The sequence below is a fragment of the Amblyomma americanum genome, chromosome 1 (assembly GCF_052857255.1).
Source record: "Amblyomma americanum isolate KBUSLIRL-KWMA chromosome 1, ASM5285725v1, whole genome shotgun sequence".
In the NCBI taxonomy this organism is placed as follows: Eukaryota; Metazoa; Arthropoda; class Arachnida; order Ixodida; family Ixodidae; genus Amblyomma; species Amblyomma americanum.
This window is the reverse complement of record NC_135497.1, coordinates 261,692,087-261,764,175: the sequence shown is the minus strand read 5'-3', so window position 1 is coordinate 261,764,175 and position 72,089 is coordinate 261,692,087.

Below are 72,089 nucleotides of genomic sequence, written 5' to 3'. Positions count from 1 at the left end.
GAAAGTATCGCATAGCAGGTAGCCGAGCTCATAAAACTCGCTCAGACCGGTGAATTCGGCCCCCCTTTTGGACAAATCGTTTCGTGACAAGTTTGTGTGCGGTTTATTCCACACTGACATTCAGCGATACTTATTTGCAGAAGACAAAACGCTGACATTACAAAAAGCCGTTGAGCGCGCATTCGCTTGGAAAGAAGCTAAGAAAAATGTTCAGGAAGCGCACTCTATAGAAGCTGTCGACGACTTTCAAAAAATGAGCACTGAAGGCTCGGCCCAAAGAAAGTATTCGTTCGAGTGTTATCGCTGCGGCTCTGACAAGCATTTTTCCCGTGTCTGTCCGCATATCGCAGATAAGTGCACGAACTGCGGCAAGAAAGGCCACGTTCAACGCTCCTGTCGTGGTCCCAAGCAGATGCCAACGAGTTCAAGGGAGTCGCACTCTTGAAAGGGACGACACGGGAAACGTCCGGATGCTGTCTCGGAAAACCCGGCGTCCCATTACCGTCGACGTCGAAATTCAAGGTGTACCGCTGCGTATGGAGTTAGACACAGTCGCTACGGCGTCTAATATCAAGGCAACAGTTAAGAGACTTAGGCCTTCTTTAAAACTCCACTCGACGGAGCTACGACTGAAAACATACACAGGAGAAGTTGTCCAGCTCTACGGCGTTTTCAAAGCAGCCGTAAGGTACAAGGATCAAGTCGATGACCTTTCGTTGTATGTTGTAGACTACGCCGGACCAGCTATTCTAGGACGCGAGTGGCTCGAAACTTTGCGCTTGGACTGGGACGAAATTTGCAGTTTGCACAAGCAATGCAACGATTCGCACCTTGACGCAAACCAAGAGAGCTACGGGACGCGACTGAGAGTACTCTTGGACGAATATAGCACCATGTTTGATGGCACCCATGGCAAAATAGAAGGTGAGCAAGCTTCATTATTTCTTAACGTAAAGCGTCCAAAGGTTCTCAAAGCTAGAAACGTATACCTTTCGCACTACTTTCAGCAGTGGAGGAAGAGCTGCGAAAGCTAGAGGAGATGGGCGTCATTACGCAATTTTCTACTAGCGAGTTTGCCACACCTATTGTGTCGGTTGTTAAAAAGGACGGGACAATACGTGTGTGCGGAAATTACAAGACAACCCTGAACCCTGTTTTAGACAGAGTAGTACCCTCTCCCTAGGTTTGATGAGATACTAGCTGCACTTGCCGGAGGGCGGTACTTTTCGAAGCTGGATCTGAACAGAGCCTACCAATAAGTGGAAATGTCGGAGGACTCTAATAAGCTTTTCACGTTGAATACGCACAAAGGGCTGTTTGTTGTAAACAGGCTACCCTTCGGAGTCGCCTCTGCACCTGCGTTGTTTCAGCGTATTATGGATAATATATTGAAGGGACTGCCAGGAGTAATATGTTATCTAGACGACATTCTTGTGACAGGATCGAGCTACTGCCGAAGAGCACCTAAGAAATCTCGACGCTGTGTTTCAAATACTAGAGCGAAAAGGTGTCCGAGTCAAGAGCCAAAAATGCGTGTTTTTCAAAAAGCCTTCAGTATCTTGGGCATGTTATCAGTAAGGCTGTCGTCAAACCAACCAACGAAAAAGTTTAAGCTCTCCTGAAAGCCCCGGCGCCTACTAAAGTGGCACAGCTGCGCTCCCTACTTGGTGTCATTAACTACTATGGCAAGTTTACGCCGCAACTGGCAACGTTTGGAAAACCCTTCTACAGAATGTTACAGAAGGACGTCTCCTGGTCCCGGGACCGAAAATGCGACGACTCATTTCAAGCCATAAAAGCAGTGTTGTCATCAGCCGAAGTGCTTGCGCACTACGACCCGGCACTACCGCTGCAGTTGTCGTGCGATGCGTCCGCGTATGGTCTCGGCGCCGTGTTATCGCACGTTATGAAAGACAACACGGTAAGACCAATTGCTTACGCTTCCAGGACTCTATCAAAGGCAGAAGAGAATTATAGCCAAATTGAAAAGGAGGCGCTTGCCCTAACTTTTGGCATCAAGAAATTTCACTTCTATATTTATGGTCTGGAATTTACGTTAATCACTGACCATAAGTCGCTACAAACAATTCTTGGCCCGAAGAGCGGCATCCCAGCGATAGCTGCCGCAAGACTACAACGGTGGGCTGTAACGCTTTCAGCTTAGAAGTAGAACATTGTATACCGAAAGTCATCCGACAACGTGGACGCTGATTGTTTTTCGCGACTTCCGTTAGGAACAACGGACGGTGAGGACAGCACGAGTGAGTCATTTTATGCGCTTCGCTTGGCATCCCGTCCTGTGACAAGCAAATAGATCGCGCGCCACACAGCTCGTGATCCTGCTGTCGGCCTAGTCTTGAACTTCACCAAGAAAGGGTGGCCTTCGCATATTGATAAATTGCTGAAACCCTACTTTGACAGACGCAGTTAACTGACTGTCCACGAAGGATGCCTGATGCATGGAATAAGAGTGGTCGTGCCGCCAAGGCTACAACATCCAGTTTCCGAGGAGCTACACCAGGAACATCCAGGTAAAGTACGAAACCAGGAACTCACCCGAAGCGTATGGTGGCCATCCGTGGACAAAGACCTTGAAAATCGAGTGAGACACTGCATGCCATGCCTGCAGCAGCGCAACGTGCCAAAAAAGGCACCATTGCACCCGTGGTCTTGGCCTACGCGTCCATCCATGGTCACGTGTCCATATTGACTTTGCGGGACCATTCCGTAATCGTATGCTGCTAGTGGCTGTAGACGCGCATTCAAAATTGCCAGAGGTGTGTGTCATGACATGTGCGCCCGCGCAAACAACCATAACAAGATTACTCGATTTGTTCGCTCGATGCGGCGCGCCGGAGACAGTTGTAAGTGATAACGGTGCACAGTTCACATCGCCAGAGCTAAAAGCATTCATGAAAGAGCACGCCGTTTGGCAAGTTTTCACTTCTGGCTATTACCCGAGCAGCAATGGACTTGCTGAAAGGTTTGTGCAAACGGTAAAGAGCGCCTTACTCAAAGGCCCGCCAACAGAAAGCCTTGAAGAAACGTTATCCAAATTCTTGATGGCATATCAGAACACACCGCATGCGACGACACTTGAGACACCGTCTTATCTTTTCCTTGGTGGGCAGCTGGGCAATAGTTTGGACGCTTTAAAGCCCGCCCTGTCCCGTACAGTTAGCGCAAGCCAGTTCCAGTAAACGACGCTGCGAAGTGCTGATCATACTTTAGTAAAACAGCGCGAACAACGTAGGACAAGATGAAGGAAGACACAGGACGGGCGCTGTGCCAACCTGTGTGCACAGCCGTTCAAGGCCAAGGTTGTTGAGAAGCGTCACGGCTTGCTTCTTGGTCTCCGCTTCCTTCAATGGTCATACCTCGAAGTTCTTGACCACTGCTGCTAACGCTTTTTCTTGGAATTGCTGTTCAGAAAAAACAGCAAAGCCGCCTTCTTTATCCGATTGAACCGCCCTTAAGTCATTCGAACACATCCACTTGGCAATGGCATGTACCGGAATATGCTTCTTTTCCTCCTTCATGCGGTCAAGGACTTGCACACACTCTGTGATACATCGATGTCTTTCATTATCCTCCACCTGTCTTGCAGTTGATCTTGACAATGAAAGTTTTTCCGCCTTGTCTAGTCTAGGCTTGAAGGCATGCTTGGGGCCGAGATTCAGAACGACAGTTAAGTCTGGCGGGACCTGTTCATCGCAAAAGATGAAAACCTTGCCTTCTTGGGGGTAGTTCCTTTTCTTCTTGGGCGGCAGTCGGGGACGCACTGTACTCCAAAGGAACTCGGTGAGCCGGTCCGACGTTGCGCACCATCCACGGAACGATCTCCCTGCTCTTTGTCCATCCGTAAGCCCGCAGGCTACCCGCAAGCAATCCTTGAAATGTCGAGCCTGTCGCCAGTACTCCGAGGCCAAGATACGGCACAACCTTCTGCTGTGCCCGGCGGATGGTTGCAAAAACCCACACGCGGCAAGGGCTTCCGGGGGAGCCCCTCCTAGCTTCCCGTACCAAGATGCTTTCCTGGCTTGGCAGACACAAACGGCGATGAGCGGCGCGATCACTGCCGGGTTGTAGAAAGGTAAGTTCCCACAAATAACAGAGCCCGTTGCACAAGAAATATGGCTAAGTAGAACGTTCATTTGGGCGAGTTGGTATAGATGTATCTTTGTCCTGTGTCCTCCTTCATCTTGTCCTAGGTTGTTCACGCTGTTTTACTAAAGATGCATCTATACCAACTCGCCCAAATGAACAATCTGATCATACTGTTTCAATTTCAGGAGCGGGCCAAGATGGCTCAACGCAACTATCTTGCAGCGCGCCGCCCAGTCGTACGAGGTCAAGGTGCAGACATCCAACGAATCCTGCACGTGGAGGCGACACAAGGACCATTTGCTACGAGCCTCGGCTGCGACGACGGCGTCCCCATTTGCGGTGGGGGAGAAGCCCGACATCTGTTATCCGGAACTTTCAGTTTGTCCGCCACCATCAATCGCTGTCTCCGCAACTAGCCCTGCGCCCGTGGTCAGGCATGTTACTGTCTTCTGTATGAAGCCGTGTTAATGAGTGTTTCCGTATGTAAATCCGAGGACAATGATGAAATATACAGACCGGAATGTGGTATATCGATGGGCAGTATTCTAGAGCTTCTTTTGTTTTACCTTCAGTCGACTGTTGTGGAATGCGGGGAAAAATGTTTATTTAGCAACCAAGGGTGTATCTGATGTGAAGTCACATTTCTCATTGAAATATTTGGCTAGTGTTGATGGTGATATTGGTAGGCACTATATCGCCTGTCGTGCTCAGAAATTTCCCGGCATCGAACATTTCTTGGTTTTTGTTGAAAAAAAAATCACAAGAAGTATGATTGACATGCTTAAACGTTTGAAAAGTGCCGACAGCTTACAATTTGTTTTTCGGTGTTGAGCGCTATTTGGAGTTCTTTGATATTATTAACGTGACATTGAAGGCAAATCAAATTTGGGCTGCAGTGATAGGTTAACGCATCTTAACGATCAACACGCTACTATAGCTGAAAACGAATTATTTAAGAGCTGAAAAAGTATGTTTATATTTACAGGCGTCAGCGTTGCCCGCCGATTTCACAAGCAAACTGTGGTGTGCCGACAGTTTTAATGCGATAGGGTTAGAAGTCTCATTACAGAAAAAAAACCCGGCTTTGTGGTGTGTCATAAACTTCGCGGTCGAGCCGGCGTCGTGGTTTGTCATAAAACTCTGATTGGTCGATCAGGGCACGTGACGTTCCACCTCCCACCACCGGCTCTACACCTGCCGCCTCCCCATCCCACCCTCCTGCTAGGGGTGGCTCACCTAACCTTTTCCTTACTCCACACTCCTCCACCCACCATATGAACAAAACAAGAACGAAAAAAGCAACGGAGAAATTATATCCCAAGAAGTACTGGGAAAGAGATCAATGTAAAAGAGTTATGTGCAACCACTACTGCTAACGCAGATTTGTCTAATCACAATGTATGATCCAACGTATTCCAGTTCCAATGCGTTAGCATTAGACGCCTCATTGTGAGCACCCGCCGGTGTCTGCGTGGGTTGTGCACGCGGAAGGGCCACCTGTCACGGGTGGCAGGTGGCGAAGTGGAGAGAAGGAAATCCCCCTCTCCACTCGCAGGAGAGAAGCCGGTAGGTGGCTGCCATGGGGACAACACCAACGGGAAACCGGATTTGAAGGCACAGGCCCCTTTCCCAAGACATGCACCTAGCAAGCCGAGAACCAGGCCGGGCGTGGCTTGTTCCCATTTGAGAAAAACCGGCTGGTTTTTCTGCAGCGGGAGTCGAACCCACTATCACTCAAAGCTGAGGCGGGTGCTCTACTCCGAGATTACGGTAGCTTTCCGACAAATAGGCAAAGCCAGTCCAGAAACTTCGCGGCTGCACAAACTGCTACACAGTGCCAACAAGCTTCTAATGCTAAGGCATTTTAAATGCGTAATGCAATTAAACGCCCAATAATTATTTTTCTACCATGTTGTGTAGTGTTCCTGTCTGCGGGAGCATATATAGGAACACTAATGTTATGTAGCTAACGTATATCTTTATAATGCTCATGCTATATTGTGAAAAAACCTTTTGTTGCCATTACAGCGGTCTACCAGCAGTTTAGACAGCTAAACGATGCAAGCAATAATTACTGGTCGACACCAATGCCGCGCGAATTGCATAGGCGCGAAAAGTTAGATTATCCAATACTAATAAATGCATAAGTATGTAATATGCATCTCATTTTGCGATGCTCCTCACCAATACCTATATTCGAAATCTGGGCTGTTCTTGTAACGCGCCAGAGAGAAACGTTGGAAAGCGGTCAAAACCAGGAGAACAATGAAGAAGCAGTAGCGCTCACAAATACAACCGCCACAAGCCATTCAAATGGAAACGACAGGAGTTGGTGCATGATAAAGTCAGGTAATCATCAGCGCAACGAATATGTAAGATCACGGCACGTGTGAACGCTACATAATTGGAATAAGCTGGAGAAACTGTACGGCTATTCGAAGGCTAGCGTGCGCAGTAGCAACACGCAAAGACACTCGCACGCGTACACGTCCACAAAGAGAAAGAAAAACTGCAACGCAGCTCTTTGCGAAGGCTACGCAGGGATGAGTTTCGGTTGTTTGGCCTAGTGTGCTGCGCGGTAAGGAGAAAAAAGAAATAGCGACAGAAGTAGCTGCTTGTTGCGCACCTCTAATCCGCTTAGTTCCTTTCCTGATGGGAGATACCAGCCACTGTGCTCCGGATATGGTCTGTGTCGGGCACATACCGCGGCACGCGTTGGCATAAAAGGCAGCCTCAAGAAAAACAAACGAATGTGGAGGGCAATCTTGTTGCCAGGTGAGGATCAACACCTGTGGGGAGCTTTGTGCAATCGCTGCATCGCCGGAAGAGTTTTTTGTTGCAGCAAGAGGAGTGCACTAAACTGTAGTAAAAAACAAAACAAAACGTGGCAGCTTGCGAAATTTCACGAAAAAAAAGGATCAGAAACTAGTAAGCGAAAATTGGGGTTACAAAACTGTAAACTTTAGCGCGAACTTTGCGAACGGATTTTCTGCCCTATCAGGGTGCGCTGAATGCAGCGGGCGGCAAGCGTTCGCACGAGCTCCGTGTCCCGGATTAAGCGACGGCGACAGGAGCCAACGAGACAGTCAAATTGCAGTTTTTTCTTGTGCAGTAACCCATACTAAAAAAAATAACCGTTTCAGGATCGCCTTGTCGCTTATGCCACAAGAGAGGCGCACGACAGAGAGGGCAGCGAACACTGACTACTATTCCAGCATTTTGTTTTATTTAATTATGAACCCTATTCCAGCAGTTCAGCTTATAGCTCTAGCAAAATTGGTAATGTTCAAATTTGAAGGGGCTGTTGGAAGTTTTTATTATTTTCATTCGTACCCTATACTATTAACGCGATATCATTAGAGGGCCTGTTCTGTAGAAGAGCCGACATCCGTCCGTCCGTGTCACGAAAAGGCAGGTGGCAGCCTGCCCACCACGGGAGGTGGCCATGAAATTTGTTCAAATCAATTCAATGCAACTGACACCTATCCACCGAGGCACTGCGCATCAGCTCGTTGGAGGAGAGAGAGACAGCCTCCCGAGGAGCTCTCTGCAAAAATGTCTTACAGGAGTTATGGAGGACCAACCTGGGTCTCAAAGACCCACTACTGGCGCTGCACCACTGCGCCAGTAGTGGCATGAGGACTACCGCGATCTCATCATCATCAGCCTGACTACGCCCACTGCAAGAAAAAGGACTATCCCATATATCTCCAGTTAACACTGCCCTGTGCAAGCTGCGGCCATCCAAACCCCACAAACTTCTTAATCTCATCCGCCCACCTAACTTTCTGCCACCCCCTGCTACGCTTGCCTTTTCTTGGAACCCACTCCGTTACTCTTAAAGACCATCGGTTATCTTGCCTTCGCGTTACATGCTCTGCCCAAGCCCATTTCTTCCTCTTGATATCGACTAGGATGTCATAAATCAGCGTTGCTCCCTGACCCACTGTGCCCTCTTCCTGTCTTTTAACTTTACACCTATCATTTTTCTGTCCATAGATCGGTGAATTGTCCTGATGTTGATCACTTTTCCTTATCCTCCAAGTTTCTAATCCATAGGTGAGTACTGGTAGGATACGGCTGTCATATACTTCTCACTTAAGGGATATTGGTAAACTGTCATTCGTGATCTCAGAGGATCTGCTAAATGCGTTCCACCCTATTCTTATTATTCATACCCTTATTATTCATATTCTTATTATTCATACCGCACATTCGGATCACTCTCGTGATCCGAATGTGCGGTCACTACCTGACTTATGTAGACGTATACCCTTACCACTTCCAGCGCTTCGCTACCAACTGCGAACTGATATTTCCTTCCGAGATTGCCCCAACGAAACCTTGGTTTTCTGCATATTAATTTTCAGACCCACTGTTCTGCTCTGCCTGTCTAACTCATTGATCATGCTTTGCCGTTCATCTTCTGAGTGACATATCAAGGCAATGCCATCAGCGAATCGCAGAATACTAAGGTATACTTCGTTAACTCTTATCCTCAACTGTTCCCAATCAAGGCCTCTGAATACTTCCTGTAAACAGGTGGTGCATTGGCGAAATTGTGCCTCCCTGCCCGACACCCTTCCGTAATGGAATTTTGTTGCCGCGATCTTTGGATCTATACAAGAGGAGTACTTGCGCGGGAGTGATATTTGATGCTACTCCGTTGTACTCTAAAGGGTAGGTTAAGCGTCGTTCAATTTTTTATGGTTGCTAAATAACTGTTGTATACTCAGCTACCAGAAAATTGAAACAGCTTCATGCTTATTACTAGCATATAGCTTTCGTCACGGATACTTAATTGGCCATAGAAAGAAATCTAGGGTAATAAGAGCCTCTACTAAAAGGAAACTGGTTTGTGTGGAGAGAGAGAGTGAGGCGGCTCTGCTGAGAGCGATAAATGCGACTTCCCGGTATGCCTACCAAACCTAACCTTGGGGAGGCACAGGTGTGATGACTTTGTTAATAGGCTGAGCACCCGAAAATGAAGTCCATGTAAGTCGGTAAACTATATTTAGCACACTTAGTGAACCTTTATCTTGCCAGAGCGGCAGCAGTCGTTAGGTTCCACCAATAGCGTTTTCTTTTAGCACTTATAGTGGCCATTCCCTGCATTTAGCCGTTGTGTGTTTGTCAGTTTGTCTGAAGCCAGTTTTGCGGCAGGCTGCCCACCTGCCCACGTGTGGTGGGCAACCTGCCCTGGTATATACGTATATACCTAGCAATCTGCCCATAGTGTCAGGCGGCAGCTGATTTAATCACGAGAGGCTGCTCGGGAAAAGCAACCTGAGCCGCAGCCCAACCCAAGCAACCCGACAGCAGCACCTGCGATATAATGGCCGTGGCGCATCGCTTGACCGCTGCAACACTGCGCCAGGAATGGTAGGAAGACTCCCAGGAATCTATGAATGGAGAGAATGACCCATTCCACATACATGGACATTAACCCATCGTCGAACAACTGCCATCCGTGGACACTGCACCGGAACACCGGAAGTCGATGGAAAACCGAACTGCTAAGCGCACCGAATCCGCATTTGGCCTAACTACGCATATCGACCATTTTTTTTCTTCTTTAGAAGGAGTCAGTATGCCGAGTGCAAACTGCTGCATAGACGAAGTGGACTGAGAGACGAGTGGTGTTATTTGCCCTCTCTGCTGAGAGCCAGCATCTTCAGCGACATGTCCACTGCTTTAGATATTGTGTCCTTCGGTAACTGAGGTCTATTGAAGTACGCAACTAGTAAAAATAATGAGGTAGTGTTCTTCAAGAGCGTTAAGGGCCCCGTCGCTCTCTGTGCGGAGTCTAACAGACCGTGCTGAATCAAGAAAGGCGTTTTGAAATTAGAATGAACGACAGCTGAGAAAGCGTATAAATATGTACGAATTTTCACATAACCTGTCCACGCTGTAGTTGCGTGAGTTTTTGTCAAGAATGCGCTCAATTTGCTCTTGTTCCCATACGTTTGCGAGCTGTACTATCTTATCAGGGAAGAAAATCAGCGAAACGGTACTGCGAAGCGTAGGACACTCACTGAAACATTCTGTATGTCGCTGCTGCAGCCAGACAACAACAAAAAAATGAAAACCAGACCTTTATGCTTGTTTCCAATAGGGCATAATGTTCAGCAGCTTCGTACTGCCTTCAGAATTGAGCTAACTGAGTTCGTACTGAGCTAAAGTGTCAGCAAACGTTTCTTTCAGAGATGCGAAGAACTGGGCACCAAATACGCACACTGCCCGAACCCTCTTCTGCGGTGAAGAAACGCAGTATAAGTGCTGTGCCTAAAATATAAGGGAACAGCCTGCTGCGTTCGCCCATGACAAGAAAACTACCATGCATTGCACTAATATATCAATACATTTAATAACAACGCAAATGACATACATGAACCGCTTGCTTCCTTTATATGTCTTTTCGAATGGCGATTCCATGTGACGGTGTCTACAAAAGTTTTTGGAATGACGAAACAACAAAAAGCTGAATTTCCTCGCCGCCTTGGGGTGTGACCAGGCGTTGGGGGGTGCATTGTGCAGGGGGCAAATGAAACGGGAAAGTACACCTTTCAATGGACCTCTCTCGGCGTAGGTTACGGATTAATATCGAAGGAGGGGCAAAGGGCGTGGCTTGGCGCAGTTGGCAAAAAAATCCGCTGCTGGCGGCGGGGTGCAGTGGATTTGGCCTCGTGTAATGAGACCCAATTTCTTAGTGCCGTCGAGTTGTTGCGCAGTAAAAGGCGCCAATTGACCGAAGCAGACCAGCCGCATATATTGCTCCAGCTTCCCGAATAGAGAAAAACCGTAGAGAATAAAAACGGAGGCGACACTTAAGCTCCGCCTTGAGGGTATGACGCGATAGCGCAATGGGTTAATTCCCATATACATGCGGAAGGTCATATCTACTTTACATTCATGGATCCCTCGGAGTCCTCATAACCATCCTGGCGCAGTGGTGCAGTGGTTAAGCGATTCACCACTGTTCAGCGTTGGCAGCTGCTCCAAGTGGTGGGCCTTGTGCGGTCCAGGTTGCTCTTCGCGAGCGACCAATCATTAATTTAACTGCCACCTGCCTCGGTGGGCAGGTTCTGATGGCACCGTAAGGTCACGTGACCTAGGTGGCCCACTTGCCTCCCAGGCTGCTCTCTGGGGACCACCTGCTAAAGCCATGCCCGTGATTTTTCGCTCTTAGCGCCGACACCGAATTTTCTGGAGAACGCGGCCTTTGTAGCTATCGCGTTAAAATGGCTTTTGGAGGCTTGCAAAGAGCCAAGTGACCGTCATCAAACGCTGTCAGGAGCTGCACTGTGCACTTGACTACAAGCAGATTTACTCGGTTGCTCGTGCGTATATGTATTTTTGAGTGAACAAGCAACTACTTTTCTTCATTATCCCTTCGAACGAGTCGTATTAACAAAAAATAACGATCGGGCTGTCAAAGGCCCCGGCGGCATGTCCCCGTTGGAAGTACTGTGAGAACTTATAGGGAGAGATTTGTAGCTTCTTCCAGTGCCTCAGATCATGCTCAAGGAGCTAGCTTCTATCACAAGACGGCTCGCAAGGGCATGTCAGCACCTTGGCCACTCAAGTACATTCGCATTACAACCCGGAATCGTAACATACCGCGCTCGATCAAGCGCTATCGCATCGGAGTCGAAAAGCGATTTTGCGTGCGTCATTTAGGTACGCTTTTAAATATTAGTGTACTCCGCAAGAATATTACGAAATGTTGTACAAAACGCGCTTAATTGCCCCGCTATTATGCGTACATATGCATGGTTATACCGATGCGCATCGCATTGGTAGTTCCGCACTGCACTTACCCTGGATGGTACACCTTCTGGCAATGAGGTCACGTGTTTTTGAGGAATAACGTCACCTAAACGCGACAAACTAGAAATACCCGCACTTGCGTGAAATTGGTCACGAGCGCTCACGTGCACTTTGCAGGGCTCTGCAGTCACCTTTTTTAAGGCCCTCTAGAATGCAGCAGCCGGTGCCGTGGTCTCCTATAACCACTTAGCCAACATGCCCTTCCATTGCGAGGTCCAATGGATTTCAGTGCCTGCGCACTGCACGGGTCGGGCTTGTTCTAACCGGGCACGCGAAAATATATCTCAACTGCACATTTGCAGGACAGTTGAAATTATTTTTCCAGTTGCCAATCGCTAAGGGGTTCAGCACTGCGTTGCCGCGTGCTTCCTCGACGTCACACTGTTTGCAAACAGGGAGACGTCTATTCTTGGTGGCGGCATTTTTAGACAGCGAAGCGATCAAGGTTTTTCTAGCTTCCTTGTTCAGAAAACTTTGGCGAGCACCTGGACACATTTTGTAAAGGTTATGTTGTTGACTGCAATAGAGTAATACCAATAATAATAAACAAAATAAAATGATCGAGGCGTAGTCGGCAGTGCGCCAGGCTCGCAATCCATGTATCGACGGTCCGATTCCTGGCTCGTGCCCTGTTATTTTTTTTTTATTCGCCGCTTTAATGCACGAACTGTTGGATCTCTTTGCTACAGTTGCCTGGGGCCTAACGATTAATCCCTTAATATTTTGTCGCCAAAATGCCGAATGGTTCTGACAAAGCATTCCTCTCGAAAACGATTAATGGCTCTCACCCTTTTAGCCCTTCGTAGTTTTGGGTGAACAAACAGCCGCAGACTATTGTATTTTAAGAGAAGCGTGGCTCCTTAACTGATACAATAGAGGAAACGTGAGGTGCACGTGGCAAGTCGCCGCACAATTTTTTGCAGTAAAGCACGATTTCGATAAGAATAGTCGGCCTGGCTCAGCTTCGATGAAAATTTTCCGAGAGAGTGAGATGTATATAGTGACCTCCGAATAATAATATGCGTAATCATAAGGCATGACAAATACCTGCTGGCGCCACAGGTCACCAGCGAAAATTCTGAACTTCATTGCTTTTGTTTCTCTTTGGCTCAACGTGTTTGCTTCAGCCAGCCTCGAGTGCCTGCTGCGTGTGGTTGTAACCGAACGAAAGAAACGGAACAAAAGCCATGAACCGGGAAAAAAAGAAAAAAAAACTGCTTCGCTGCCAGTCAATAGAAACGCCGCATGTCGTCTGTGCATAAGCTCGTATTGATTGTGCTCGCAAGACACTTTGAGCGTGACTTCCCAGCGCTGCCGTCACGCTTCAAAAGCCGTGCTACGTCACGCAAGAAAGCGAGTAAAGGCATCACAGCGAACGGTGCCCTCGACTAAAACCGCAGGAACAACAAATTAAAGCTTACCTGCGTTCTCCTAAGAGATTCGCTAGCACGACCTAGCGCTTTGGAGCGCCCTGCATATGTACGTCCTCTGTCAAAAATGCGCAGCCAAAGCAATTTTTTTTCTACATCGTGTAGTGGAACCCTCGAGGCGGTGCCGCAAGTCCTAAGCTTCGGAGCGGTGAGCGCGAGAGTTCTGCTTACCTTCGGCAGATTTGGAACGCCGGCGACGTGAAACGGGTCACACAAAATGGCTCAGGAGCAAACTCGGTGGTCTGTATATATTGACAAAGTGTGTACTACTCCGTGTTCTGCGCTGACTATACGCCTCGCAATCAGTTTTGTTCTTGGCTTCCTGACGCTCCCGCATGAGCCTCTATCGGGATTCGGGATTATGGCTCGTCGTGTGCCGGATAGCAGCCCGTCGTAACCAGCTTCAACGGCGGCTCATGAGTGTAAGAGCGTTCCGTACGGCTGGCATCTCTGGAATGCAGTCTAGCGTCGCTGGCTAGGCCAGTAACGCCACAGCTAGAAGCAAGGCTCGAAGCAATGAAAGCGCGGTGGTACCACAACATGTATGCTTCAGTCGACGGCACGGTGGCCGACAGCAGCGAACCTCAGGCAACGGAATAACTTGAGCCATTAATTTGGCCGCATCGCCGTCTTCCTGGAATGCCGCATGTTGTGCCTTTTCCACTTACGGCACTTGCAGCACCACGCCTGACCTACCATGTCCAATAGTCGCGGACAAAAAATTTGAAAATTGGAAATTTATAAGACATTGTTATGGAAACATTGAAGGTAAATGCCCATTGCTCTGATATGTAGCAATATCTTTCTTTTAAAGTGTTTACATTGATCGTACCGAAGAGTTAAGACTGCCATAGATAGCCAATAGGGAACGCTTTTGACAATAGCAAAAAAACATTAATAGAAAAAAATACAAGACTGTCGTCGGGTGATCGGCGGGTATATTGATTGTTGTAGTGAAATCTTACAGTATGTGAAAAAACTACGCTCGTAAACAGTTTCTCCCTCAAAAAATAATTTTGTCCAGAATTTTTCGGTGTGATGACTTCAAGCGCATGGCTTGTAAAAAAAAAGGGAGGGGGGAAGAAGAAAACTGGCTATTTTAAGCGGCAGCTCCTTGGATGAGAATATCATCTTACCACGCCGAAAATATGCGTAGATATTGGACAGAACAACTACTAAATTTTTTCAAAAGAAAAAGATTGTATGTGTGAAGCGTGTGTTTCTTAAAAAAAAACTTTTTCTTGTCATGCATGTTGAGAGACACAGGGCAGCAACCGTAGCTTGCAGCAACGAATATAATTTCTGGTCGCGGATGCAGAAAGCCCCGGTTTTTAAGAGTTTCAACGTTTAAAGCCATGCAGTAATGTCTGCATTTGTGCGAATTTAGCGCAGTCTTGTGACGCACATGCAGCAGCGTCTCAGTAGCCAATATTCCAAAGTGCGCGGTTCGCTTTCGGTTCTATGGCATTTAACGTCCCAAAGCGACACAGGCTATGAGGGACACCGTAGTGGAGGGCTCCGGATAACTTCGACCAGCTGAGGTTCTTCAACGTGGACGGACATCGCACAGTACACGGGCCTCTCGCACTTCGGCTTCATCGAAGTGTGACGGCCGCTGCCAGGATTGAACCAGCGTGTTTGGGGTCAGCAGCCGAGCACTATAAGCCCTGAGTCACCTCAGAATATGCGCATGTTTCGCACAAGATCAGTGCAGTCTACACAAACAAATCACGATAATTAATACGCAGAGTAGCTGATAAAATATCCATTAATAAACTACCACAATTAAATCTTCCCACGTGCTATGACTAGATATAGCAGTAAAGCATTGTTATTGAAATACTTACTTGAGCATCTGCTTATGGCATGCGCATAGCTTTACATAAGCCATTTAGGGTGCCTCAATGGCGTTTAATGTTGCGTAGTGCCTTTTTCTGGACACTCGTTAGAGGGTGTGTACCCTATATTGTATGGGTCTTATTTCGTCAGCGTACTGTAACGCTGCTCCAGGAAAAAGACACAACTTTTTCGAAGCTTTCGTAATTATAATTTTAATGTGAGTGTTCCAGGTCAGGCTTGACGATGGTTACGCCAAGGTATGTGTACCTTGGCGTAGCTTTCGAGGGTGTACCATTAGCGGAATAAGAAAAATTTAAGTGGTTTGTGCTTTCCCCGGGAAGGTTATGGGGACTCATACTGAATAGTGACTAACTGTTCGCCGCTTCGTGCACCACAGGGATATTTCTTGACAGTCCGCCATTTTGATAGTCGCTGTAACGTCAGTGTAAAAATATTTTGCCAAAAATTTTAGCGTCAGTGCGAAAATGCGCGTGCTTCATATTCAGCGCCAAAATTAGCCATAGTGAGAAATGCACCGCTCTGCTCAAGATAATTCTTTCTTTGTAGCTCTAGACGGGCCATGAAATCAAAAGACTACAGAAGACACGCATTCAAAGGTCAGAGCTCGCCTGGAACGTGCTCAAGTAAAAAGCTGTAGCGAAACGGCAGCTGCCGCACCTTATGTTAAGGAGTTCCGCAGATAACATGAGCAACCCACGGGATAGATTCGTGCCAGCAGCATGCTTTTTTTTGTCATCCCCTTTGATTTCAGGCACGTAATCGCATAGAAGACAACATTAAATGCATTTTTTTTCCTAGGTTTTCCTGGTTACTGCTTGCTTTGTTTTATGCGCGTGAAAGGAGTTTCTTTCCCTTAACCCCAGGCTACGTGCCTAAATGTAAGTATCACGGCCCCCAAGAAGATCCAGCGCTGTACAAACCGGCAGGTCTTTTTAATGGGCTGGCGGGAAAGTGGTTATAATGTGAGGTAGTCCTTCAGCTCTTTGCTGGCGTCCTTGCAGACTAAAAACTTCTGGTGTGCACCTTTCATGATGTCAAAGACTCGCTGGAGGGCACATATGGTGGCATTTAAATCTGCAGCAGGAAGCGTTTTTCAGTTAACATTCCAGTGCACTTCAAGCAGTCACAAAAAAGCGTACGATCAGTGTGATTGAACACGGTACAAAAACCCCAATACGAAATGCGCGCGCGCGCCCGCACGCACGCACACGCGCAAGCGTACGTACAGAGGAACAAAAGAATAATAACGAGAATACGAAAGGAACAACTTGAGGAAAAGGTGGAAGGAGTGCCAGCAGGGTTCCAGAGCCTAGCCGCTAATGCTGCTCCTTCGCAGGAGGGTACTTTCTGGCACGGCTATTGATCCGATCGCATACCTTTCTTGTGCCCCAACAAAAACACCCCTAACGAGAATGGAACAGAAGCCGAGGGACTGAGGAAAGAGAAGCGGCGATTTGTCAGCGCTTGGGTAAACAGGAAGCAGCTCAGAGACCGGTCGGGCGGCCGTAGCAAGTCAGAGAGCGGACTGTCGAATGTCACTCCGTTTCCTTCTTATTTGTGTCTTCCGACAGGAATAATAGAAGTGCGTACAATCCAAGTTTGCTTTCCGTGGCAGCGATTGCAATCTCCTTGCGAAGCCGCATCCTGAAAGAAATATCGGGTTGTCTCCCCGCTCCGGAAGTAGGCCGAACCATAAGATGTTCCCAGCTGGTCTCTCTGCACGGCTGGGCACATCTCGAAGTTGTCGATCAATCCTGCATAGCATGCAGCGGCGATGCGCCACACGTTGTGGAAACTGTCCTGTAGTGAAACCTGTGTAGTAGTCTCGCCCGTCCACGTCGTTGAACGAGTGCCGACTAGGTGTGAAACTGCCCCCCCCCCCCCCCCCCCCCCAAACCGCTTGTGTCAGCCCATCTAGCAGCGACGCCCATCGTGCACGACAGCGGTGCGTTGCCTGCCGTTTCGAACCTTGCTCTGCTTTCCCTCCAGTAGCAAATTTCATTCCAGGCTTCTGCGTTACTTTTCGCTGAGACCATCAGCGTAACGGACCCTTTGCAAAATTCTGGAAGTCAGCTTCTTTGCGGAAAAAAAATTCTTCACAATTGAACGCGACCAGGTTTGGGCGGTAAGATTCGGGTGCCACGCTGGCGACATCAATCGTCAGAATAATGCCGCGAGCCTTTCCTGCTCGCTTCTGCCTTTTGTTTCTTTCGCGATAAATGTATCAAGCGCTGCTCTGCCACAGCACTGCTTCACAGGTGTAGTTAACCTGCCCAGAGAAGCAATCGCGAAGGAAGAGTGAAACGCAACTGTGCATAGTTGCTGCTCTCCAGGTGCGCGCATGACACGAGGCTCAGAATAGAAATCTTCGTTGTTGCATCCAAGCTTTCCCCATAGGCCCGGTTGCGTCGCTATAATAAAGGGTTTTTTCGCTGTGTGGAAAAGCTGACATTTGGAGTTGTGTACAGGGTCTATACAATTATTATACTGCGGCTTGCTCTGAACTTTGAATTGGAACGGTACAGAAAACCGTCAATTGTATGTTTTCCTTACTAAGGAAAATGTCGCTAAAAGTCTTGAAAACGCATTATGCCTGAATAATGCACGTTCTTCATAAGAGCAAGAAAACCAAGGGAAAAGTAAAGTTGTCACGGAGGTCTAGAGCGCAAAGTCCTGGCCTCGGTAGGAATGTCCAAATCTCTTTGTGTTGCTTTTGCGCAATGTTCGGGCATTGCCGTTCTCTCAGGCGGCCTCTTTTTCTCAAAAATGAGCTTTGAAGGAAGATTAATGAGTGTTTGAGTCAACTGCGCGCGATTTTCTCGCGTGCAAAGTGCTGTGAAGGAGAGAAGTACCCAACGTTAAAGAGAAGAAAAAAAAAGGCTTAAATTGTTTTTAAGGTGGGTGCTATTCCCTTCTGAAAGCTGTTGGCTTGACCCGATGAAGATGTATCGTGCCTTACCGACAAACAATCTCGGAGGCATGCAATCATCCACGGTGTCTGCGGGGAGGTCCTTGTGACGATTACGCCATTTTAGCTTACCTTACCTGAGTGAGAAAAGAGAGGTCTAGAGGTCAACGCCGTTTCTGATGGCTCTATACTGTGTTTGATTACGCACTTGATGGATTATAGGCAGCAAAAAGGGATTGACGAGAAAAGTTCTTCTGTCCTATTGAAAAACTGTTACGCTCGGTACTCTCCGCATATAGCAAATGATTCGAATTTCAACGCTTCAGAGGAAAGGAGAATATTCCCTTGTTTGCTTCGGGGGTCTCAAGCCAGCGGTACGAAAGAGGTTCGTCGTCTGCACGCATTCACGGACGGCACGGAAACTCATTTGGACGCAAAGAAGTCAGCTGGTCGCGAGTGGCCGCTTGCGGACGGTGACCGCGGAATGTCATGTGAGTGCACCAAGCCCACGGCTATGCTCTCTGCTTAGCGTAGTTGCGTAACAATGGCATGGAAAGTGGAGCTTTCCCTGCGTAGGAAATGGAAGAATGATTGTGCCAAATGGTTTTTGGAGAAAAGAGCGCGAACGCTGCGAATCTCGGCTAATCTGATAGGAGAGCGAATGGTGATAACGACAGAAACCAGGTTCTCACAACAATGTTAGGGTTTGCGCAGGAACAGTGTTATGGCAGTTATGGCCCCAATTCTGTGCGTAAGTACACGTAGTTTGAAAATCTCAGGTTACCGCCTCTAATCTGCGCTGATAAAGCGAATAATATTATGCGTCCCGGGCAACTTTTCTTCTGAAATTTTCCTATTAAAAATACCTTGGTAGGCTGCTCGCGTTGTTGCTTAAAGCCTAGTTTAAAGCTGTTTCACCCTAACCGACGCCAAATAACATGAATTGTAAATGGAATGTTTTGGGAACAAAAAAAAAGAGCATTGCGTACCTTAAGAGAGTGTCCTGGGCTCTTCTGTTTTCCAGTGTTTACTTTAACGACCTTTAAACTTTAGACAACCAATAAATTTTGTTGCTTATGCCGACGACACTAGCATATTCTTTCTATGAAGCAATTGAAATGAACTTTTCGAAACCGCCGCCTTTTTTTGGTTCAAAATGCACTGCCCGACAAGAGGTGAACAAAAAACCCTAATTGTTCTCTTTGTTCCCTCACCATCACCATTAAAATCGTTGGGTTTGCCTCAGTCTCATTTTGTAAAAATTCCCTGGCTCTCCCTTGCCCCTCACCCTCAATTTGTCAGCCTTCTCTCATTCTCGCCTCCCAATCAGCACTTTAACCTTCCAGTTATTTTTTGTTATTGCATAAAACGACCCGAATGTTGCTAAGTCGAACTAGGCACAAACCATTGTTTCACAAGCGTCCGCTTTCGGCTGTGTCGAGCCGCGTGGGTCGGGTTTAACACCCCGAAGTTCTCAGTATATAGCCAAGGGCACCCCCAAGAAATAACACAGGGACTACGCTGATGCTGTACCACGATCACTGGTAAGAGCCGGGTAAGCCTGGAACTCCTCCCGGCATCGGCTGAAATGAATTGTGCCGGGAGAACCGGGGCCGTGAAATGCGCGGAAAAATTCTTCTCACGACGGCCGAATTAGGCAATCAGAGGAGATTGCCGCGAGAATTTAAGGCAGAAAATTCGCCCGGATGCACAGAAGACGGAAGCGGAAGAAAGAAAAACCTGTTGTAGACGACGCAGTAAATTGAAATAAAACAAAAATATGCAGGTTTATTGCAGGGCTTAATGCCCTACGGAACACTTTTCGCATCTCATTTGCACTTGGTTTGAGGTAAATGCAATAGGAAGCTAATCAGTAAGTTAGTTACGCTACTGAAAAATTCAATGCGGGCAGTACCATATTTGCCGTAGAGTGCCCGTGCCGCCGATGCATTCTGCAAGTTCATAGTTGCAGAATTTTCTTCTCGCTATGAGCATCAGCTCTGAGCGTCCCTAAAACCCAAAATACGTAAGAATATTAGAATACTACGGGCCGCGGACAACGTACAGATTAACATGTCATCTCATTCCACACACCATCATGAACAATGGCACGTTCCACGATCACGTACCTACTACTGTTTTCAGATGTTGATATACAGCCGCCCACGTATACTGAACAAAAATCGGCTAACCGAAGAACAACCGCGCATTCTCCCGAAGAAATAAATTTTGACTTTACTAACGCGCACACTACGGTCTAGCTGTAATTATACAAAAGTGTTATTCTTTGTTATTCTTCAGTTGTATATGTTTATTCTTTCCTGTCTAACTGTAACTGCACAAAAGTGCTGTTGCTTGTTATTCTTCGTTTCAACGTGCATATTATTTCAGGTATCAAATTATTGCGTTTTGTTATTCTCCCTTTTAATATTCGTGCCGTGCTTTCTGACTGCCGTGTACGCTGCCACGTTGTGCGGGGAGACGAGGTCACTCAAACTGCTTTGATTCAGCTTACTTGTATCCTATTTCCCTCACCATATCTCGTGCAACCATTGTACTCGTCAAAAAATAAGCTAAAGTTGAGCTTGGTCATCATGAACCGAGTAATGCCACGCAAAAATCCACAATTAGTGTTGATTTCTGCGAACTGCAAGATGCAAGTAGCGAAAAACACAAAAAAGTCACCGAAAATTTTCCGTCAAAACTTCGCGGCTGCACCACTGCAAATAGCTGCCTAAAAGTATAGTGTTACACCTATGCACGATTTTGTTGAGCGTTTTTTGTTCTGGCAACACTGCGATTTAGCTCCAGAACACTTCCTACTTGAAGGATTTGGACGGGCGGGTTTTTCGAGCAAGCAGTAACCCGAGGGAAAAAGAGGAGCATCGAAAGCATGCGCGTCACCTCCACCGGCGCCTTATGAAACGCTGCGCGAAATGCTTCGCTTCCCAAGCTGCCTTATCAAAACCAGCTCGACATGCGTCATCTGCACCGGCCTCAAAGCTTTTAAAAACGCCGCGCCATTGATACCGGAAGCGCTTTAGGGCTACACTCGGGAATATCTTCTTGTGGCTATGCAGCGGAAGCTACGGGCGCACGCCGCCAGCTGAAACACCTATCTCTCTCCCTCGTGGCAGAGTGGTGAGGGAGCGCTTGTGAAAGCCTTGCGCCTCGCCCTCATAACCACAAAAAGCTGTCAGCGGGTATAGTATCATTATCAGCACCAATGTTCGTTTATGAAAGTCAAAACCGAGTGTAACTAGCCCAAGCTTCCACAGCAAGACTAAAAAATAATAAATTTTAAATATCTACACCCCGGCAGAGAGGAGCGGCGTAATGAAGGGCTTTGGATTACTTTTGACCACTTGGATTTTTTTTTAATGTGCACTTATATCATCGCATTGCACCTAGGTCGACATTCACCCGCCGCAGTTTATGCCGAACTCGCGAGCTCGGGCTTTGCTGCAAAACACTATAGCCATGGAACGAAGACTGCAAATGATGGCTCGGCGCCAAATAAAAGATAATGCCGCGAGGGCAAATTACGAGCAGAAAACAGTGGCTTGACTTCTGATGTATATTATAGATTTTTATTGCGCAAGGACGTCAGTGGCCAAAGAGCGCCATGACACAAAGTGTTTTCGACTACTCAAGTTGGGGTTGAAGACAAATTTTCCAAGCATTTCACCCTAAAGAAGCCGAGCACCAAGCCGGAGAAAGCGTGTACCCAATGTATTACCGGTGGGTACCCGGCGGCACTGGGGATCGAACCCCAGACTTCCCGCATGCTAAGGCGGATGCTCAACCACTTGGCTACCGCTGCGGATGTGGCTTGACTTCTACGGTCTGATTCACCGAAAACTTATCAATATTTACAGTCTTTTTTACTTATAACGAAGTTTTATTCAGCACTATAGTGGCAGGGAATACATAATACATGCTCAGTAGCAAACTGGATCGTTAAAAAAAGGATTGTTAACTTTTAACACCTTTCAGTTAGACAACCGCTTAAAATTAGAAATTGCGGTTCGTCATGAGCAATAGCCGTGCCAGTCAATATTTGGACGTCCGAGAATGCCATTCTCGCCGGCGCAGCTGCGGAAAGAATTCTGGCTCGCCTCGCGCTGCAAGCGATAACCAGCTTGTTGAAGAGCGCACGCAGCCGCAGCAACAATCGCACGTCACTCTGTCGCGTACATGTCACGTTCTTAATTCCCGCCCGCCGCTCCCGCGTGGGCGCTGCCAGAACTTCATCAGTAGATGAGCAATGGGCAGCAGCCGAGTCATCTGCGGAAGCCAGGAGACAAAGATGTGTTTTTGGAGGAACTCACGAGGAGCAAACAACCTTGATACCTGTTTTTCTCACGGTGTTGATTCTTTGCTATTCTCTGCAGTGTGGTCCACGGTGCTCAGCGCAACACACAGTCACCTTCACGGAAATTCCTTTCAGTGGTTCACAGCGTCAGCGTAGTGCGATGCCCGCTTCAGAAAATCGCCAATAGCCACCCTGACCACTGTATTCTCGAGGGTAACGATCTTCGCGACAAAAACTTGTTTTCTCTTCAAAGCGCCGCCGCAATCGTACAGTAGGGAGCAATATGAGAGGGAACAAAATTTTTTCACAAAACTGCAAATGTTTTGCTTATTTCTTCACCGAATTTCAAGGTGACTTTTGTATAATATACGCCAAAAGGAAAATTATTCAGAAAACAGAAAAAGCTTTTCTTGTCGCACATAACTGCAGAGTAGTCAATAAATGAATGCTCAAAGTCTGTTCCCTCTCACACTGCTCACGACTGTACTCGGATACCTTCGGGCTTGCACCATAGTTTGGGGCTAGCATAAGTGTTGCTGCAGCTTCCTCGGTTGTGCCAGTGGATAATCCGAGCCGTTTCTTTCCCGTCCCGTGTTTTCGACACGTTATGAAACGTTCGCAATTATGGATATGTCGAAGATGCTATAACTGGAGAAGAGGAAGGAAAAAGAAAACAGACACAAATTGAAATGATTATGTTCTGACCGCTGCAAAACAAACATGCTGTCAGCCGGCGCTACTTAATGATGCCAGCATAGCTTCCAAATTCATAGCTACGGTAATAAAAGAAAACACAATGAACATACAACTCAGCGCGCCTGAATTCTGATCGAATGCCGATTCTATGAATGACGCTTCCCCAAAAAACACTAGGCGGCAGTTTCGGAGTACCAGCATTCGCTGGCAGCGACACGCATGAGTTAGAAATAACCCGGCTCCGACGGGAACTCAAATAACTTCTCGCTGTCATTCGTCTGGCGGGCCATATCGGCCCAAGTGCGGGGTGGAAAGACAGGACCTCCTCGCTTCGCTACTCTCTTCGCCGCCTGAAACCCCAGCGCTGACAGGCGCCTATTGCGACACCGGTCACGTGCCCATTCACCCCCTGTCCGAAGAGGGGGATCAAGGTGGAAGAGCGGGACACCAGAGACAGGCCTCTGGCCGAGTGGGACAGAAAGCCGCTGTACGCGTCCTTCGCGCGACACGGCTATTTGACGGCGCGCCAGCTGCTGTCCGAGCTGCTTCGCCGTTTCTGTTGTGATGTGCGTGCTTGATCAAAAAGAATGGATCTTTGGATCTGTTCGCACGTATCTCAGGACAAATAACTAGCCTTTCTTTTTTGAACCGTCTTACGCCGTGGAGTAGATATTTGCTATGGCAAGAATAGCAGTTGATGACGTTGCCGTTGTTTCGCTGAGTTGCGATGAGCATGTCGAGCAAATCAGGATTGTTCCTGAAAGAATGCGGCGAGGATGGTGTACTGTCAACTAGAAAATACCCAGGTTGTCACTTCCGCTTTATATGCGCGTTTTTACCGCCGGTGGCAAGTATACGTTCTGCCGAATAACTAAGAAAAACTAGGTGCCAAGCTTGAGTGCCAGCGCTCGGGAGATGTTGAAAGTCTCCAGCGGCCTTTACTTCGCGCCTTGCAACAATCAGCGAGAGTCCACGATAGAAGGAAGGAAGACATGGAATTAGATGCACCCTAACTGTGCAACAGACCCATTTACGTCCTCGTCACTTTTTCTGTCCGGGATCAGACACGTCACGCTCTTCTGGGCCTTTATTATTCGAGAGGAAGGGGCGTTCATTGTTTAAATGATGTCAGTGCCGCATCTATTTATGCATGCATTAAAGATTTCACGTTCAACAACACTGCTGTGCCAGGTTGGGAAAGGTGGGTCAAAAACAGGCTAGGGTGAAACCCAGCGTTTTTCTCTGAGCAGCGCTTGTACCGCCACTGTAGCATAAAATTGGTTTTTGGGGAAAGGAAATGGCGCAGTGTCTGCCTCACATCTCGGTGGACAGCTGAACCGCGCCGTAAGGGAAGGGATAAAAGAGAGACTGAGAGAAGAAAGGAAGAAAGAGGGACCGTAGTGGAGGGCTCCGGAATAATTTCGATAAACTGAGGATCTTTAACATGCACTGACATCGCACAGCACACGGGCGCCTTAGCGTTTTTCCTCCATAAAAACGCAGCCGCCGCGGTCGGGTTCGAACCCGGTACTCCGGATCGGTAGCCGAGCGCCCTAACCACTGAGCCACCGCGGCGGATGTAGCAGACAAATTTCAAATGTCAGCCAGGCTATCCTTCCTCAGCTGTGATTTTATACGGGTGCCTAACTTAAAAAAAATTTGTCTAGGTAATATAGGTTTTTTGGATGTCTACAATACAATTGCTAAACAAGCGAGCAGGTAATATATTCTTGAGGGCAGCAAGGCAAAAGACGGGTACGAGCGCTGACTCACAACTGAAGTTGTCAGTCAGCGCTCATCCTGTGTTCTTACTTTCGTCCCCGTCTTTTGCGCCGCTACCCTCAAGAATGGATGTCTACGTTGGAAATGCGCTTAAAATTTCTAATGTTCGTGCTACATGTTTTTATTTACGTCGGACAAGACCTTTCGATGGCGATACCATTTAGAATAACAGCAGCACACTCTTCGTGCTGCAGTGCGGTGACTTAAGTGCTGCCAGAAAAGGTGCTTTCTCTTACACCCCTCTACTGCTTGGACACTCATGTAGCCGTCCGAGTTTTGTAAAGTGTGCGCAATGGTCAAAGCAGGGATTTCCACATGTGGTGCGTTAAGCATGCGCAGGTCCCTCCAATATGAAAGAGAACAGGGTTTGAGCATTCAATAGATGAGTGCTCCATAATTATGCGTGACAAGCAAACTTTTATTCTTTTCCAGTTAGTTTTCCTCTAGAAGAAAGCCAACAGCCACTGAAACCAAGTCTCCCTTTCGTATCGGAACGACCTGTGCAACGCTGGGTAGGAAAGGTAATCACGCAGCATCTATGTATCTTTAATACGAGTATTGTTGCTGTAGGAGACTGATGTATAAGTGAGTAAAAAGTGAACTAAACAGTGGCTGGGTTCTAATGCGTGTTTCTGTGTATATCAGGTTGTATATCCTTCTTTTTTTCTGTACTGTGTTTCAGGCCAATTCGAACCTAAAAACTACAATGAGCAGTTGTGAGAGAATATGATAAATAGAAAAAATGAAATGTGTCGCCAATTTAAGGCGCCTGGTGGCTGAAATAGACTGCACTAGGCCATGGAAGGGAAAACACCCATCGCCATTTCTTGAAGCTGGCTACAGACTCCGCAGCCAACCTGAGTGATTTGGAGCCACTGGGAAGGCGTTCTCGGCTGCTTGCACCTCCATGTATCGACAATTAGCGCCCGCGATCACTTCTGCTTGCCATGTATCGTTGCATTCGAGAGCTTTTAAGATGTCTGTCTCACATGCGAGACGTTAGCTACAGGTGGCAGCTATTAGACTTCATGCCTCCTGTCGTTTCGATACTTGTGTTTCGAGCTGGTCTGTTGAAATACAAATGCGAGCCCCTCGCTATGCGCAATAGCGTAGGAGCATTCCTCCACATAGCGCCCGCCGGCGGCAAACGTAGCCGTCTCGGAAAGCCGCATTTACACACTCCTCTCGAAATACAACAGCAAAGCGCATTGCCGCTTTGAGGAGCGCCAAGGAGAGTTAAAAAAACACTGAATTTTTTTTGATTACGCGTTTTATTGGTTTTACATCAAATGGTAAGCAGCCGAACACCTGTGTTTCTTTTAAAAGTGCCCGTGAAAGCAATGCTCTTACATAAACCTAATACAGAACAGCAATAAGCTGCTCTTCATGCCATCATGAGAAACTTTGGCTACATGGGCGGTAGATTGCACGGGAAATTAGCGGTACAATAATCTGTTCTTTGAAATACCACAAGCTGTTTGAAGGCTTTAGCACTAAATGAAAATTCAAGCCTTTTTGTGCTTCTCGGGTTTTGATCCACGTTCTCTAGGATCAAAACCTAAGAAATATATAAATGTTTTAGTGAATGCCGTTTGAAGTGCCTTTTAGTTCCATCTGTGCCTGTAGTACGGCCCGTACTCGAAGTTTCGTCGCTCAAGCCAAGCTGTAATTTCACATCCTGAGCGACTGTGATTATTTTGCGTATATATAGTATGCTCTGGGGATCTATTCTAGAAATGCGTTTTCTTGAAGCAGAAATAGTGGGTTAAGGCTTGTGCACAATGTCTCCATGATGTCTCCATGTAACAGAACCGGAGGCAGCAGTTATTCCTGTGTAGTCCATATTGAGAACATCTCATGCTTCACCTTAGCCATTTTTTTTCTGGGGTAGCAAAAGCTTATGACAACGTGCTTCAGAGATAAATTCTGAACAGTTTGCAAGGCATGGGCATACAGGGCCATATGTTTAAATTCATTTACACGTTTATCAGTGATCGTGCGGTTCGTGTACGGTTAGGAAGTACCTTAAGCACCGAAGGAGTTCTATCAGGAGGTATGTCTCAAGGAAGTGTCCTTTTCCCTACGCTCTTTAAGGTCGTAATGGCTGGCCTTCCCGATTCACTGCAAAAACATTGTAGGCAAGTGCGTATGTGAATATATGCTGACGACATTTGTATTTGGATTAATGGCTACCAACACAAGCGATTAGCCCTTATAGCTTGACAGACTCTGCTTCCGGCACAAGCTTACCTTCAAGGTGTGGTATTTTCTCTATCAGTGGGAAAACCCGGTTTTGTTCTGTTTCCAGGTGTAGGAAAACGTTAAGCATGGTTTAAGATAGACCTTGGTCAGAGGAAGAAATGTGCTTGGGCAGGGCATGTACTGCGAAGGCAAGATAACCGCTGGTCCTTAAGGGTAAGGGAGTAGATTCCAAGAGGAGGCAAGCGTAGCAGGGGCGGCAGAAGGTTAGGTGGGCGGTTGAGATTAAGAAGTTTGCAGGCATAAGGTGGGCGCAGCTGGCAAAGGACAGGGTTAATTCGAGAGACATAGAAGAAGCCTTTGCCCTGCAGCGGGTGTAGTCAGGCTGCTGCTGCTGCTGCGGCTGCTGATGTTGGTCACTCTTGCATCCGCCAATTAAATCACACGCGTTTTTTGGGCGTCATTATTGACACCCGTCTACAGCGGCGAAAAGCTGTCGACGTGACTGTCTCATCTCTATCTTCGCGTCTCAATGTGATCCGTAGAATTGCAAGTGAGCAATGGGGAAACCATCCTTCTTCAATGGACAGACTTCATGAAGCGCTGGTGGTCAGTCGTATAATATATCAATTACCTTTAGTTTCCCCCTCGGCATCAAAGCTTGAACGTCTCGAAGTTTTCCATAGAAAGGGCCTAAGAGGAGCCATTGGAGTTCCTCAGGCGGCTGCTAACCAGGCAGTACTTCACGAGTCTCTATCGAAACCTTTTAGCCTTGTCGCTTCTCAGAGACTACTAATGCATCTGGGCCGCCTAGGAGAGACGGTAGCTGGGCAATCTCTTCTCCAGCGGCTCTCCAAGAGATATGAGTTGAACGCCTACTTGGCACTTAATACCCTTAGTTCTTTAGGCCTTTATGTTCGAAGGCAAAGGAAACGGTCGAAATCCCCCTGGTCTTTTCCGACCCTCGCCTGTGGGGTCCCAATTTCCCATGTGAGCGCAAGCGCAGCTCTCCTTTGGCAGAAACGCGTTCGCTCGTACTTGAACATTTGGAAAAAGAGCATGTCCGCCATCTTCAAATTTTCACGGTTGGTTCTGTGGACAAGGTCAAACAAGCTAGCGCAGCGGCTTTTTACACTCCTTATTTGAACTGAAAGTGGTCTGTACACTTTACTGCGGTCGTATCCTCCACAACGGCCGAAAGTGTTGCTATTCAGGTCGCTTTACGTACGTCTGGATCTTGTCCGGCTCAACCTGTTGTCATCCTAACTGATTCAAAATATGCCACTCAGAGGTTAGAGCGCGGTTTCCCTTACTGATGCCTTGTCTATGAGCTCTCTACGCTTGGTGCAGAATCTGCATAGCAGAAGTTTTACTTTATATTTCCAATGGGTGCCCTCTCACATAGGAGTCAGAGGCAGTGAGGTGGCAGACGGTTTCGCTCATGAAGCTCTGTCAAGAAATTCATCAAAAAAGCACCTCAAGACGAAAAAAAGACTCTTCAGAGAAACGGTGCTCGATCATTTTAGTACCCTGTGGAGTGCGCCCTACAAGCCATGTGTGACCAAGGGACTCAGAAGATCCCAAGCCACTCTACTACATCGAATCACGGGCTCTGCTCGTACTCCTGCCTGGATGCATAAGACGAACATGGCATCGTCTCCACTATGTTCTTTATGTGGTGTGTGCGGGGATAAAGAACATTCTATTATGTACTGCCCAGAGTACAACGCGGAAAGGTGCGTGATGTTCGCTTCCTTCAAGAAGAGAGGAGCCCTTCACAGTGCAGTTCAGGGCATGTCTACCCGAGTGGAAACCAGACATGGAGACCAGACAGACAGAACAGTCCTGTCTTGTTTGTTCTTTGTCTTTTGTATGCGTTTTATTCATGCTGCGAAACTTGTCTGCATTATGAATAGTAACCAACTAGCCCAAACCGCCGTGTTACTTCAGACATGCAGAAGGGAGGCTGCACGCCTTCTTTTAGCATTTCTGCAGGACACTGATCTTGTCTCTAATATCTCTAAACGGTGAGAGCAGGAACGAATTATGGTCTACTGTGATGGAATGTGTGTGTAGATGGTGTCCTCTGAAGTGGACTATGTTATGCTATGAGTTAATGTGTGCATGGATGGTAGCACTGCAATGGACTATGTTCTACTGTGACAGAATATGTGCATAGATGGTGACTTCTGGGGTGGACTATGCTCTACTGTGAGTGAATGTGTGCATCGATGGTGACTGCGGGAGTGGAATATGTACTATTATAAGTGACTGTGCGCATAGCGGGGCAGATCCGACAGGTTTTAGGTCATTATTAACATATAAGTGACGCTACGATGGAGCAATTGTCGGCAAAATAAGCAAGGCTAATCCCACCTGTAGCATACATCAGATCAACTCAATTCAACTCAACATCTCATGTAGGAGCAGGCTTGAGAGAGCCGGAGTAATGATTATTCATTTTTTCGCGTTATTGCGCACCAAAGTACCGCGTAAGGTTTGGCTAGTCGGTGCGCGAGGAAACAATGTGCCTTCTTATGACACGCCCTTCTGTTCAATGAATAGAAACGAATCAACGCGGCTGCGATGCAACTCCAACCGGCAAAACACCTCACGGAGGCCTCTGCCTAGTGCTTTATATTGTTAATGTGTTTGAATGAGAACTAAGTTTTGGCTGTATATCTGTAGGTGGAGGCTTAAGATGGGATTATACTGAATGGTGCTTCCTGCCCATAACTATGCTGCGTAAACACATGGCTTGTGTAGCAAAGAAGGTATATATCGTAGTGCAATGTCCCCCTAACCAAATAGTACAATGAACTCATGTCTTTATGCGTCTCACAATTGTGCACTTCATGCTTCTCACATTCCATGGAATTGCCACATTGCAAGGTTGTACTCTGCTGATGTTCGAAAATTATCGGTTCATTAGAAACATGCTCGGCGCAGTCACCACGTGTAACAAGGACAAGCTTTACGTGCGATACGTCGGCGAGCTTAGCGGCGGGCTTATTTTCGGCAAGGGCTGCAGTTTTCGCTTGACGCACAAAGCTGTGAGGTCAAAATTAACTTCACCCTATGCCCCATGTGTCGTAAGGTGCCATTTGCGGACAGTTGCCAGTTCTGACGCATGTAAATGCATTCGCTAATGCAGCGTAAAAGCGAATACAAACAAACAAATGTTTTTGAGAACCATGCGGTTTTACGTGAACATGACTTCTCGAACGGCCTCTTTAAAGGAGCGCCTTAAATCTCTGATAAAAACAGCTCCTATTTTTTTTTTTTCAATCAACAATAGTATGATGTCCATTTCGTGGCCACTAGCACCACTAAAGCATGTAGTACTTGCTTTCTACGAGGTATGCTCGACTATCATGGCCACTATCATAGGCACCGTCATAGCCATTGTGGACATGCCTTTCGGACATCTCACCCTGACCGGCCTCCGACCGGCCGCGAATTTCAGGCACATTCCCTAACGGGCCATCCAGTAACTTCTTGTGCTCATGTTCTGCCTCCACACTGCAAGCGTCTTCCTGGTGGCCCACTCCAGCACGCTTGTCTTCACTTTTCGCGAGATCGGTGAAAAAAATTAGCCAGGTTTATCTTGGTTATACAAATTTACCGCGCGAGAGCACTGGTCTAGCACATTGTTTAACGAGTGTTTATATTGTGTTTAAGTTTAATTGGCGAGACAGTTAAAATCGGTAAATGACTGTTAACCACCTGAAGCCAGACACGATAGCTTTTGTGGGTTAATGCCCATGTGTGCAGAAATGGTCATTGTGCGCTTAACATTCATAGATCGCGGCGAGTCCTCATACCCCTACCAGCGCAGTATTCCATGATCCATGAAGGCCTGACCCATGTACAAGCGGCAGTTGGGCAAAATTTCGAGGAAAAAAAGTACGGGTCTTATACGAGTAAATATGGTTTACTCCTCCCAGCTCCCAGACGATTGTACATCTGGTCGGGCCTTTCCAACGATAGGAGTCGCCATTGACCAAGCCTAAATTTGCTTTTGGATTCAGACGACCCCTAGAGGAAACGACGACGTCGTTAAGTAGGTACTTTCGTACCTTCCAGACGCCTCAGAATTTCTCTTATTTTGTGATATTTGGTCTCTTACTCTAGCGTTGAACTGATTCTAATAATACTTTATACTAAACCTTGGCTCGACCATGAAATGGTGCCAGATTAAGGTGCTGCTAGCGAATGAAAGGAAATTGGACAGGATACGTATGTATTAACTTTACGCTAAGGACAATGTTTTTCGTAACAGAATACGCTGAGTGAAGAAGGCCGACTTTCTTAAGAAGCAAGAAAGCTAACGGGCATGCTTTCATGTCGTTCAGTGATATATGGAGCATTGGGTAGTGTTGCTCACAATGCAACGCTGATTTTCTATAGTTCGACCGGTGTTTTTCAGAAGGTAGAAGTCGAACAAAGTTAACATTTGCCACAACTGCCTATGTATGCGTTATCTATTAATTAAGGAAAAAAAAACTAATCACCATTAACATTACTAATTGGCCCGGGGAGCAAGGAAGCACACTGTTTTAGATTACCTTGTGCCATGTTGCCTGTGTGCACATGAAGGTTAGAATGATTTGGCGTGGTGTCGCTACGATCGCGAAAATATAACTGGCTGATGTGCGCTAAGCGCGTTCTAATTATAGTATTTCAATCTGAATTATAGTTCACAATTTGCAGCGCCCGTTTCATTTCTACAATCGTGGTGACTGTTCCTGTCACTGCTTTAGGTGGAAGAGGAACCGACATGAACAGCATTTCTGGACAAACGTATTTTCGAGCGGGAAACCGATTATGAACGAACTTTTTTACATACTGCAAAATTTCACCACAGCAATAAATACATCCGCAGATCACCTGACGGCAGCCTTATATTTTTTTTCGATTAACATTTTTGCTATTGTCAAAAGCGTTCCCCATTGCTTCTCTATGGCAGTCTTAACTGTTCGATGCGATTGATGAAAACACTTTAAAAGAAAATTTTGCTACATACCAAAAGAATGGACCATTACCTTCAATATTTCCATTACAAGGTCTTACAATTTTCCTAGTTTCGAAATTTTTGCCTGAGAATGCTGGACATGATTTTGTGGTGTGTTCGCATTTATTTGAGCAGGGAAAAACGGAAATGATTAATTGCTGAACTTGCGCGGTCACAGTCTGATGCTCTGCTGGCCCTGTAGGGTGGCAGCACGGTTGCGCCAGAAAGCGTGAAGAGCGCAAGAAAATGGCGGAAAAAAGCAAATCAATCTCGTGGGTTCTAGGAGAAAGCAGAGCCTTCCTGGAGTTGATTAGCTTGTCAGTTGCCCGGCACAAGCCCTTTAGCTCCAGGAATTAACAGAGTGCGATAACAATATGAAAGAACGCAGGAGGCATAATAGATTCCTAAATGAAGCACCGAAGGTTGATGGAACCTGCTGCTGGAGAGTATTACGTAGCCCTGGAATTTTTGATTAGTAGATGCCAGGAATGCCTTTGCTAATGCCCGGAGTTGCTGGAGGAAATTTATTTACTCTAGAGCATGAAATAGCATGTGTCCCATCTGTGTTTGGCTGCAGTGCCTTGAACTTGATGTTGTAAGAGCTCAAAATTCAGCGACATAAATATTCCCTGTCAACTGAACAAGATGTTTAACCAGAACAAGATGCTTTAACGGACACGCTAATGACGATCGAAACGGGCTCAACACAAGAATACACATTTGCTCTGCCTGAGGATGCTATGCAGTCATAGATTGGAGTCCATGAACAACTCCTCCATTTTAACGCCGGAGAAATAGCATTTTTCATAGTGATCAAACTTAAGTATATGCTTAATACATGCTCGTAATTGAGTGAGAAGCTTGCAGTGGCTGTCTGAATTAGTACATTTTTCGCGGAATTGACGGAGCTACCGGTGCCAATCGCCAGAAATTTTTCTACATGATACCTAAAAGCTGCCTCAGAAAATTTCTAGAACATCTTACTGATTGAAAACATATGATAGTCCTGTATACAAGCAGTAGCAGTAATAATATTTATTTCGGAAGAGAAGAGTTAGGGCATAGGAGATGGGGGAGAGATAGATTTGGAGCTTCAACAGTCGGTCTTCCCAATTCGAGGGTAGTGCCTCCGATTTCATGCGAAAGGCTGTTTAACCTGGAAGGATGTACCTGGTTTGTTTCCACACTTAGCAATTTCAACGTTTGTAATAAAAATCCAGAATTTATGGGGCACTCAATTCGTGAAAAACACAATGAGTCTTGCACTTTTGTGCTGTCGCGTAGGAACGGGTCTCAGATACGGTGGATACTATTGAAGTTAGCCTGTCGAAGTAACAAGCAACCCACCGCAGTTGTTGACGGATTACGTGGTAACAATTTTATTACTTTCTTGTAGTTACCTAAAATATATAAACACTGCAAAAAATTGATGGTGGATTTGATATCTGATTGATGTTTAAAGCATCAAAAGAGAAGCTTAAATTCGTGTGCTCTAAAATCTTGAGATCCAAATTTTTTCATGACTGTATAAGTTAAACGATGCTAAACGCTACCAACCTCAGCACTGCAAACTAAATGATAAAGCATAATTGCCGGTGAAGATTCATGAGACAGTGTCCTTCAGAATAAAATGCATACCGCACTTTTTTTAACTGTGTTTCAGGGCGCCTTTCAGACGGTGTATGAATACAATGGTCCGTTAATGTCGCGTGTGAGTATCTGTCTCACCTTCAGCACTTGTTTTGCTCTCATTATATGCTAACGTGTCAAAGCCGGCACCTTCTTAAACGCTCGTATATTTTCATACATGATAGAGAGCTGCACGCGAGGTTAAAAGAGCAAAATACAGGTACTAGTAGCTCTGTAGCTCTTTCGAGTCTTTTTTAAAGGTTAGTAATTCGTTTAGTTGACCAGGCAATATCATTGAAAATCATTAAAAGCAACTTCAGCACAAAACCAGACATAACCACGTTTTTGGCCAACTGGGACCGTTAACTGCTTCGATCATTCATTGTAATCGTCTCTATTGTTTCCTCTTTTCTTATTCTTTTCATTGTTTTTTTTTGTATTTCACCGCTCTCACCGCACCACTATTAAAAGGACTAATTCTGTTAGTGGGCACCTCACAATAAATAAATAAATATTGATGAGCGAAAAAAGTTCGTCGATATTCCAGGTCCTATTGCACTAACAGAGACCAGAATAAATGCTTAAAAAGGGAAATACACGAGTGAAGGTGGCCTGTTCATTGTAATCTGCAGAAGGGATCTAAATGACCGAAAGTTTAAACGCAACAGTAAAATTTGGCAAGGGCCTGGAGGTAGCGCTTGATATGGTGCAAGATGTAGCTGCCTATTCTGCCAAGACAGCAGACGCACGTGTTCAGTAGCTTTCTCTGACGTTAGCGTTGTTTTGTATTCTTTGAAATTGTTTCAGTTGCAATATATTTTTCTTGACTCTATTTAAGAAAATCTAGCTTATTCAGGCTTCTTTTCGGCATCATTTCGGCTGAATAGTTGAAATAAAGAAGGTACGAAGTATTTGCAATAATTCATTTTTTTTTGCACCACTACTCATCTACCTCTCAAATAAAGCCCTGTTTGATCCTGGAAAGCGAGTGGCAGCCGCGTTTGGTGTCACTCGCCACTCTGATGTAAAGCAAACTGCGTTCTTCTCTCTAGCGCGTCTTTATAAAAGAAGTGAGGAAGAGGGCGGTAAGAATGTCAGCTGCCTTAACAGATGCGAGCGCTTACCCACCCAGTTTTTTAAGCGAAACAAAACGCTGACTTCGTAGCCACATTCTCCAAGCATGCCACATTCCCCCGGGCTCCAAGTGAAGTAATTCATTATGACTCCAACATTAACCTCAAACTCAGGAGGATTGTTCTGCAACAATGCTTAGCGAAATGTCGCGAGCCGGTGGATGGGTTTTTCTTTTTCCGTGTTCTCTTTGTTTCAGGCTTCTGTCTGACGGCGTTCCTGAGAGGTAATGTTTCGAAAGTCCTTAATGCATGACGACCCCTAAGAAAGTTGTAGGCGACCGGAACCTGACGTTGAAGCTGCGCGGCGTGACGTAGTGCCGCCGTATAAACTTCCCTTTTGTCGTTACTTTCTCAGCGAAATTATTGTATTCGGTCTCAGAGATAGTGCTAGCGTATGCTCGACCAGCCCGCCGCGGTCGCGAATGTTCCGCTGCAAAAACATTTCTTTCTTGCGTCCAAAGCGCGGGTTTATGATGGCTCCCTTTTGCCTAATTATTCTGCAGGTACGCAGAAACTCACACGCGAACTCTGCAGTCGCGTGTTTCTCGCTCTTTGCTAGGTGTTGTCCCAAGTTTAAATACCTAAGCTAATTTGTCCGCAGAAAATAATTTGCAGCATTGGCAAGCCTACAGGGAGACTGGCAGTAAGAAACACGTATTGCCACATGAGTTCGGTGAAAGGGTGCGGAGGTTGTCACTGAAATCGCCGACTTTTCCTACTCGCATTGAGGTACTTGTATTTTCACACCGGTACATCTAAATATTCATCGATTGTTCGGTCAATATAACCATACCATCTAGATCACAGAGCATATAGCGACCCCCCCCCCCCTTTTTTTTTTCTCACTGTGCACATTGTCACTGAGTCTGCACTGGCATTCTACTTAATAAATCCCCCCCCCCCCCCCCCCCCTGTTCCCAGAGGTTTGTTGTGCTTTAGTGCAGCCATTCAGTTGGTTGGTTCTTTTATCGGATATAATTTTTGCTCCAAAATATCCGGTTATCTTTTAAGAGACTAACTTGAGCACTATATCTTTATTGACTTACTGTTATGTAGATACGAACGTCTATGCCAATTATAATAGCTCTTCCTATAGACATATCTACGAAGAGACTCCTCTGTAGAGACAAGAAAAGTACCAGAAGTTGCAGAGGCATAAAGCGTTCAGGCACATTTTCTGTGTAGTGCAATGAAAGCCCCGGATCCCGCATACTTTCGCGCTATTGCACCTTCCATTAACGACAGTTGTGTGACTGCGCTTACAGGGTTAACTCAACTAAATGGCACTAGGAGCCAATATTATTCCAATTAAGCGCCGCTGGAGTCAGGCATGCATTTATCGCTTGACAAACACAATGAGTTCGGGCTGAGGGGCAGTCCATACGCCATGTTGTCTGTTAAGTACAAAATTCTGCTTCTTCACAGGAGGTTGCGAAACACTGTATACCGAACACAAGCGCATGCTGTCACACACGACTAAAGCGCTCATTAAGGCTCCTTAGTTTGCATTCGGCTAATGTAACACCTGTCCATTACGTGGGCACGTCTTCGAGTGAATGTGCTATGTCAGCTATTAGCAGCAGGCAAAAGTGGCCGGCATGAAGAAGGTGCTAAAACTACTAAACACTGAGCGGGTTTATTCACGGCGTATTCTTCCAATGACTCGCAACGCAAAAACGCAAGAACAGCGCAACCGATCACACGTTATATGGTACCGGAGCTCCCCACACGACATAACACGTGGTGCGCATCTCCACGTTGCCGCTGCGCATGCGCGGCGGACAACGGGCTGTCCCTGTATACGTCCGCGGCAGTACATCTCCGCACCGCTAAAACTCCGTAATGATTAGCTAGCCAGTGAAACTAAGTCGCCTTGAAGTCGCTAATTAGAAAACTTGCTTCAGCAAAGGAGTGCATCAACATCTTGATTGAAGAAAATTTAGCACTTACTGCAGTAAGTTTACCGCTTGCTGACAAATTTACCGTTTCTCTTCAAGTTACCTCAATAACCAGAAACCGAACGCAGTGGCCTAGCCAGCGGCCACAGCTCTTCTTTACGCTGGGCGCCACTCGTAACGACTAGGGACGTAGTTTGTTTTCATTTTTTAGTTCTTTGAAAAGAGCGGGCACAGACTAGAGACAGAAAACCCTGTGCCTTGCTTTTATTCCCACGCTGCGATCATTGCAGTTGTTCTGTCGTGGTTGGTAGCTTGTGCAGCTCATTCGCTCCTCGGGAAATTGCCGACGCTACTTACACTGGAGTTAAAGAGGGCGCACCCGCACATTACATTTTGACAGCTCTGTTGTATTTCTTGAAATTGAGTCCGTTGCTTGCACGACAGGAACAGTGCAAGACACCGTGAGGAGATTTTTGACTGAGCGCCTAATACTGCCCTCAAGTTCAAGTGACGTCTACTGCGAAAATTCCTGTTTCTCGCGAGGAGTGTTTTAGGTGCAGTACAGGTAACGGGGCTGTTAAGCACGGTACCTGTCCTTGAGAAGATTGCATCGAAGTGGTCCGCACTTTTCAGAGACTTCACCAAATAAAGAGTATTTTTTTAAAGCGCTGTGAGATCGGCAGTAGGACGACTGCCGGCCAACCGTGATTACCAACGAGAGATCTCCCACGGTTAAGTCACGAACAGCACGTTAGTGGGGAAAAGTTTTGCGGATATGCTGTTCGGCTCGCAATTATGGATGGTTGTGCGCGGGCTACAGTTTACCTTCAGATATTCTTTCTTCTTTAGGATAAAGTTTATCAAAGAATGAAAGAAAAGAAGTGACGGTCGATTTGCGTAGTTAGGCCAAACGCGAATTTTTGGTTTTCACTTCGGTTTTGGTGTTCGGATCTATTGTTCACTGATGGAAGCTCGAATAGCAATAATAGGTGAATACCCATAAATGCTGAATTGTTATTTCTCTACTTAACATTCACAGATCCCTGGGAGTCCTAATACCACTCTTGGCGCAGTCGTGCACTACTAAGCGAAGCGCCACTGTGGTGCACTGGCAGGCGCTGCCATCGATGGGGCTTGTGAGACCCATCCAGGTCTCACACACACCGGGCAGGTTGCCCACAACCCGGGGGGCAGGTGAGCAGTCTGCCACAATGCGGGCTCCAGGAAAACAAACACACGCTGATAAATGCGGCGGATGCCTACTATAAGCGCTATTGCACTAAAACTTTTATACCTGGCAGTCCCACCTTTATGTCATTACAACTGTGGAGCGAGAACATTATGGCACATGACGCACTAACTTGAGAGCAGTGTGTGGAACGAGCGTACGGCGTGTGCGATGATTAGTGCGAGAAAAGATCTTGCTTGCGCATCTTCCTTGTGAATCTTGCATGTTGCTTGTGCATCATCCGTTGCCATAGCAACTGTGACGCCGATAGGGAAGAATTTGGCCTGGGCCACCCCCGAAATTAGTTCTTGACCGATTTGGGCAAAAATTGATGTTTAACCATAATTGGGCGTGCACGACAAGATGCCTACATTAAAATTTGACCCAGGCCATTGCCAAAATTTGGGCCGGGCCATTCCTGACCCCCGGAAAAATTGTTCACAGCTTTGAGGTTTGCACCACCTCGTTGCTATGGTGTCGTGCCGCTTGTGGCGTCATCATTTACGTCCCCGCGCTTTCCACGTCCAACATCGGTTGAACCTCGGCTAATTTTGTTCAAATCGTTCGATTGCTGCTCCTAAATACAGAGTAAGATGGCCTGACTATATGAGAATGTAACCATAATTCAACTTCTTTTTTGTGCAGTAAGCGAGCTAAGCCCAGAGTAGTCTAGGGCATGTTCTTTTTATATGCATCACAATATTAATTTTCGGTTTTATTTTAGTCGGATGTATATTTTGCCACCACACTTTCCTTTCTTTGATGAAAACATAATCCTAAATTAGCATTTTGTGTGGGACAAACGTCGTATTGACTTACGTGGCAGTCAATAACACAAATTTTCGTAATGCTGTACTGATGATTGAGTGTACCATGTGACTGACCTCCAGATAAGGCTCATCGAACAGCTTTTAGCCGAGAGATCTTTCGAGGTTTGTTTCGGAAAAAAGGGAGATTATTACCATAATTTTTTTTATCCCTTTGTCTTCCATCTTTAAAAATTTTATTTATTCATACAGTTATTCTGCCTCATTTTTGGCACTCTGAGTTCATAAATATTGTGCTGCTCCTCGAGCATTCCGAAAAATTCCCCGCAGTAGGGTACTTTATTGCGCTACGAAATACGATAGAGCTAGAAGATGTGTATGTATTCCCTAATTCCTAATGACCCCTTTATGATTCTTGTGTTGTGACCACAAAACGTACTATAAAAAGCGTCCTAAGGGTATTGTAAACAGTTGCTCTTGCTTCCTGTTTTGCGAATTACCTACTTTCTTACTCAGCTTGAATTCATTCTGTACCCGTGATTTTGATCACTGTCCCTATGTTCACTGCAGTTGTATTAGAATTATTTGCTGTTCCCCGATGTTGCCGAGCATAGTCATGCAAGCCACCCAGTTGTCTTTGACAGGCCTGCTTTGTTATGTATTTGTTTGCCAGATGGTAATAAAATTATTATTATTATTATTATTATTATTATTATTATTATTATTATTATTATTATTATTATTATTATTATTATTATTATTATTATTATTATTATTATTATTATTATTATTATTATTATTATTATTATTATTATTATTATTATTATTATTATTATTATTATTATTATTGCAGTGGCCGATATATGTACATCTCGGCAAAATCTTGCTGATAGTTTCCAGGTCGTGTCAGGAATCGCGTTTAAAAGCACCATGCTACTCATGGCAACATGGTCGTTCGCTGCATCGGATATTTCAGGTTAGCATAGAGGCTGGTTCACATTTACATGTTTTCGGGACATGCACTGTACTTACCAACGTTCATAATGGGCCGGGGATAAAAAGTCACGCGGGCTGAGATTGAAAAGCCTTTTACAGGATGAAATATTTCTGCTTAATGCATAACGCTTTAGACAATTGTAGCGTTATGCGCCGTACTAACTGCCTCATGCCTTATTGACGGGGTCCCCAATTTTCACGTAATTCTCAGTGAGTATTAGAGTTACCGCTAGGCCTAATAAGCTGATAGCGAAGCAGAGCAACCGTACACGGAGAAAGAAAGAAAGAAGGAAGGCAACACACGGCAGACTAACAACCAAAGTTTATTTCAAACGCCGCACATCTCTGTACACGCGGGAAAAATTAGAGAAAACAAAGAAAACAGCAAAAACTACCACAAAATGCCCACACATACTGAAAATCGTTAAAGCATAAAAGTTAGAGAATGAAGTGCTCTGTTTCAGAAAATGCATGCCAGACCGCAGCGCTGTCGGGCCCAATACTTTTACCCTCAACACGCACAGGCTGCTGAGCGAGAGTTAAGGGCGCGAATTATTATTTACATAGTTGTGCCGTTAACAGAATAAGTTTCTAGAGGGTTGGGGAGATTGAAACGGTATACAGAAGATTCGATTGAAAGCTGAGAATGCTTAGATACATGCTTGGCTGATAATTTCACTGCATGCATGCTCAGGCGGCGTAAACGTTTAGAAGTGCCTAGATATGAAGGTGCAAACCTCAGTACAAAGCCGAATAGTTTGAGTGCACGGAAGAATGCTCTTTGTAATGGTTTCATACTTATTTGTACTAATTAAAGGCAGAAGGTAGGCCCTATACTTCGTGTGTATTTTTCGGTATATTTATGACAAGTTCTAACAGCAATTTAAAAATTTAGCTCATTCAAGTATTTTAGATTTTTTTCCCCATTCAGTATTCGTTTCACGAACTAGTATCATATATTTGTGGCAGATTTTTACAGTTTGCTAATTGCTTTTATGAAACTGTAACGCTTACTGCTGTTTTCATGAATAGAACTCCCGAAAAGCAGCTACTGTTCCTCTCTGCACGCCCTCCGAATAAAACACCTGCTTCAAAGCTGATTACCCTGAGGTCGACCACTGGATCTAAAATATTGGATCTTGGATCCCCACCACCGGGCCTTGCTGGGCTTCCTAAGGGAATCCGGAGTGTATCTAGAATTACAGATTACTAGTTTATGCCAAAAGGCATTCTCTCGCAATAATAATAATAAAAAACTACAGCGTAGATTTGCATTATTTCAGTTGAGGAGTCGTTTCTTGTCTCTGCTGATCAAGGCGAAAAAAAATCAGCCCTCCACCTCCTCTTTTTAAAATGATGGGTCAAATGAAACAAAAATTGACATTTTGATTTATTGGAAGAAAGAGAGAAAGCTCGAATTTACTCCAAGCTTGGCGGAAAAACAACACGCGCTGACACATCTGTTTAGTTGCCAATAGCCATGAATTCAACACGAGTTTAAATTTCGTGCTTGATTACTTGTATTTGCCTTTAGTGCGAGAGCACTGATCCGGAGAAAGCCTAGGGAAATCCTCTTTTGTCGGTTTTATGTCTGAGAAGCGCGAGCGCTGCGCCCCGCGGCACTGCGCGCTCAACTTCGTCTTCTACAGAGAACAAATCCGTGCTTCCGCACTGATTCGAACGTAGTAAACATTCTCTGTTATTGCTTGTGACTGCCTTTGTCTGCTGTTCAGCATATTTCCCTGTGCAGTGCTTTCGGCAACTGTCCACTTCGCGGAACCATACGCCGATGCAGCACCCCGGCGTTTTTCCAGATGTCTTGGGATGTCACCAGGACTATCACAGGACGTTCACTGGGGTCATGATATCATCAGTGAATATGGGCACTGCGTCTACGACAGTAAATAGGAGACATGTGCATTTTAATGAAGGCATTATTTGGTGCGTGCTCCCAGACAACGATGTGATTTTGATTCGGTTTAGGGGGGTTAAGCATCCCAAAGCATCTCAGGCTATGAGGGACGCCGTAGTGTAGGGCTCCGAGTAATTTCGACCACCTGGGGTTCTTTTACGTGCACTGACATCGCACAGTACATGCATGGGCCTCCAGCATTTCGCCTCCATCGAAATTCGACCGCCGCGGCAGGGACCGAACCCACGTCTTTCGGCTCAGCAGCCGAATGTCATAACCCCTGAGAGACCACGGCGGCTTACACGGCGACATTAAGTGACTCGTTGGCATTGTGGGTTGGACAGTGGAGGCACTTTCTGAGAAGCTCTGACTGAGCTAATTGCTAGAAAACACATTTTGGTGCGTATATAACTCATTCTTGGCGAGTGTTTGTTCCCCAATGGGGCACGTCGTAAGCTCGCTCCACGACCAAGTGTCGAGGGTGCTTAAAACACAGCCCGTGAAAAGAGCTGCTGCCGGTAGCGAACATCTGGAAAAATTACCAGGTACACTTAAGCAACATACGTGCGGGTAATGCGTAAGATTACAGATATTTTTCAATTATATTTCGGTTACATTTTAATTTTATCTCAGTTTTATTTATAGTCTTCTATTTAATCTATACTCTAATATTATTATAATTCTAATCTAATTCTGTTGTATTACTTTGTAGTTGGTGCAGTTGTATGTACTAGTACTGACCATTACTGGTTAACATTTCGTATTTTCCTTCCTGTGACGAAAAGCTAGAAAACCGTTTCGACCAGTCGGAAGTTTTGCAACGCCGCCCCTTTTAGGGAGAATCCGGGTCTTCATGTCGAGAAGCCATGTAAGGTGTCGCATCAATAAGTGGCCCATACTGTCTTAAGCACGTTTTAAAAGTTTATACGACGAAAAGCAAAAAAAAAACATTCAAAATAACCACAGAGCAGAGAAGAAATCGTACTGCACACGTGGTGCGAAGAGCCCAAAGTAAAAGCAGCCAGCGTTGAATAATAAATGACATATTACGCCTTTGCATGTTGCCTTTCTGCTGTTAGAGGATCAGCTGAGCTTAGAAGAATTCCTCACCTTCAGTATAATTTTTTATAAACAAGAAATACAGCTCAGAGCAAGCTAAAAAAACAAAAAAAAACAAAATCGGGCATTGCCGCTCGCCACTTGGCTTTGAAAACTTGGTTGTTGTGGCACTACTGAAAGGCAGGAAGAGGTGCAAGTCGCTGAACAATGTCCCAATGAGTTTCGGCATTCGAAATTGCTAGGAAGCCAAAGCCAGAACTCGTATTTAAAAAAAAAAAAATTATCCTACCCTGCGCCCTGAAGGAAAGCGAGTGGCACTGGTCGTTGCGAGGGAGGTAGAAGCAATTCCGCGGAGGAGCTGTAGTGCAGGTTTAAGGGCAATCCTTAGAAGGGACCGTTGAGGAGGGTAGGGGCGAAGGGGTGGTACCATTAGCAGAATGCATTTCAAGAAATTTCTTTTTCGAAGAAATGCAGACCCCCACTTTTATCCGCACAGAATTTATAGGGTATGGGAAACGTTTACCCTTCCCTGCACCTCGTTTACCCGTCCCTGCCACAGACACGCGTTCTTGTCTGCACAGTGGTGGAAGCTGCGAACCCCTCTTGATATTGTTGAACATGCTGCAACGGCTGAAGCCTGCTGAAGTAATCTCTCGGGATCAAAGATGTCGAATAAAGTTGAATGAATGAAAAGCAAGAACCCTTTACCACACTTTGACCCGCCACGGCGGCTCTGTGACTTTGGCGTTAGGCTTCAGATCGCAAGGTAGCGAAATCGAATCCCGACCGCGGAGGACGTGAAATACAAAAAGGCGCCCGTGTGCTGCGCTATGTGAGCGCACGTTAAATAACCCCAGGTGGTCTATATTAATCCTGAGCCCTCCACTGCGACGTCCCACATATCCAATGTGTATCGTCGGGACTTTAAGCCCAATATATTTAATGCCACCAATTTAACACGCTTTATCCAAGAGAATCGGGGGCATCGAATCCACCATACGCGCTTCAGTATCGGGCTCACACGAAAATAGCAACCGCCCACGCTACCATTCCTTCACTAGGATCGACAAAAACTCAAATGAACGCTCAACGCACCGCCAAAGTGCTGTTTCTAGACCTGACTGCTGGCAGTGCGTCTCAGATAGCTCAGAGGTTGCGGGTGGAGGCAGCTAGATAGGCTCATCATGGATAGCTCTGGGAGATCTCCATGATGCGCCTCTCATATTCTTCTCTTATACCACCAATACGAGAAGATATTCTTATATAGAAGGGCAGTGGCCTGTGAAAGCGTGATGTCTGCGCTCATCTTCAGATTTCATTACTGTGCCCAGCCAATTAGCTCACCTTAATGCTCCACAAGGTGCACTTGGCAGGCATGACACTGAGATATTGTGGGAACCCACACGTGTAAACGCTGAGCAGAGGGAAGCGCTCCTCATTGCAAACCAGACGTTTGCTCCAGCATGTGTCAACCATCTTCTTTATGCAGCACTAGCCATAAGAGCTCCTCCACAAGCCAGCGTAGCTCCCTTAAGACTCACCACAGCAACCTCGTGTCTCACGACGTCGTCTCAAGATTATCGCCGCAGTACATCTTCCACGCATGGTGCGGCGCAGCGTCGCGAGCTAGAGGGTATTATCCGCACGCATTCAGTAGACGTATAGGCCCGCGCTCCCTAGAGTTGGGCAAGTTGTAGCTGCCTTCTACATGGCGCAACTGCTAGCTCCGTTGGCACCGCCGAGCTTTCAAGGAGTCGTTTAGGGTATCAAACCGACACCCATCGCGCACTTAACGCGAAGTATGGAACCTCCACTGCCGTTCTGTACAGGCATGAGACAGTCACTCTTCCCCCACAGATTATGCAACGCCTCTTGTATGAGCGCAAGAGAAAACCAGGAGCGTTCTCTCTCTGCCATGCACGGGCAGCGCTCACCCACCCACTCGCCCAACCCGCTGTCGCCCCTCAAGTGTTGAATAGCTAATTCCCCTCGAAGCTGCGGCTGTTACATCTGACGCGTTCTTATGGTTTATGTGCAGAGCACCGTTACCGCCTGCAAAAGTGTCCCATCTCGCTCCCTCTTGCGCCGGTCATGAAATCCTCGACGTCTCCGCACGCCCCGCGGTGCCGCTGCGTGCGGAAAGACTTCATTACGGCACTTCTTGAGCGGCGCTTTTTTCCTTTGCTCGCTACGCCGTCCCACTGTGGGCGTGTGTGGGAGGCTTCGAGTCGCGCTCGCAGCGGGGGCATTAAACATTTCAATCCTATCTAAATTAACGCGAGCCCAGCCGCGCGCGAGGTTCGCTAGTCTCATTTGCAAGCTTTGCCTGCGCGCGTGAGTGCACATGAGGAAGGCAAGCGCGCTTAATTCTATTACCGGATCATGGGCACGGGCCTGTGCTGCTGTGAATATGCTACGAGTACCTACGGTGGCCAAGCCACTCGTCGGCTCGGCGCTGCTCAGCGAGCAAATCAGGACGACTTCGTTTCTATCCGCTGGTGAGGCTGCACCGGAAGCAGGCTATTTCGGAGCTTCGGCATAAAAGCTTAACGAGAAAGCGCTTTGATGTCGCCAGACCTTGTCGAGCATTTCTGTCCATTGGGAAACCAGCAGCAAGGTACGCTGGAACGAGTTCGCGGGTTTTAGAAATAAAACGTAAGGAAATGAGGCCAGTCTTGCATGCTTGGCGGCAGCAGCGTGTAAGTCCCAATTCTTCGTAGGTGCACCAGATTTAGGGGGCCTAAATGAGCATACAAATCAGTACAAAGGTGTAATCGTTTCTCTGATCTATGTGGTCTGTAAGGGCATATTTGGGAGAACACGAATGCTATAGAGAGAAAAATTTGCTGGTGGTTTAGCCCTGATGAGCACGAAATATTGTGGGAAAGCACTGTTTTTTGCAGGTGGACACCACCGTCACGTACCTGATTCCCAATACCCACGCAGGGAGACAGTTATGCACGCTTTAAACTTTTTCATCGTCAGTAACTATTTACCCAATGTACGCCGGCGGCCTATGATCGAGTGCCGCGTTTCTGCAGCCATGTTGTCAACGCCAACGAGTATTGCTCTAGTGCCGTGTTTCTGCCACAACAGTCCACGCCATCGCATGCAGTGCACATCTCTCTGTCAATACTGCCACATAGCTCAAAGCGCGAATATTACTTTGATAGTAGTGCTAGTGGATAAAGAAGCCGACGTGCAATGTACAGCGCGATAGTGTGTTCGGCTGCGGCTTATTTTAAGCACGGTGAGGAGAAACGGTTACCCCAGAGCCTCTATAATTTACAGGAACTAGAATGCGAGGCTCCTGGCTTGTACACTGAGTAAATGAGCAACTGTTAAGTGTCCGCTTCAAAAGTTAGATGCTGAATGCTTTCGGGCGGCCCGGGTACGATCCCGCAGCACTCGTGCTTTGCACTTTGACGAGCCAACAAGACGGGCTTTGCTTGATGAGCGTCGCCACGTGGCTGTCAAGGCAGTCTCTGTTCTCTACGGTGGTTGTATCTTGGTCACAAGTATAGATGCAACAGTTAATGAGTTTGCAAATTACTTCGCGCTCCTTTTGCTGCCACTGCAACACCGGGTATGATGCCCATGTTGCGCGCTGGCTGTCTTTAATTACTCCGCTCTCTGAGGATGAGTTCGCGAATAAGTGGTCCTTTAACCTTGATTGAATTGGAAGATTCATTTAATCGATTGCCGCTTTGGAAAACCGCTGGACTTGACTCCTCTGAGGGGAAATTTTACAAGACATTTAAATTTGTTTTATCCCCTGTCCTCTTCAAAATTTTTGAGACCAGTATTGACGTGGGATTTTTGCAGCCCTCATTTATGAAAAGCCATATTTTCTTAATAAAAATTGATGATAAGGAAAAACTACGATTTGTAGATGGCTACAGAACTATAACATTTTTTAATGTGGATTATAAGATCTTCGCTAAAGTACTCTCAAATCGACTACAGCTTGTAATGTCTACTTTGATTGTGCCTCATGACATGTGGCTTGAGGGGACGGTCAATACAGTCTTGACTACATGTTGCGCGCACGGTGTCGCAGTATGGCAGTGAACTAGCACTGCTGCAGATTGACCTGACAAAGGCCTTCGATCGAGTTGCGATTCATTTCTTTTTGTCTTTTAAATCATGTCAATATTGGTTCAATTCTTTTTGCTCGGATACGCCTTTGTTATAAAAACTGTTCCACGTGCTTGACTGCAAATGGCTGTCTCTCACAACCAGTTTGCCTTCAGTCCTCTGTGGAAAAAGGTTGCCCGCTGTACACGCTCCTGTTCGCACTATGTTTAGATCCCCTTTGCATAAGTGTTATATACGGTAGAGCTGTCAGTGGTTGCCGTATTATGGAACACAACTGAATGTATTAGCTTATGCAGATGACATCGCGCTTTTCTGCGCTCATAAGCCAAGCATCGATGAGGCTATTCGTTTAACTCCGCGCCCCACCCCTCCCTCCCCACACGCGTGTAGGATAGCCTACTGGGCATCGCCTCAATAGTGCGTGCATCGTTGCTAGTCTGTTTTGTTCATGTTTTACCGAGCTTCATTGTGTCTTCTAATATATTTCATCGCCCGTGATCGTGGGGCTTCATACATAAGGTGTATTTGGTTTTTCGTTTCCTACTTCGTTTTTCCCCTGAGTTCCTGTTTTCAGTGTCGAGGAAACGGCTGCAGAAGAATTTAATTTGTATGCTCTTCCCTCCACCCATGTACCGTTTTGTATATTTTTGTTTTGCCGGGAAAGGACTTGCTCAGAAAAGTACGTAAAATGCCCCTCGCCGTTTATCAAGACTCTTTTCTATGAGCTACTAGCGAGACGTTGCCCGTTAAAATATGGTTAGAAAAAAAAGGCGTTTTTGTGTCAATAGTAAATTGCCGCCTTTTTGATGCTCCAGAAACGATAGCGCATTGTTTCATCGGTTGCAAAGATGCGGTAGTTTTTCTGGGTATGTTGCAATGGACATCGAAAAAATACTTAATTTGACACCGTATTCTCTGCAATATCTCACTGCAATGCTATCTGTTCGTTTAACTTTAGACATATTCTTTCTGATTGGACTACACAGCCTCTGGAAAACGCGCATGATATAGCGACATTGTGTATGTGTTTTTTCTACAAAAACCATTTCAGCAGGATGATAGTTCATCTAAAGGAATTGTATGCCCAGACAGAATTTGAACCAGAGGGGCAACCACTCCTAGTGCTATGCTCTTCATTGCCCTTTTTCTAGTGCATCATTGCTTATGTGTGCCGTTTTATGATGTAGTAGTGATGATGCCCTGTGTTGTGTCTTTCCTTGTGCTTGCTTGGTTGTTTAGGTGTGCCATATTATCCATTGTGTTGATTTGCGATTGCTTTCTTCACGGTTTGTACATAGTTTATGTACATAGAATATTGCTTCACTGTAATAAATGCCATGTTAAAAGAAAGCGGTGATAGTCTAGTGCTATAACGCCACGGCCTGTGAAGCTCATCTGTTCGGACCGCCGCGGGTTCGAATACGGGTCGCGGATATTTGATTTTTTTATTTTTACTTCACCTTGAACAAACCACAAACACCGCAAGCATACAAGCAACACAAGATCTTGCTCGGGGTTGACACATCGGAATAATTCTTTAGCACTAAAATATGATCTAGTGTTCATTTGTACATTTAGCAAGTGAAGCATAGACTGCGGGCCTCCCTATAAACTCGCATCAGGCAGTGCAGAGAGGTAACCTGCCGCAACGTAGTTGTCAAGGGCCGCAGGAACACCGCTGCGAGTCACATCGCTTCAAAAAAGCGTTGCCTTCGATGGCTGTTCCGACTAAATCTTCACCTTAAATGCGGATTGCTTTCACCCTACTTCCAGCTGAAGACACTCCACTTAAAGCTACGATTTTCTGCCCCAAACCAAATATATTGTCATCTACTGCGAAGCCCACATTGTTGCGTCTCAGAATGCGTACGCTGCACAGAAAAAAAAGCAATATGTAAAAGCTCTCTGCACACTTTATGCTCAATTTATTAAACACAGGTAGCCAAAATATTTCACCTTTGTCGCACAACCAAAATGCACAGCATTCAAGTCACGCGTATGGCGAACTAAGGTTAGAAACACACTTACTGTCTTTGTCAAAAGTAGCCAAGCAACAGGGTTTGATTCCTACGTGTGTAGCGGAGCACTTAAGGCATCTTCTGAGCTCTAAATCTGAGTAAGGTAAGGAGAGCGCTTGTGCACACTTTTCGACATCTTTTGGTCTTTGGGAATGCCATAAGGGCTCCATTCTATGGCTGAGAAGGAAATCCCGTTGCCTGGATAATTTTGGCGAAGACGGTAAAAACATTTCTTGATGCCGGCCGTTTACTCAGTTTTTTTTATTATTGTGACATAGTTACCTTCTGGCATAAAGTAATATTTATTCGTAGAGATACGTGCCGTATTCCCGACTTACTTATTTCCTGCACAGTGAGTGGCTTGCGCTTGCCATGTCACTTGGCGGGCACTCCAAGGACGAAGATATGAAACACCATGGCAGCAGCGCAGTGCAGCCCGAGGCAGAGGCTTCACGCCGTTCTTGAGAGCGGTGGGAAGCGGCTCAGAGTGAAAAGAGAGTCTATTAATTCTGTTACGAGTAATGGAAGCCAACAATAGACTTTTAAGCTCGAGCATACTGACAGACACGAAGTTGCGGGGTCTGTACACTCGGGACCGAATCAAGGCAGCGCGACGCCGTGGCTCATGGGGCACCATCGGGTCGTGTGTTAGGGATGGAGGGTTGACGCGGGAGAGGCATATTAGTCGCTGACGGCCCAGAGAGGCGACAGTGCCTTCCGCGAAGTTCTCAAGTGTGCTCAGCGTCGCCGACGAGCCGCTATCCACTCCCCTGCTCCCGTCCCTGAGGGAATCGCGGTCGCTGGGCAGAGCAATCTCTCCGCATTCGGGTCAGAAACAAAAAAAGGGGGGAGAAAGAAAATGCGGATGCCTCGGCGACATCGCAGGATGCGCGGGGCCAGAAGACGGGCAACCGAGGTTCACTCTCTCCCTGTCTCCATGACAGCCGATGAGCAGAGGGCGCTGTGAGCATCGACTGGCCGTTACGCTTCGTCCCTTTTTTAAGCAGAAGGACGAAAAAATACCAAGAAAGTTAGGATGTCTGACCGTGTACTAAAGGGACGTCGGAAATTGCCAATCGTCCCCTGAAACTGCAGCAGGGAGCTAGCGCAGCCTGTCGCAATATATAAATTAGGTACTTATCAAATAGGCGTATGTCACCTTACTAACTGCAGCCATTAAAATGACAAAGTGCCAGTAACAAAACTTAACGGTGCTTAATGAAGCCTTCCCGCGTTCGAACCCGACCGCGGCAGCTGCGTTTCGACGGAGGCGAATCGCTAATTCGCCCGTGTGCTGTGCGATGTCAGTGCACGGTAAAGATACCCAGGTGGTCGAAATTATTCCGGAGCCCTCCACTGCGGCACCACTTTCCTTCTTTCTTCTTTAACTCCCTCATTTATCCCTTCCCTTACGGCACGGTTCAGATGTCTGCCGATATATGTGAGACAGATACTGCGCCATTTCCTTTCCCCAAAAGCCAATTTTCATTTTCATTTCATTTAATGTAGCCCTGCTGCGTTTATTGCTTCCTCATTTTAATTTCGATATTTACGAGCCCTATCCAGAAGCTGTCACTGCAACGCCCACCTTACAGGCATCGAACTCCCAGTGAGAACATGTCGATTTTGACCAGTATCGACAGATTTACGGCATTCCAATTATAAAGATTCAACTCTCACCGAACAAATAACTTTTATAAGTTATAGAAGACGAAAAGGAAAAAAATTTGGGAGGTACCTAAGTTCACCATAAGTGTATGACGCGATAAGGTTGAAGGGTTCCTACGGTCGTTTGCGGTTCCCCTGGCGCACCAGTTTCCATACATCGAAACGATGGTGCCATCACGTACTGCTTTATTGCACATCATCGTCCATATTACTGGTGACGCTAATTAGTTTCGCTTATGAGGTAAGCGTTCCGCTAATGTAATTTGCCTATTGCCCGATGTGAGGTGCTTCCTACACGGCCTTCATTTATGGAGGAAATTCCAATTATGGAGTGGTGTGGATGTAACGTGGCCTGGACACGCGAGCGACCAGGGAAAATGTATCGCTGGCAGCGATATATAACGCTATATCATTAAAGGTCCCGTTCGGTGGATAACCCGGCGTCGGCATGACTTGAAAATGCTGATTGGTGGAGAAGGTAGTGAAGTAGAAAAGCTGTTCCACTGAAAAGAAAGAGGCCGGTCAAACGGAATCGAACCGCTGTCCTTCGGGTCGCGGAGCCGGGCACGCTACCTCGACACCACTCAAGAATGTTCCCTCAGCGGGACAAACGCAGGCCTTGTACGAGCACCTCGCACTGCACAGCAGGCGAATTTCATTGCAGGAAGACTTAGTTATTAGCGTCACCAGTTAATATGAATGACGACGCGTAATAAAGCACTATGTAATGGCAACGATCATGTCGATGTCTGTGAAAGGGCGTGCCAGAGGAACCCCAAGCGAAAGTATACAGGGACCCATGAACGCTACTGCGTCATACTCTGAAGGTGAACTTAAGTGCCCCCAAGTTTTTTTTTTGTGTCTTCCAGACCATTTCTGCTATAAGGGGAAGTCGCCTGAGAATGTCTCTGGAACTATGCCCCAATCCTACGGCTTGATACATCTTTTTTTCGATACATGGAGCAACGCTCCGGCAGCCTACAAGCAGCGAGCACCGATGAAATCTAAAAAGAAATGCAGGTTGCCGGCGCCTTATTCGATTGGCGGCATATAGGCCGGGAATCGCGCCAGCTTTTCGGCTCATCGTGTGGGCTGCTTCTTGTACTAAGCCCAAGGGAGGTAGAGCAGACGATTCCAGACGAGCAGCCCACAGGGCATGAAATAGGCGCTTTTATGGGGCCGCTGGGTGGCACTAGGGACGCAGCAATGCACTGAGCCAGCGGCTGCGCCTGGCTGCGCGACTTGAGTCCTTATGTCCCCGATAGCACGTCTCCTCCGTAATAGGGTTCAACGGGGTGAAATTTTGTGCCAGTTGGTCCGACATGTAGAAGCAAAGGAAAGGAACCACGACTGTACTTGGGACAGGACTAAGGGCATAGAAGTGGATGGTGCAAGCGACATCATCCACTTCTGTGCCATCCACTTCTCGGTCTTAAGTCCTGTCCCAGTAATAGCGAACCGCATCCACCCTACCTAAGACCGCACTCACTGCACCACCTGCCAGGCCTCAGCGGCAGAACCGTAGCATTAGCTTTGGAAGGACGCTCTGCTTGCTGCCGGCCCGATCAAGAAGCGAAGATGGCTCCCCGGGTAAGGCAACAAGCAAAACCCAGAGGGCTCCTCGACTGTTGGGAGCTCACTCGGGGGCCAAGAGCCACACTTCTTTTTCCAGTAAGCAAAGTTTATTCATCCTCCTCCCAGCGCCTATGCTACACGACCATTCACTTCAATATGACAGCAAGTAGACCTTCTTGATGTTTACGTTACAAGTTTGGATCAACTGGTGGGAAAATATAAAAATTAAATTTCCTCAGACATAAATGTGTTTTTCGCAGTCGGGCAACTATTAAGATGCCCAAAAAAGAGCAGAACAGAACGATAATTAGATGGAGTTGTTCTCAGCGTCCCCTTAACAAAGGGCTCTTTCTTTCGAGAGTGAGAATGAAGCAATTTGCAGTGGTGCGTTGTATTCAGAAGCCACCTTAGTGTCTATCCCAAAACGAGCACTGGCTTAGCGCATCTAGAAGAAAATGTTTATTATAAAGGGTGTGTCACCTAAGATTTTCTAGCATTTTTAAAAATAGGCACTTTGAATTAGTAGAGCACTGTTTTGGCATAGCACTGTCTGCGGTGTAATGGATCAGAGTACAGCTAGGAGGTGCTTATTAGCAGGTTGGTTGACAAATATTGAGTAAACTTTAAACTATATCTTCTTGACTTTTTAATTATTAAGAGGCGTGTATCCCACCGTAAGTATTATGCATATCAGGCTTTAGAATTTCGAAAACCCGGTTACCCTCGGGGCTGTGGTCCAAGATGTGGTCTCCAGTGCACCTAACACGTCGAAATAGCCAGAATTTGTTGGGCCAAAGCGTTGAGGGTTTTAGAAATTATATGAACTAATGTGGATATCAGTAATGAATATCAGTTAGATATTACTTACTGTATGATACACGCCTCTAAATAATTAAGGAGCCCAAGAGCCATAGTTAAAAGTTAACTATTTAATATCAGTTAACCAGGCTGCAAGTTAGCACGTCTTGGCTGTATTGTGATGCACTACACCGCTCACTATGCTATGCCGAAAAAAAAAAACGCTTTTCAAACTCAATAAGTCTGTGTTTAAAAATTGCAGAAAGTCTTCGGTAATTCACCCTGTACAACTTCATGTCGGAAAATGCTGCTTATTGCGCTAAAGACATATCGACCATAATTATTCTCATGACCGTGTAGAGAGCTAAATACATAAATATAAATAAGGCATTTCCTTAATTTCCGCCAGTAACGCGCTTCATGATACTAATCCGTAATGCATGCAGAAATTTTACGATTAAAAAATGACGCAACTGACAAGTTCTCGAAGGTGAAGCCTGAATCATATACGCTAATAGCTTCCAATTACGTGGTGTTCGAAGATGATGTGGCACGATTTATTAGCGAATGCCAAGGCAGGAAAAGAAATTAGCAGCTGATAGAGTTCTACGACACTACTGCATTAGCAAGTTAGGAAGTATGCGTATGTATAAAGAATTAAATTCTCCATGACGCTTGAGCGGAAACTATACCCGAGAGCTCTGTTTTTTTAGCCAATGGTACGAGATTTCGTAGAGGTGGTACGGTTTGACTCACGTACTCAAAATTGTGGTAACTGGGCGAGGTACTCGTTCGTAGACATGGCGCCCATGAGCTTAGATAAATTTTCGCGCAACCTGGACACGCTTGCCCCAGATAGCGCATGGCGCGAAATAGCTTTCCGCACAAGGCCATCGCTTATCCATTAATACGCTGGTATACAACAAACGAACTAAAACAACTCTGCAGGTTTTGTCCTACTCTTATTGCTGGCATTTAACGGGTTACAAGTACGTGCACGCCTTTAGTTTTCCTATGAATATTCCGTGCATATCTCTGTGCACTATCATCAGCATTCGGTGGCATGAATTTAGAGTTCGGAGTAATCATTAGGTGATTTATGAGAGTAAGATCAAGTGGCGCCACATATCGAGCGGGTTGATAGTACTATAAGGGCGACGTACGTATCAGATTCAGATTCAGATTTATTTCAACAACACTTGGTTGCCGAGGAGGCGAACAAAAAGGCAATCAAAAGTTGCCTGACGAAGCGTCCGCCCCTTTTACACTCTACCACTGAGCAGTGGGCAGGTTTAACCAAAGAAAAACAGACCATAACACCAAAGAGACATTGCATATAACATTATACACGAAAACATCAAAAAAGAAAAAACAAGAAAAAAACAGCACATATTCATTTAAGGTACACAATTAAGAAATGCTGTAAAAAGTATATTCGCGAGTCAACATTGTTGCACAGAATTGCTCATAAAATACAAATATCGGTGTGACTGAACATAACAAAAGGCAAGAAGAGCTTAACTAGGCCGGCCAAAGTAAGCTTTTCTTTTCTAATAAAAAACATGGATTTTTCTTTTTTTTAATATAGGGCAGATATGTGCAGAAAAAGTAAGCCATTGCTATGTCACAAAAAGAAATGGGTTATCTTTTTGCTAAATGCTTTCGTAAATAAATAAATAAATAGACAAAATTGCTACGTAATGAATCATGATAAAATTCATTAAATAGAAACAGGCGCAATTTATACTCAGTATGCTGCACAGGCTCAGTAGCAATTGGCTAGGCGTGTTTAACTTCTAATAATATTTCCCCCGGCTCATGTCCGTCACGTAAGAAAATCTAGGTGTGTGCTTCTCTTTGAATATTGCGCACACATCGGGTCTTTCCCGTGTTATTTTGAAGCAGGTGTACTTAGTTTCCTCAAAAGTGGGAGGAAGGGGGAGGAAGAGGAAATGCAGGGGAGTTAATCACAAAAGTGTTTCTGTAGGCTAACGCATACAAGGGGAAAGGGAAGAGAGAGAATGTAAAGGTGAAGATAGAGTTGATGTAAGGATCAAAGATGTCAGTTACAGGGCCACTGCATAGGTTTTAGAAATCAACGAGCTTGAAGGGGTCAAAAGTGTGAAACTTGCAGGTAGAGCATGCGCAGTTCTTTCGGGCTATTGTTTTAAATGGTGACGTAATCGCCGACTGAAACCGAGACGGCCATCCAGCTTCTTCGCAGCGCACGTCAGCTCCAAGGGGGGGGGGGGGGGGGGGAGGGGGGGGGGGTGGGGGGGGGTGCATCATGACGTCATCGAAGGTATCAGTACATTTCCAACGCATAAACGCTTGCTTTCAAAGAAAAAAACCAACGCCACCGAAGGCAAAGACCTTCGAGCGTCGTTTGGTAGCATCCAAATATAGGCACGGCAGGGGCAGGGTGTGGTTGCCGGCAGCGGAAAACTTGAAATTTTACCTTACTTGACGTCACACCCAGCTTCTCTGCGCTTCTACAGTGCGTGTTAGGAGATGCCAAAAATTAATCGCTGATTATGTCACTATTTTAATTGCTAGCGCAAAAACACTTGGCATTATTTACCTGTAGCATAGACAGATTTGAATCCCTGAATAGTGTGGAATTCTCAAAAAGTGGTGCAGTTGCCTTTTAAGAATGCAGTTGTGGCAGTCGCAACCTGTCGCGCAACCTTGGCGAGCGCCTAGATTGCCCATTAGCATCCTTGGATTAAATTCCTTTCTCTACGGGCATTCACAAAATTGTGTGAATGCTCTCTATTTGCATTGATCACAGTCGTTATCGGTTGCGACCCCTTTCCTGTCTTTGGCGTCCACTGTCCTCGTTTTCATGCCACACAAATTGCTTCCTCGCCAGCACTTCTTGCCCTGCTGAATGTGCAATTTTGTTATGTTTTTCTTTGTGTATAGCAGTGAAGGATTTATTGAGACTATACGTATTCAATTGATGCTATCACCTGCGATCACGACAAGCTTTCTTACCCAACAATTCTGGACAAATCTATTTTTGAATGGGAAAGAATTTGGTGAACTCAATTTTTTATTTATTGCAAGATTTCACAATAACAATCAGTGTATCCGCAGATACATTGATCTTTTGTCGGCAGGCTTTCATTTTTTTTTAATTTATGTTTTTGCTATCGTCAAAATTGTTTCCTACTGTGTTTTTATGGCTGTCTCAACTGTTCGATGCGAACGATGGAAACACTATAAGATAAAAATTTTGCTACACACCGGAAGAATGGACCATTGCCTTCAGTATTTACATAGCGATATCTTACAATTTTCGGATATCCAAAATTTATGCCCAAGAATGTTGGGCATGCGGGATCACTTAGAGGGGTATAGACAAAGTTTTTGGGTGTCCGTTTTTTGTTTGATTTTGAAAGAGGCATACGGGCCTAGTGATCACAAAAATGGAACCGAAACATCCGTACCAAGCGTTAATAATTAATTACAAAACATTTTGTACCGGAAGTCTCGTCTTGCTGGGCACTAGCACTGGAAAGCACCTTGGTATCACGGCGGACCGGATAACCTGAACTACAACAGTCCTAATTACGTCGGCGCCGCCAGCAAGCAGGTTGTTCCTGTGACCAAAATTGGGTTCGATGACATGATTACAAATAGGGAAAGTGCACCATGACATGACTCGATGCGTGTGAAAATGACGAGCGGCTCTTCGGACATATTAAAGACATGAAAAATCATACTAAATTACGTTCCGCTCAACTCCTGCGACTGAAACGTGCTGGAAGGCTTCACTTTGAAATTTTATTTCTGTACCCTTTTAACGAGCCTTCCGACAAGCTTTATGTTCGCAATAGACGCCTTGCAGTGCACCGCAAAGCAGGTGTGAAAATAGCCTCCGTCTAGTTATTATTATTTTTTACCCTCGGCTAACAGATTTTGTATTCACCAACATAGCGGAATTTTGAGGTGCAGTACTAATGCAAAGACGGTTTCAAGAACTTCTTAAGAATTCTCGCTCGTCATTTCGCTTTTCTCGGTGGCTGAAAGAAAGGAGAAAGGTGCGAGGGAAATTGAACACGATATGCAAGTCGCCGCTCCCCGTCTTAAACGCAACATCTCTCATGTCCCGCCGTAAGCTGACAGATGAGGAGAAGGGCGCTGCAAAAAAGCGCATGGTGGACAATTGAGGCCATGAACCCTGACATGGGATGCACCGTGATCCCCTCGTGCATGCCGTGCCGTCGTGGTAGCGTATTGGCTGTGGCGTGCGGCGAAATGCAAATACGCCCATATGCTGCGCAATGTTCGCGAACGTTAAAGAACGCCAAGACGTTGAAATTAGAATAGGGTATGCTGACGGGCTGACGGTCAAGCGGGAACGTTCTCATCGTCGTTTGCCGACCCCTCCCATGGGGTACCGCTCATCGCAACGGTGTCTTGCAGGGCAAGACTCCTTAGTTTGTGCATTCGCCATAAAATACTGCCTCCGGAGCTGCTGATGTTTGGTGGGATCCAGCCCACGACCGGTCATGCTACCCTGGTGTGCAAGATTCTACGATCCGAATGTCAGCATCTGGCTCGTCTTCAGTGGAAGCACCTCCGGCTGCTCGTGCTGTCATCTTCGCCGCCGAAATCCTCGGCGAAGAAATGACACGAGTTTTCCGCCATTCCTTGCCGTACCACCGAATTCCTGTGGCAGCAGGTCCTCCCACGTCTACGTGCGGTCGTTGCCGCTAAGAAGAGTCCGACCAGCAATCCTGTCCACTTCATCGGCGGCGTCACAGATGTCCCCGAGGATGTCCATAGGTTTCTTAGCCATGGACCAAAGTTCGCTGGAGCCTAAGAGGACCGCATCTTTTCTACTGACCATGGTCAGGCAAGTGCCCAGGCTGGCCCCTCAGGGGGAAGCAGAACGATGCATTGCGGACGGGTTGGATATTGTGACGCGAAGCTGTACTGAAGTGAAGCAAATTTCGTTAAAAAAAACTATTTCGCATTTCAAAGAAAAAAAGTTGTCTTTGCTAACTGCCGATAAAGCAGGAGGGTTCGCGATCCTACCGGAAGGCGCCTATTTGTCTAAGGCTGATGAAGCCATTCAATCTGCCTTTGTAAAATGCCGTAATGTTTCTGTGACCAAGATAAGAAGCACGGCAAAAAGATTATACGAACGGTTAAACCTAGGGAAGCTGTCTCGAGCAATAGAGGTAACAAAAATACTTGTCTAGAAATGTTGGTTAAGGTAAAAACACAAATGATTCGATACCCTCTGTGCGTTATAGATTCAGAAAAACAAGACCTGGCTAAAAGATACCGCTATATCCTTACAAGATAAGCTGAACCTTTTTCCCATCAATGACCCTTTTTGAGTGAAAAATGCAGAAGTCGTTGGTTTTCTGAACGACAACCATAGCAAGGCTTTTCAGGGTTTCTCCATAGACGTCAAAAAATTATTTTTTTCAATACCTAAGGATTACCTGATGAAATGTGTACGTGAAGCTATTGATCACTATGGTGCTGTACCTTTTGAAATCGAGTGTGGCATATCCATTAACGATTTTTTGGAGCTGCTCTCGGTGTTCGTCAGATCAACGATCGCCGAGTGGAATGGTTTCCGGTGCGCTCAAAAGAACAAGATCTGCATAGGATCTTGCATTGCTCCTGTCCTGAGCGACTTTTACCTTTCCATGCACGACCGAACTCTGAGGGACAACCTTGAGCATACATGCATTTTAAATGTTTTCCGGTTCGTGGATGATTTTTTTACTTCTTCTAGACTGCAATAGTGAAGCTTTTCTACTTGAAGTGACTCATGTTTTGAGAGTCTTTCGAACGACTTTGGCTCCACTGGAAGTAAAGCATGAGATACCAGACAACAGTTTCATTAAATTACTTGAAATTAGACTTTTTTTTACGCCTGTCCACGTGTGCGGGGCTTTTGAGCGAAGGGACAAAAACCCATCCTAGCATATGAAACGGCACACTCAAAGGTGGTAAAAAGAAATATTGTACAGTCGACTTTTAGCAACGCCTTAACAAAATCATGTAAGCATAAACTAGATGAAAGCTTTTAAGCCCAGGTGGCAGGCTTACACACTCATGTTATCCACAAGAACTACTCACTTCGGCAGCTAAAAGATGTTAAGAAACACTAAGCGTAGAAAAACTGACGCTTAAGCAGAAGTGCGATAGCGAAATAAAAAGGGCGCCGTTGTTCTCTATATTTACACAATTTCTTATAACCTGAAGAAAACAAGAAAAAAAGGGCTAGTGTAGATGTGGTTTTCACGGCCCCCCCGCGTCTTTCCTGACTGTGTCGGAGAGTCAACGCCACGACAAAAAAGAACACCGGTTGTACCACTCGGCACAAAGAATCCTTGGTCACGTGTTCCGAGGGAGTAGTCTACTCGATCCCTCTATCGTGTGGGAAGGCGTACATCGACCAAACAGACTGATGTGTCAACGAGGTTAATGGAACATTGAAGAGACCTATCTAGATCATCACTGAGGAACTTGCCAGTGCACTGTAGGAATTGTAAGCATAAGAAACAAGGCTGTAATGTACAAGGCTCTAATGAACAATGTTCGCCTACGTTTGAAAGAACAACCATTCTGAAGAAATGCTCCAACCAGCAGACTCGCGGAATAATAGAAGGAGCCAAAATTTCAAACCTCGAAAGTGAGTGCGTTAGTACGTCTTCCGTTTCCCTTTCAAAGAAAGCCATATACCACTCTTGTCTGGTTTTATGTGATTTCAACCTGCCCCCCCCCCCCCCCCCCCCCCACCCCGGTGGATTTTTTTCTTCATATTCTGTATTCTGTTACATGTCTTTGCATCTCTTGTTTTTTCTTTTCTAGTCTTCAAATTTTACCATTTCAATTTTTTTACATCTCGCCTTTTGCCATGACTTCCATATCGTTTAGCAGTGTTAATTGTTTGATCTCATACACATCAGATTTTCGGCTCGATAATCTTCATGTTTCCATGTCGTGCTTGGTTGTTGCTTTTGCTGCTTTTAAAGAGATGTTTGATGTGTTCTGATTGATGTGCGTACTGCTTTTTACCCAGAAAAGAGGGCAAGTGAAATAGGTTTTTTCGCTGCTTGTTGTAATCTTTGTTATTTCTCCGGGCTTGACTCGCTGTATACTGTATGGTTAACGGTTATAAAGTTTCTTTTTTTCACTTTTTTATCTTGCTTGCGGCTTGACACGTGCTCTGATTCTGGTTTTAAAGTGACAGCGTTAAGAAGCTTTGATACTGGATTTAACGCGAGAGCGTTAAGAAGCACGTGTCGCAGAAAAGCCGGTGTCGTCGGCGTTGGCCGTGAGCGAAAAATCCCTCCTCCCTTCCTTATCCCTTCCCTTACGGCGCGGTTCAGGTGTCCAACGATATATGAGACAGATACTGCGCGATTTCCTTTCCCCAAAAAACCAACTATTATTATTATTACTCCCCGTGATCAAAACATCTCTTCTCCTCCTGCTCCTCTTCGCGATGTACGCCACTGCCCCAACAGATAGCGCGCGACGACAGCGAGAGGAAAGGAAGGGACACCTGTCACATATTTCGGTGGACAACCCGGACCGCGCCGCAAGAGAAGGAAAATGAAATGAAAATTGTTTTTTTTAGGAAAGGAAGTGAGGCCTGTCTCATATATCTCTGTGGACACCCGAACCGCGCCGTAAGGAAAGTAATATGAAATGAAAATTGATTTTAAGGAAAGTAAGTGACACGTCTGACATATCTCTCGTTCAGGCGCAGTGGGGCCGTGCGGGAATGCAGGAATCACGCGGTGAGCGGCGAACAACGCAGCGCACATCCAAAGCGCGTTCACCACGAAGCTTGCGGCTTGCTGCCCGTTCGTTCGGCGCGGAAGTTATGCTGGCGTTCGTAGCATCGGGTTTGTCGAGAACGATGTGCCCACGAACTACGACTGCAACTTGTGTCCCGCGCGTTTCGGCAAGGCGCCTGGCAGCGCTTCTACGTGGTTTGCCGCTTCGCGAGTCCGTTTCACCGTACGTAGAACAGCGATTTGTCTAACGGGCAAGGCGTCGCGCCGAACGGGCGATGGCGTTCCGTGGACTCCCTGGCAGTGCTGCAGCACGCTGTCGCGTTCCACTCTAAAAGGCGAAGCTTAAGCGTCATCCAATTTTTGTCCCGGTGGGTGGTTGCTTGATGTTATATATGTGCTGGTTGGCGTCCTTCTCAAATAAAGTGGCAGTACAGCGCTCGTGTCTCTATGTTTTCTCACCCTTCTGTCCGTGTCTAGCATGCGCTGCTGAACTATCATGAAATTAGAACCCACCTTATCTTTTCTTTTTGTTGGGCCATAACTACAGCGCGAAAACCACGAACACATAAGGAAGAAACACCCAAGTACACGTACAATCGCTGCACTCCTAACTGATTTAGTGCACCAATGAAGGGTGAATATAAAAGCTGCGCGCGTATGCGTGCATAGAATACAGAATACAGAATACAGAAGAAAGATAGAAAAGAAGAATGAAAGAATGGAAGAATCAAAGAATCAAAGAAAGAATGAAAGGAAGGAAGCAAGAAAGAAAGAAAGAAAGGAAGAAAGAGAGAAAGAAAGAATAAAAGAATGAAAGGCACGTGGAAACGACAAAGGAAGACTAGAGGCATCTTACCTCGTGCCAGAGAAAAGGTCGTATTCCTTTTCTCTGCTCTGTGCGCTGTGTACGCGCATGCGCAACGCAGCCTTTACTAAATCAGTTGTGAGTACAGCGATTATCCGTGGGTGTTTCTTCCTTATGTGTTCATGGTTTTCACGCTGAAGTTATGTCCTAAGAAAGTAACCAACCTGCCCAAACGGTCGTTTTACGGAAGCATAGCCCTTCTTTGTGTGTTGCCCAAGCTAATTTATCTGTGCGATTTGAGCGCCTTGGCCGCCCGCTTATAGACTTGTGTAGCAGTGTCCTTGCACACAGCACCAATTTTATTTCTTGGGCTGCTGCGCGAACGGGCTCGTTCCTGGCCTCACGTCGAGCTTGGCATCCTGGGCCCGGGCTCAGTGGAGTGATAATGTAGTGGGGACCTGCCGGACCTGAGCTTGAAGCCGCGGGCCTGGGCCGGGATCGAGCTTTGAATCTTGGACTCGGGCCTCAGAATGAGGGCCATATATTTCTCTAGTTGAAATCAATCCGGAGCCTTTCACTGCGACGCCTCTTTCTCTTTGCCTTCTGCCACTCCCTTCTCCATCCTCTCTTCCCTGGCGGTGCGTTTCATGTGTCCATCGAGAATGCGACAATTACTGCGTCATGCCTTTCCTTATAACCCCTTGCCACCATGCCGTCCGGCGCGTCGTTACATTACGGCGACTGAACGAATGCTTCCCGTGTTTTTCTTCATTGGCTACCACGGGCGTTTTGTTTTTCCTCGGAGTACGTAATAAACGACGTATTTGGGGGACCGTCTTGCACAGTTCTCCTCATTCAAGCTTAGCGAATGCTTGAAAGCTTCTTGCAAGAATGGCGTTAGAATTTTTTTGCTTAATAATGCATTAATGAATTCCAGGCCTTGCATGGCAGATTTTTAAGACACAACTTTTTCGTCTGGACTGCAGATCTCACCGGTATAATAACACAGGCCCAAGGTCACCTGCAAAACAGTAACGGGCACCCATATCTTCTTAAATCGTTATGAAAATGCGAATGACCTTGGAATTCAAAGTTAACTGACAAAAGGAAATTGGAGGCATCTGCCTTTGAAACCAAAATTGGTCATTACCCGTGTATTGAATTCAAATGTCTTTTCTCCAAACTTCCTCTAAACTTTCTATCAGTTTCCTCCTAAATGTCCGCACTAAAAATGGGGCTAAAAATAACAACATAAACGACAAAGTTTAGGTAATAAAACAAAATTTACATTGAACAGGATGAAATAAATAAACGTCACCATTCGGGATTCAAACCAGTGACCTTCTGACTTCCAAATCGTCGCTCTAGGCAGTACATTTCCTTTTTTTCTTAAACATAGTATTTATTACACTTAGATAACGTTCTATGCACACGTACGGCCTACAAAGTCTTTAGGAAGGGCTATCAAATCCATCTCAAAACAAGACACGCCTGGGAAACTAAGCGCTAGAATGGAGGCAAGGCTGAATACATCAGAAAGAGACTGTCATTCCGGTTTGAAGTCTTGGCATGCGCTTCCCTGAGGTGAGAAAGTTATACGCCTGAAATGGGATTTTGTCGATACTCCTGATTCACACTGCCGGTCCATCATGCGAGTTTTCCATAGGCTGTGCAGTACAACTAGAAAGAACATATCTAGGGGTTCATCAACATATTGCAATGCACTTAAGTATCGTACAATATGAGCAGTCAAGTACCTCCTTGTTTCCTCGAGGGCACAGGAAGGAAGCTGACGGACATTTTCTTTTAGGGTAGGCTGTCGCGTCCACTCAAACTGAACTCCTTCGAATGAGAACAGAAAAAACTAAGGCTACACTCTGGGAAAGTAGAAAAGCAGAAGGTAGCACATAAAAAGGAAAAAAGCACAGCGCCTTGTTTATTACCTGTTTACTTATAGAGAAAGGAGACGAAAATAATAAGTATTCTATTTTGCGAGACGCTAAACAGAACTAAAATTAAAATTCTTTATTTCACAAAGAGAATGTCAAACTAAGCATATATAGAGCAAGGAAGAAGAAAGGCAGAAGAAAATACATTCAGAAGAAAAGCCCTGTTTTATATTTGCTTTCAATTTACTCAAGGACAAAGGAAGGAGTGTGCGTTTATTTTGCTCAGATATTCCAGAACAAAGTCAGTCGAAAGTGAGCGTTTCTTGGACAAAAGAATGCACAGTACTGACAGTGAGTTTAAAGTGAGCATACTTTTCTCAAAAGAAAGGAAAGTTCAAACAAAGTCAGTTTAAAATGAACTTCCTTCGGTGAAAAGACAGGAAAAGACTATGAGAAGTCTGTTCAGGAAGCAGAAAGGAAAAACAGAGGAAGCAGAAGGAGCAAAATTCATTTTCATAAGAGATCGCACACAGTAGACGCGGTTATGTAAATGGCAGGATAGGCTACCTATGTCAGAGGTTAAATCGAAGTGTGCTCGGAGGAAAAGAAAAGGAGTAGTAGACGGAGAAGGTAGCCCTGATATGTACCGTAGGAAGAAGATGGAGAGAAGTAGCGGAAAGGCGCCGTAATCCATCACAAAGCGAAAGCGCAATAGGTGGCCGGACATATCCTCTGCAGTAGCACCCAGCTTTGGTGGTTGCAGTGGGAAATTTTTTGCGTCTGAAATCAGTTCCCTGCCTGCTTTGATTTCTTTCATCTCCAGTACTGCTCTGTAAGTTACAAAAACGAATGGTGTTCAATAAGTTCTTCAAACCCTTCCGAGGACGTCAGCCTAGCATATCGAGCTTTTTGAAGTAAAAGTATTCTCCCGTGTAAAAACCACTTGCCATTGGTGAGCCGAGATTATGGCTCCTTGAAGCGAAATGCTTCTAATGACGGTTATCCGGTTGTTGTCCTACCGGATCCGAGCGAAGGTGGTCGCAGGGCTTTTGGCGATATACTTGAATTCAAGCCAACCCACGCAGAATGCGGCTTGGCGGAACGAAAGAAGGTAGTCAAGAACTTTCTTTTTCCTAGCATCAATAATATAAGGAGAAAAAGAGGAGGGTGCCGAAGATGACAGCTCCTGTTATCACGAAGCGCTGAGCAAATGCGTAAGAGAAGCTTACCAACCAAAAGCGGACGGCTGCCAACGCCTCGAGTTCCGGCATCACGTCAGCCAGTTTATTAATTTATTGTCAAACACGTTTGTCCTCTAGAAGAATATAGGTACTCCATCATAAAATTCCCCGTTGTTTGAAGAATACACTGATGGAGGGTAGTTTACTAAAGAGCGTACTTCACAAGGGCTCTTGTCCACAGTTTTCGTCGTTTTCTCTTCTCTACCAGCAGCGCAGGAAAAATTTCTATGAGTAAGAAAATGAGCGCTAGCTTTTCGTAATTTTCGCCTTTTTTCATGCAGCAACGTTTCTTTTTGCGACTCATTTATTTTTAACTTAGCCGCGCGCCTATTCAGCAGCAACTGCGTTACCTCTGTAGGTTCACTGGTTCGACGGCTTTCAACTTTGGTGAAAACGCGCAAAAACAAAGTGTCTCAAATGAACGAAACATTTTATACCAGCCGCCGCTATTAAATCATTCGTCTCGAAAACTCAAGGCAGCGGTTTTGAGACCGCCTTTGTTCTTCCATAGGTGTTTCCCAACCTCAGAGCTATATTTTATTTAATTTCTGTTTGTTCTGGATATGGGAGCAGTTAGAGAGCGTTGTTTTTGTCATTTTGTTCCGCCAATCTGAAAATTAGGCAACCGCTCCACATGGACATTTATCTTCTATTCAGTGACGACAGAGAGAGGCCCTCCGGGCTCATGCGAAGCCGTCGCCATTAGCACTATTTCACAGAGCAGTTTGTTTTAAAAATTGGGAAAATTTGCAGTCACCCAGCGACAACAACCGCTATTATTGCGTCTCTGAAAGCAAAATATCGTGACTGTTGATTATCGAGTTTCACCTTCACCTTCTTGAAGGTCATCTTGAAGCTAACCTGGAGGCGAACGAGCGAGAGCTCTCTGTGGCGAAAAACCGTGGCCTTAACAAAGGATGGGTTGAGTGAGTTCAAAACCGAGCAAGCCGTTTCTAGGTCACAGTGTACCACGCGCGCAAATTTCGTAAACAATAGTTTCTCTGAAAAAGCTACCGACCGGATTTATTTTGGAACAATTTCGACCCTTAACCGAGGTTTATTGCCCGGAGGGAAAGAGAATGAAAATATATTAGAATGAACGAAGCATAAAAACATGTGCAAAATATGTTGCAAATGACACGGATAATAACATGCGAAATGGAAACAAAGAATCATGTGCTACCAGCCACTATTACCCGCGCTTTTAAACGTTCGAATACTGGAAACCTTCGTAATATGAGTGGGCAGTTCCTCCTTCAGTTCGACAGTTTTCACGTTGAACGTAAAGGCAAAAAAAAAATACATCAGTACGACCGACTTAAGGTGGAATCGCAACACAGTGACCTTACCTATTCCATCTCATGCGCATAGCGCTTTGTGAGAGAAATGAACCATTGAAATAAAAAATATCTTCTTTCTTGTTATGAAAATCATACAGTCATGACTCAAAAGCCATTACGGCCTATTCAGGGAAGGCAAAGTTCCATTCCAAAGCGAAGTTTCATTCGCTTAAAATGGGTGTATATAATTAGGGGGCCGCTCGCTAATCTCGAGAAACCTTAAGCGCTCACGGGACGTACAGAAAACAGGCTTACTTCTTTCGAGCGTTCTGGGATCGGTGCAGAATTTCGCTAAGCAGGACCCATGACAAAGGGACTCAGTACGAAAAATAGGCGGACCTTCCCGCTTTTTGCAGCTTGATTGAGAATGAGAAATCTGAGACACGCAAGGGCAGCATGTTGATGTCACGCAGACCTTCAGAAATCAAAGCTTTAGAAATCATTTCGTTTTTATGGAAATATATACGATACTTCCTTGAAGCCCTATTGGATGCAGAAGATTCAACTTCCCGCCATCGGAAACAAAGGTGAGCATGCCAAACAAATGACAATGTATTTTCACTGCAGCATTCATTTTTTTCCTCCTGGGACCCTGATCACTGCACAGTGAAGGATTGCCACCAGAACTTTAGATGAGCAACAAGAAAGTGATGTCGATGCCTTTCTTTTTCTCGTACGGTAAGAACACGCGGCTACTACGTGCAGGTTTACTTCAGTTTAGTTTAGTTTACGGGATTTAATGTCCCAAAGCAACTCAGGCTATGAGGAACGCCGTGGTGGAGGGCTCCGGATTTTCGACCACTTGGGGTTCTTTAACGTGCAATGACATCGCACAGTACACGGGCCTCTAGAATTTCGCGTCCATCGAAATTCGACCGCCGCGGCAGGGATCGACTACGTGCATGTGAGCCAGCTAACTATATAACAACACAAATATCATGCCATTCGCTGAAGTTAAGCTAATTAGCATGTTTTCGGTTTGGTTAATTATGAGCTGTTTTTTGCTGCTGCACTCTGAGGGTCTTGCAAAAACACTTCAGATTTTTGGACTCACTGCAATGCAGGCTCTCTACTGCAATGTAGAGCTACGGAGAGGAGTCACTTGTCGCAGGTATCCACAGGCGATATGGACCATTTGTGAAGAAACACAGAATTGTACTTTGGTTGTTTCACGCGGACGGCCGTGACTGTAACCGCGTGTGAGCAAACTAAGCAGTTTGACAACATTTTTCAATATCTTGCGCCACTTTATTATCCCACTTAAGGAATGGTGCTCACATGATGCATGAAACTGGCGACAAAACGCCCAGAATTGAATTTGATATACTGGAAGTGCAAACGACACTATCGGGGGAAATTGCTGTCATTGTGTATCATTGGCCTCTGCGTCGTGGCCAGGTGTTTGTTGATACCGAAACCTTTTGTGCCTGCCTTTCCGCATCTAGGTATTCGAAAAAATTGTTTGAAACATACCTTTATACACTATAAAGAACTTACTCTAAAGCGGTTTTCGGAAAATATCAATGATTTAGCTGAGCGTGGCCCATTATTAAGAATTTCTGATAATGAGACGTTATTCGAGTAAAAAATGAAAAATTATAGCAAAAAAAACGTACTGTTGTCAAAGATGTTTTAATGGCTGTACGTTGAATAGAAAGGGTTTCCGTACCTTTTTAGCTTTAATTGCACAGCCCATATGCCTGTGGTAGTTATACTGAGTTTATTTTGGATACCTCATGTTCACTCAGAAATTTACAACGTTTATCGACTCTCTCTGAAAAGAATTGCTTGCTCTGCTCAAGTCGTTATGCGAAGCGGCTGGTCGTGGAGAACAGAATAGCACTGACGATGGTCGTATCGAAGAATCGCGAACCCGGACCGGATATAATTGGCATAGTGGACAAAGAAGCCTGCGGGCGGTCTCACGCAGCAGCTGATAGAGTACCAGCGTTATTTTGTATTATTTTTGATAATGAACGGTGTATGAAGTCGACAAAACCAACATGGCACGGCAGCATAAGCGCCGCAGCAGAGTAAACTGGGCTGTGCACACAATATTGCTCGTGAGAGCCACAAAAAAAAAACAAACACGCTAGGTAACAAGAGAATCAAGAAACCATATATTAATGACAAAAACTCAGGAGCAACCGAGGCATTACGAAATAAACTTTTCAAAGGGACCACACCACCATCCGAGAGCTAGCTAGGATAGTTTGAACAGCGGTGACTTAAATGCAGGGAGACACGCCTAACAGATTAATTGTCGAATAATAATAATAATAATAATAATAATAATAATAATAATAATAATAATAATAATAATAATAATAATAATAATAATAATAATAATAATAATAATAATAATAATAATAATAATATTAATAATAATAATAATAATAATAATAATAATAATAATAATAATAATAATAATTGGTTTTCGGGGAAAGGAAATGGCACAGTATCTGTCTCATGTATCGTTGGACACCTGAACCGCGCCGTAAGAGAAGGGATAAAGGAGAGAGTGAAAGAAGAAAGGAAGAAAGAGGTGCCGTAGTGGAGGGCTCGATTAGAAAACTGAGATAGGTATAGTAACACTCATAGGTTTGAAAGACTGCAGAAAGCATGGTGAGTTTTCTCATAGGCTGAACTACGAAACGACTCCATGAACACTCTGTGCGTCAGGAACTATCTCTGATGTCTAAAGGTACTGGATACTGGGCACAAGGGCATACCGTAGCGCCATCTCTCGGCAGCTCCAGCGTGACGCTCGAAGTAAGGTGACATGCGTCACTCTGATGCTTTGCAATGCGTCTCAGGTCGTTTTCTTTTCGCGTTCAAGGCTTCATAGTTCTGTTCACGCTCTATTTAAGGCATTATATTGGCTTCCGCAACAAAGCACCTCCTCACCGAGTGAGCGAGCTGTCGGCGAGTGTTACGCGCCACTACAACGGTGCAGTGAACGACCAATATTTATTATTCACTTTTTCACGAGAAGAAAGCTAAGGTCGTTTAGCACATAGGTGTTTCTTGCAGTTCCTTCTAATGAAACATGACGGAGAAGAAACAAAAAAACTTCAGAGTCTTTTCGCAGTGCCCCATCACTGAAGTCGTTCCCTGTCAGCAAAGGTATCGTGCAGTCTTGCTGGTGAGCAGGGCTGCTATGTTCTCCTTTGTTCCTTCTTTATGGCGTCACTGAATCTGTCCATACGAGGGAAAGTATTGGCGCCTGCCCAGTCACCGATTCAACATTAGAAAACTACTATTTTAAAATTGCTGCATAGTGTATATATCATGGATGGGATCTTGTGAGTGTTATAGTTAGGAATAACGGGTCCCTGACAAAACTATCGAAAAGAGGGATAGCACTGAGCTGAGTTTTGCTTTATTATGGTAGGTTTCGGATCTCTTTAGAGGGAGGCTTGAAAAGAAGAGAGAGATCGCAGCTAGATTAACTCCTCTCGCTGAAAAGCAGTGGTGTTGGCTGCCTTTACATGGCTCTCGTCTATAGCAAGTTGCACAGCTGTACTAATCTGCCACCGTTTTCTGTGCATTACATACACGCGGCAGCCTTAAATTATCAGCAAGTGAAAAAGTACCGCGTCGGGCTTTTTTGTTCCGTCTTCACTCTCAGCCGTCACGAATGAGAATACCAACGCTAATTCACGCTTGTCGCTGCAGATCCATACAGCACATTAAGAAAATGTTGTATGCTCGCTAAGCAGCACAGCATAAGCATTACGCCGTCGATAGAGTGCGGTAATGAACTCTAAGGCATAAAAAGAGGCAACAACGATAGTTTAAAACTTCACTTTCGTCTCAAGCCTGCTGCACGCAGCCTGCTCAGTCATGCTCTTCGTCACTGACTCCCTACGAAATAAGAAAGATGAATGAGGCCTGGGGCACAAAGACGCCCTCTGTTCTCGCGTGGCATACTCGGCTGCGAAGTCAATAGAGTTAATCGAGCTCGACAGGGGTTGGGCGTGTCCTGAATAATTTGAATCTGCGAAGTCTTTTGACATGCAGTTACCTCCAGCTTCCTGAAATTTTTATGCCGCGAAGAAGGACTACACGCGGCTTTAAAGCAGAAGAACGACAATGGATAACCAGTAGAAATATGCAAAGGCCCAAGACGGGGCCCAAGACAAGCACCAAAGGCGAGGAATGCAGTTTTTTTAATACACCTCGCAATTCCACCTCGCCTAACCACATTTTAATTTCCATTCTAACCTAGTCAGTGTTACCTTCAGAAATACTTCACCGTTGAGGTATTCCCTCTTAACCGGGAAACTTGCTGCTGTGCAGTCAGCGTGTTTGAGAGGAAAAAGTTAGAACAGAATACATGATTCGGCATGGCGCCTCTCCCAGAAACGCCAAGTGTGACTTAAGCCAACGAAGAGGATCATCAACACTTAACAAAAAAAAAAAGAATCAGGCATGGAGTAACAATGATGAAATGATAGAAATGAGAGAAAGACAAAGCGAATACATGGTTGCATATCATATGCTACTCTTGAAAAAAAAATTAAATCAATTTATTAAGAACGTGCAAAAGAGTTGCAGCTATAGTAAAGCATCGAACACCGAGCACAGATGACAACGTTAGGCTGAAGCATCATTACAGTTCACGCCATGAGAATGAAGGTCCTGTCGTCCTTTCACTAAGTGCATTTTTGTCACACCGATCGAGAATTCGAGAACGATACCTGCTTTGCTGTGACTGTAACGTGCCTCGTTACGCACTTTTAAATCCGTTTAAGCTCCTTTCTGGGTTGACATGAGTGTTTGGTGCTCGGAAATGGGCAATCAAGGTCTGTAGCTTGCGCCCTGATCTCATCGCCTCGCCACAGTGACTCGTTTGCCGCTCTAGTCTAACCCTTTTATTCCACCTACGTGAAGAGGAATGTTATTATCCCACACTGTCTGATATCTGTTGTGCACGGCAGCGCCTGGCTGTGGCCAATTAATTCTTCCACGGAGCCCGCCGCTTTTCGAACCGGGTTGAAACTTGCCTCCTGTGGACACGATGCACTCTGCGCTATTGCAGTTGTCGGGGAGGCTCCGGCCGATCCCGTGAAGCCTGAGCCCGCTGAATGTACAATTACTCGCATGGTAAACACCACCCTCAGCTGCCCTCAACGCCGGGCAATGGTGGATCTTCTGCTCCAGTACATGTGTGTCATTGATTTCAACCAGCTTAGTGGGCCGCCCTCTATCCCTACGTATCCCACTCGCCACACCATCGACACCGGTACTTTCCGCCTGATCCGCCGAAAGCCTTATCGTGTGTCGTCATCAGAGCGCAAGGTGATTCACGAACAAGTTCAGGATATGCTCCACAAGGGTGTAATTCAGGAGTTATCGAGTCGTTGCGCGGCTCAAGTTATTCTGGTGAGTCAAAAGGATGGCGCACGTAGAGGTTTTACGTGGGCTATCGCCGTCTGAATTGCATCACCAAAACAGACGTATACCCGCTACCTCGTATCATCATCAGCCCGACTACACCCACTGCAGGGCAAAGGCCTCATCCATGTCTCTCCAATTAACCCGGTCCTCTGCCAGCTGCGCCCACCCTCGTATAGATGGCGCCATAGACTGTTTTTCTGCCGCCTTGAGATCCTTTTGTGTTGATCTCAGATCCGTTTACTGGTAGATTCCTGTGCATCATGAGGGTAAGAGAAAAAACCCTTTTTCGCGCCGGATGTTCTTTTTGAATCCAATTTCATGCCCCTCAGACTTTGCAATGCGGCTGCCACGTTCGAACGATTTATGTATACGGTCTTGCGTCGCTGAAAATAAGACATTTGTATGTGCTGCCTTGATGACGTCGTCACTTTTGGGAAGACCTTCGATTTGCACAACGAACGCGTAGCTGTTGCCTTGAACTGTTTGCATCACGCCGGTCCAGTCCTCAATTCGAAGAAGCGCCGGTTTGGGGAGCGTCAAGCATTGGTGCTCGGACATCTCGTCGACGAACCGGGCGTGCGGCCTGATCCCCAGCAAACTGCGGCTGTTAAATTGCGTCATTTAAACCACAGAACGTTAAAGATCGCCGCAGTTTCCGAGGGCTATGCTCTTGTTTGCGCTGTGTGATACATCGCTTCACTGATATTGCCGAC